The sequence below is a fragment of the Amblyomma mixtum genome, chromosome 8 (genome assembly GCF_055824585.1).
Source record: "Amblyomma mixtum isolate Tamu chromosome 8, ASM5582458v1, whole genome shotgun sequence".
Lineage (NCBI taxonomy): Eukaryota > Metazoa > Arthropoda > Arachnida > Ixodida > Ixodidae > Amblyomma > Amblyomma mixtum.
Window position 1 is genome coordinate 70,772,038 of NC_143019.1, and position 72,089 is coordinate 70,844,126.

The 72,089-nt window shown below is 47.6% G+C and overlaps 1 protein-coding gene across 1 annotated transcript; it reads left to right on the top strand.

The window, feature by feature from the left end:
- Nucleotides 1–23,986: 23,986 nt before the first annotated feature.
- Nucleotides 23,987–60,467, top strand: LOC149332903 (uncharacterized). Its single transcript, XM_089555914.1, has 11 exons — nt 23,987–24,245; nt 25,988–26,041; nt 42,622–42,679; nt 46,143–46,390; nt 47,741–47,960; nt 49,634–49,787; nt 51,896–52,017; nt 53,506–53,632; nt 57,741–57,908; nt 58,673–58,786; nt 60,262–60,467. Exons 1-11 carry the CDS (start codon nt 24,020–24,022, stop codon nt 60,400–60,402), a joined length of 1,632 nt encoding a protein of 543 aa, XP_089412040.1. The 5' UTR covers nt 23,987–24,019; the 3' UTR covers nt 60,403–60,467.
- The last annotated feature ends 11,622 nt before the right edge of the window (nt 60,468–72,089 follow it).

Here is a 72,089-nt window from a genome sequence, read left to right on the forward strand (position 1 = left end):
GCACGTTAAAGAACCCCAGGTGGTCGAAATTTCCGGAGCCCTTCACTACGGCGTCCCTCATAGCCTGAGTTGCTTTGGGACGTTAAACCCCAACAAACCAACCAACCACTACATTCTAGTATAAGATGTTCAATTGTTTCTACAGATTTAGCGCACACTACACGTGTCATATTTGTGGTTACATTTTTTTGTCTTCGCTTTCAAGGACACTGGTCTAGCCTGCAAGAATAGGGTACTGCCTTTTTAGTTGTCATATAACAATCCTTTCTGATTTGTCTTTTGCTGCTTCTGGATGGTTCTACTCTCTGCTACTTTTCAATTGAGTTAATACAGTTTTTACATGTTGTTGCAAGCTCGTTATTTCTCTGTGCTTGTTTCGTGCAGATTTAGTGGTTAGCTGACTCACCCTTGTACGTCCTTGGTGCGCCAATGGTCTTCATAAGCATTTAAACACTCTTTTATTGTCCGATTTCCTCAAGCGTTCTTCATAAAATATTGTATTCTTAGCTTCCCGTGCTTCAAACGATGCTCATCCCATCTACCCTTTCACTGCGTGCCCCATTTGAGCTTTTGCCGAGGTCACAGCGCTAATTCTTATAGCTCTTTGATTTATTTCTATTACCAATCGAATTTCTGCCTTTATGCATGAAACCGCATTTTCAAAAGTAAGCCCTGGCTTATTTTTGGAGTAAGTCCTTATATCTGTTACAGTGCACCTGCTAGCTGCCGTGGCAGGTGCAAAACTGTCTTCCGCAGTGGCATGACAATAGCTTCCCGTTATTTTGAGGGCCTTCTTTAGGGGACACTTACGGCTCCATTACTGAGTAGTGCCCGAGTACCCCACTTTGCTTTTAATTAAACTTCACAAACACACATAGACAAAGCCGACCAGCAAATAGCGATATCAAGATAGTCTGGGATAGTGGTAAGAGTCGTCCAGCCATGCAGCGTAGTTACCAGCGAGGTGCCGCCCAGACCTCGTTTTCTTTTCTTGAACGCTCGCTGCCTCATTAACAACGCGAATAGAGAACTGAATAACGCAGAAGAGGGCAGACGCTGGACAAGAAATTTGTTTATCTGAGAAAGACTGTCTTAATCTTTTATGTCCGATCTACCACTGTCGCATTGTTCTCCCAAATAGGTAGCTCATATACTAAAAGCGCAGCTTCGCTACCGTGCTTGCCGCTACCATTTTATTGCTTTCCACGTTAGCAGGAAAGCAAACGCCTACTGACAATCCCGCTCATGTGCTCCGTGCGCCAGGTCACAAAGATCGTTTCAGATGGTACAATACGGCAGCACTGCGATGTACTTTTTCTGCCATGAAACAAACTTACACAGCATTGCTAAACATTTTTAAAATCAGGATGCTTATAAGTGCAAAAAATATGCTCTTTCAGCAGCTTTCGTTTCTTGCTTAAGCAGTCAGTTATTGGTTCCGTTGTCCTTTGTGCGAATGTTCTTGGCAGTACGTGGTTGCGCCCACAGCGATCTCCACATGTTTTGCTTACCTTGCCCATCCTGTATTTTTCCATGTAGATGACATGTGGAAGGTCTAACGGCTTGCTGTTCTTATTGCTACTTTTATTTTCTTGCAGCTGAAGAAGAAGACGACTCTGATAGTGAAAGTAAGTACCGCTGCCACCATGGTTGGGTCAGAATACTTGACGGGGTTATAGCCGTAGTGTGAACGAATGCGCTGCGATATCACACAGCACTGCTTCTTATCCAGTGTCTGTTTCTCTCATGGGCATTTCGGCGCATGTGAATTCGGGCAGCGTTCCACCCTGGCAGAGCTCCCGCGAACTATGCCGGAGGCAGGGCTCGAGAACTTGACTCTCGTAAGGGAACAACCTAGCATTTAAGGCAGAAAGCAGGGCTAGTTGGTGCTTGGATTGAGAGGACATAGTAGTAGCGCTAAAGAACAAGGACAACAGGGTAGAGAAAGACAACACAGGCGCTAGACATCAACTGACTTTATCCTCGAGAACAACAACGAATTTATAGGCGACAATCAGGAGCATAAAAAGTCAACAATTGAATCGCATGCGTGATGGCACTTCGCGATACAAGAACCTCAAATCTTTATTGCACAGATAAACGTTTGGTTTGCTCACGCACGTTTGCCTTTCCAAGTGAATGAGAAAGGCTTCCAATACTTCCCGCTCTCGGCTGCTGACCCGAAAGACGTGGGTTCGATCCCGGCCGCGGCGGTTGAATTTCTTTGGAGAAATTCTAGAGGCCTGTGTACTGTGCGATGTCAGTGCACGTTAAAGAACCCCAGGTGGTCGAAACTTCCGGAGCCCTTCACTACGGCGTCTCTCATAGCCTCAGTCGCTTTGGGACGTTAAACCCCATAAACCATAAACTATAAACCACTTCCCGCTCTTTCTGATCTGCACTGACATATATCACACGTGTCTGCTCAAACAAAGGGGTACATTTTTTGTCATCATGCTTACATCGTTTGCAATGTGCCGCCAAGTGTCCAAGGCCTGATATAGTAGCTGCCAAATTGTTATGCTCCATGAGGCGAACATTGATGCAACGGCCAGTTTGTCCAATGTAGCACTTTCCGCAAGATAGCGGAATCCGGAATCTTTCTCTACCCTGTCGTCCTTGTTTTTTAGCGCTACTACTATGTCCTCTCAAAACAACCTAGCACCTGCAGGTTGCTATAAGGATTAAGGCACACCTAGAGATCTTTGAACATGCCAGATTCAAAGGTTCGCTTCAGAACCGTTTAAATCAGTGCGCTTACTCCGCGGAGGTTAGCAGATGAGGTGACAGCTAAGAACGGCAAGCAAACTGCCGCTGTCTGTTGTCAGGCGCTTCGGAAGTGCTTAGCAGTGCGCTCGTTTAAGCTTAGCTTTTAGTTTACCTCACGACCATTTATATTTCTGTATTTTTGTTGCGGTATCAGCCTCATTTTATTCCTAGAAGCTCATCTAGGAACTTGGCACGTTGATTTTCTGACAGCAGGCGTCTTGACACCTACCGAACCTTAAGATTTTCACTCACTCAGTGTCAGATTTGAATGCATGATCCCTACGGTGATAATTTAACAAAACTTCTGTTTGGGCTAGATGGTGCATAGCTATAAATGAAATGAAATTTAAGCGCACACGAAAAACGCACACAAGAGGAGATACACACCTGTTAGCGCCTGTCCTGTGTGTATCTCCTCTTGTGTGCGTTTTTCGTGTGCGCTTAAATTTCATTTCATTTATACCTACGGTGATAGTTGCAACTTGTGTACGATCAATGAGCCCACCGGGCAGATCCTTCCACGTGCAAGTCGCTTTCGTCACAAACGGCACATCACTGGTGATGACGACTCACGAGTGGAGGTCACGTGACAACTATGCAGCCTTGACATCTAAAGCAGCCATTGTTGGCCCCAGTATGGGAGTGACCGCTTCGGGCATCACGCCGTGACCACTTTTGCGCAAGAGTAAAGATAAAAAATGGCTGAGGTTCAACCTGGCTTGAACATAGGTACCTGATCGAAGGCTCTATTAGGCATGATCACCGCTGTCTCAAATCAAGGGTCAAGGTCTAAAATGTAAAAAATCTTTATTAAAAGACAGAACGCGATATGTGTGCTTTATCAATCCATACTTTGAAGCGAAAAGCTTCACTAGGCTAGACAACACCGCACTTCGCGCGAGCCGGAGCCCAGATTTGCCACTACATGCCGGGCTGCCAGCGTCATGAGCCTCCGGGACATGAACGTTTGAGTGCAGTGGGGCCGTGCAGGGGCCCAAGGACCGACGTGTCCAAAACTCTCTTGTTCAAATAAAGTTTTCATCATCATCATCATCCACTACTTTTGCCACAAAAATAAAAAAGACATGACAGAAATAAAATCACAAATAAAAAAATAAGTGAAAGAAAAACAGTGCTCCAGGAAACTCTCATATCTCGATGGACAGCCCAACCGCGCCGTAAGGAAAGAAAAATGAAAAGAAAATTGGTTTTAAGGAAAGGAAACGACTCTGTCTCTCTCATATCTCGGTTAATACCGGAACTGCGCCGTGAGGGCATTAAGGCAAATGAAATGGAATGAAAATTGCTTTTAAGGAAAGCGAAAGCCTGTCTCTCATATCTTGGTGTGCACCAGAAAGTAATGCACACCACAGTACACGCCTCTAAAGCAACCTTCTAAGACAGCACCGTATTCACTACAGGCGCCTCCTCTTCCGCCTCCGTACAAACTTTTATAGCTAAGACAATACGTTTCGGAAAAGCCAGAAAGCTATACCCTAAGTGTAACCGTAAGTTAACCATAACCTAAATCACAAGGATCGCCGCTTCCCGCTTCAAGATATCCAGGCTTAACTTTAGCTGAGCCACAGCCAATTTCTTGAAATGAGGCACGTGTCGACGCGACGTATGGTATATTTGCGATTATGCGAACAACTTTTTTTTTTTGCAAAACATTTAGCCTATAATATTTTCTTTAGTTTTTTTTTTAGCTAGACAAGGCTACAATAATAAGACGTGGAAAAACAACGTATTTTAAGTAAGCAGTTGTACAGGCAGAAAGGACATGCATCGTGACAATGCTCCAGAGACAGATGAAAGTTTCTTACACACCTGAGTTCTATGCATGTCCAAAGTAAATCGTGGTCTTATGGTTATGGTTTTTAACGATGTCAACACGTTTTCCTTTAAAAGTAATAGCATTATGTAGAATAAGAGGCTTATTTCTAGACCTATACATTATTATCTGTGTTTTTTTTCATTAACGGTATATGATTGTCTTGCGACCAGGAGGACAGATTTGACAGCCCGATATTGCATTTTGTTGCTAAAGTGTCAATGTTACGTCTGGCGAACAGTACATTACTATCGTAAACATAAATTATATATGTAGCTGTTTTTCAGTATTCACTATATCATTGATGGAAGCGCTAATTTACAGAGGACCCTGAATACTTCCTTGGGGTACACCTATCGAAATAGGAACATGTGACCAATGGGGACACAAACACACTGATTGTGAGCAATTTTTCGTGATTCTAGCAGTTCTAGTGGTAGGCTGCGAATTCCTGAGTGCGCAAGTTTTTTGATCGAGATGACATGATTTAAATAACGAAAAGCTTTTCGGAAATTTATGCATAGTCCTAACGTGAAGAACTTATATAAATTTGGCAGTACGGTTTCCTTCCTAGCTAAAAGCACTGTTTCGGGGGATCGTCCATTCCGAAAGCCGAACAATGCTTCCGAGAGTGTATTATGGGTTGTTAAATAAGCTGTTAGTCGGCAAAAAAAAACAGTATGTTCAAGACATTTGGAGAAAATTGGAAGAATCGATATTGGTCCGTAGTTTTATAATATTTTTTTCATCGCCTTTTCCTACTATAGACAGTCTAGCTGTCTTCATTAGAGCCGGAAATATCCCAGATTCTTGTGATAAATTATACATATATGAGCAAGTGCAGGGTCAATAAATTCTAGAACGCATTCACTAGTTTCATTTGTATGTCGTTAATGTCTAAAGCCTAACTGTTCTTGAAAATCATAAATATGTCAATGATTTCACGTGCGTCAGTGGCTGCAAGAAAAAAAGCTTTCGCATACGGGCTGGTCGGCATTATTCAAAAACACATATTAGGGGGAGTTGCAGAACTATCTAAAAGAAGTATGCGTTGAAAACGTTCACCAATTTTTCACCAGCAATGTCTCGACTATTGAGTGTTATTTTCTCTGCTGCCGAATGCTTCCGCTCATCACCTAGAACACGGTTTATTACCTTGTATGCGACGTCCGGTTGATTGCATTTTATATCAGAAAAAAAACATTGTGATAATAAACTCTTATCCCCAGCCGAAGTTCACCGCTTAGTTTATTTTTGTACGTTCTAAATTCCTGCAATGCCAACGGAGATCCACTGCGAAGGAATACAAGGTAAAGTTCATTTTCCTTCAAACTGAAGGCACAGCGCACGATGAACGGGACTAAAGCAGAGACAAACACAGCGCTGTATTTGTCTCTGCCTTAGTCGTGTCTTTCGTGCGCTGTGCCATCAGTTTGAACAATGTACCGAAAATCCTAAATGCCTTACTTCATTTTTCTTTTTTATCGTTTCTATGTAAAACCGATTATCCCATGGTTTTAAATTTTTTGGATTGTTTACGCATTTTCATTGGGAAGCGCTTAGCATAAGTTCGTGTGAATGCTTCAAGGAACTTAGCATAGGCGTCGTTCGCATTTTGTATTCGCAACACAAACGAGCAATCATGCTGTGAGATTTCTTGTTTAAAGGATCCAAGGGCTGCCCGAAGCAGCTTCTAGCCCTGAAAAACCTTCCAGTTCTCTCTGGTGAATGAAAATCCAATTCAAGGTCGATAGTCAAGGTGACATGATCACGTGGTCATACTAGCTAGCTTGGGCTATACCACCACGCAGGTAAGTTCGCCCAGGCATTGACGACCATTGCCTCATCCACACCGCAATCGGAATTGGTACCTCGAGGAATAGAGCTCCCGCTCTGAAACGAAAGGCTTCAAGAGGGTACGGCTTGAGGAGGCAGGCTGCACGAGATAAACTGGTTTTTGTAAAATTGGTTTTCGAGGATAGGAAATGACGCACTAATAGTCTCATCTCAGAAGACAGCCGAACCGCGCCGCAAGTTAAAGAAGGCGGGAGTGAAGAAGAGAAAGAGATGCTGTAGAGGAGGGCTGCGCGATGCCAGTGCATGTTACGCTCACGTAACGCTTTTTTTTGTGCAATAGCATAGGTAGACCACTGCGGAATTTTCGACTGCTTCGTGCGTCACCATGCGGAAGAAATTAAAACTTTGAAAATGATTACTACATCCGAATCGGAGCTTTCGCTCCGATTCGTTTTGGTTGCCGTGATCGCCTAGAGGTCTCGCTGAGAGGCCCTTAAAAGAGATCTGTTCTGGCAGCCGCGGGTTCTGACTCCCAGTCATGGATATCGATTCAATTTCTTTATCTCTTTTCATGGTTTTCCCCTCTAACTCAGCTCGAGGTGAAAAATAGGCACGCGGAGATGAAGCATGAGGTCCCGTAGTGAAGCTTTCGCTGCAAAACATTAGAGCAAGGAGTGGGTTTTGAATCCGCGCTGGCAAGAACAGGTTCGTTCCGTAGGCCGGTCCTTTAGAGCACTACGCAATTGCTTTTATTACCAAAGCGCGGCTTCACGGGGTCAAACCCAAGCAACAACCTAGTGGCGTGCCTGACCATGAGGGTGCAGAAATAAGAAATAGTTAAACTGCAACGCACACAACTGCAACGCACACACGCTGAGGGAATTGCATGTCGTCGTTTTGAAAAAATCGAGAATTGGTTTTCAGGAAAGAGAATGACGTAGTAACTGTCAGTAATGTCGCAATATGGGTGTGCGCTGCATTTTGCGTTAAAGTTTTGACAGAGACGCCGCTCTTGAGCAACAGGCTGCCTGAGTACAGAGGGCGCTTTAGGTATAGTTGGTTGGTTGGTTGGTTTCTGGGGTTTAACGTCCCAAAGCAACTCAGGCTATAAAAGACGCCGTAGTGGAGGGCTCCGGAAATTTCGACCACCTGGGGTTCTTTAACGTGCACTGACATCGCACAGTACACGGGCCTCTAGAATTTCTCTTCCATAGAAATTCGACCGCCGCAGCCGGAATCGAACCCGCATTTTTCGGGTCAGTAGCCGAGCACCATAACCGCTGCGCCACTGCGGCGGCGCTTTAGGTATAGTTATCACTGTATAATCAACACAACCATTCTATGCGTCACCTGAAACGCACACTAACACAAGTTGGTTTCCCGGACTGGAAGACTTTCCGCACTTCCCTGCCTGTCGTAGAACCCCTCCAGTCTCGGTATCGCTCACGTCTACACTAACAGCACACGAAAACCAGATACTTCTCTCGTAAACACAAACGGACGTGGACAGCCACCTCCTCCACCTTTCGGAGGCCCGCCGCAGTCTCACCAAACGATGGAGGAAACAAACATAACTGACGACTCTAGAAACGTATCCTCGAACTCGCACAGCAGGCTGTGGCATACGCTAGCCGACACTAACTAGGTGTACCGGTGCAACGCGGCTGCGGGCCAGATGTCTGGCCGACACACATGGCGCTTGTTCCGCGCTCTCATCGATCCAGCACAAACAAGCACGTAAGACCAACGCCACTTGCATAGGACGCCACTTACATATAGTTGTGCAAGGCCACTTATAGGGCCTTGCACAACTATACAGGAACAACACAGCTAGCGCACACGCTCAGGCATCCACACCTGTGCACCACCAAGGACTCCCGGCCGGCGGCGTACTCGTATGCAGGTGAAGAGAACACGGAGCTGGACTGTCCTTTCCAGCTGCGCTAACTCCGGGCGGCGTCAAGATGAATCCCGGCACTGGACCCGTCCGCGACAACGTTAGAGTCAAGTTCTTCGACGTCCTTCCCGACTCAGCCTACGCTGCGCTCCTCAATACAGAGACTCCGCTCCACTGGATGGCGGCTCTCGTGACCTTCATCCCGAAGGCCGGGCAACCTATTGATGTGGACAACCTTCGCTTCATCTCCCTCACGTCTGTGTCGGCAAGCTGATGGAGACGGAGGTGCGCGACAGAGTCGTCGACTTTCTTGAAGCACAGCACATTTTATCAGAGACCATGTTTGGTTTTCGCCCTCACAAGTCAGCACAGGTTATACTTCTGTAGCTCCACCGCGACATCTTAGATCTTGTCGAACGTCCCCACAACTACAAGATGGTCCTGACCTTGGGCCTTAAAGGCACATTCGACAACGTCAATCACGAAGTAATGCTAGACCACCTCAGTCACACCAACTCTGGCCACAAAACATTGCATTACATAAGTTTCTTACAGACCGCCAAGCCTACATACGCATGCAAGATGCTCAACACGGACCATACACCATCCCCTAGAGGGCAACACCTCAAGGTGCTGTCCTGCCTCCCCTTCTCTTCAATTTGGCAATGTTTCATTTACCCTCCGAATTGTCTTATCTGCACAGGGTACACTACGCTCGTTACGCGGATATTACAATCTGGGCCATGCAAGGTAACCTGGGCCACATGGAATTCTGCCTGCAAGCAGCGGCAACCCTAGTCGAGGACTAAGCGGCCTACTGCGGACTCCATGGACCCCTTATAAAACTCAATTTGTGCACGTACATCCCTCCCTTCCGGACACACTTCGCACCAATCTCCGCTGAGGATCGATCTGGGAGGCCAAGGAGTTCCGCGTCCTTGGCATCTTCATACACCACCTTCCTATGGCCGAAGCCACGCTGGCATAACTTCGCCCAGGTGGGCCGCATGGTTCACCGGTTCTCAAGCAAGCGGCCTCTCGACCTCACTGTCGCCACATCCAACCATGCACTTATGGCCCTGGGCGTGGCGAACACCTTCCAGCAGCTTCGAGAAAGCCACTTAGTCAACCAATACACGCGTCTTGCACAGACAATGCGTGGTCGCCGCCTCTTGGGCCGTCTACACATAAAACACGACTAGCACATTCAGGGAAGGGATAGATTGTCAGAACCCTGAAGTCGGACTTTCCGGATCCGACCCCCTCCCGGCAACATGTCCAGAGAAGACCATAGCGGTAGTTGCCAGGCCCGCGTGGAAACTTGGGTGATACTAAGGTCAGCGACAAAATATGAATTACGTAGACGTTGCCGGCCCACACAAAGGGGTTGGTACACGACCACTGCCGACACAACACGCAGTTAAAGGGCTCACCTTCAAAACCTACAGCTCAACACACGCGGAGGAGATTGCCATTGCTCTCTCTCTCACGAATCCCAAGCCGAAAAATATCATCACCCACTCGCGAGGGGCCTGTCGGAACTATGAGCTGGAATGGGCTCCCCTGCTTTCAGGCGCATACTGCAGTTTAGGTACCGATACTGACCTAGTTAACTCTGAGTACTGGTCATCCTGTTCACGGCAGCAGTTAACTTGCAGGACTGGTTATCATCCTCCTCACGGCAGCAGTTAACCCTTTCTCCGTAAAATGTCGCAATGGCCGGTTCCGGCTCGTCAGATGCCCACGAATAACGATGGCACGTTGGCCGATGATCGTATAGCACCTCACGTCTTCGTACGCTCGTCCGGCGACCCGTTGCCGGTTGGGGCAGCCACTCCAAACTTCTTGAGCAGCAAAACTTATTTAATCGAGACGAGACCAAAATGCAAGAACTTAGAGAAAAAGGCGGTTTAAATAAAGGCTGTCAACAAAGGCTGTTTAAAAGAAGGGCTGTATAAAAGCGGCCGAGACTGAGACTCGGCGCGCTCCTCGTTCTTTGTTGCAGCGGGTTTTTGCACCTTGGATAATTGGGCGGAGCTTTATCAAATCTGCTTTCGCCCAAATTCAACCAATACTGCCGTGATGGCACAGTACATACAAGTGGGCGGAGCCCAGTGCTCGCCAGAACGCGACTCTGGCGGACCGCGCACTTTTCCTGAAACATTCGCACTTTCCGAGGCGCCAGGAAGTCGACTCCACGGCTTAGCGCAACATTTGGGTGGTTTCAGAAATCGCCGACCTTATTGTCCCCCACCCCCACTTGACAGCTCATCTCTCTTCAATGGGATACGGTCCCGACCCTCTGCAACCCTGACAAGGCTGTTCGCCGTCTGCTCCCTGTTTCCCGCGGCCTTGGAGAGCGCCCAAAGCGCGCGACGCGCTGTCTCCATTCTGGACCCCTCCAGACTCCCGACGGACACGGTAGTAATCGGCGTGAGGGGGAAAGAAGCTACTGGCGCCGTAGGCGTCTAGCTTAACAAACCTCCAACTCCGTGTAGACTGATTTCAGCCCCCGATCTCCAGGACCTCCAGAGAAAATGACAGGCCGATCAGGCCGCGCGCTCCCACTCCACCCGGGCTATCTCACCGCCGGCGCTACCCGCTACCCGGCCACTTGCAAGGGACCGGATCGCGGTGGCGAGCGCCTCCTCATCAAAATTCTCACCCACACTGTGCTGTGCCTAGCGGTGCTTCATTTAAGCACATCCTTTGACGGCACGTGCCAGTTCTGTGGGAAGGTGGCCACATTATTTGTGCGTGCCAATCAAACCCATCTATCCCCCCTAATCCATGAGAGAAGACAGGGAGGCGACCCCGCTCGACTGTCAAGACCTCAAGAACCAAAGGGCTTTACTTCCAGAGACACTGGTAGAGTTGCTTGCCAATGGGGCCCCGGAAATAGTATTGCGAAGGGATAGGACCAATGAGATCCCCACCCCAATCACCTCTAAGTAATCGGCTACTCAGCCGGAGTACCCGTATTCGAACCCAGTCGCGGCGGCCGCGTTTCGAAGGAGGCGAAACGCAAAAGGCGCCCGTGTGCTGTGCGATGTCAGTGCACGTTAAGGACCCCCCGTGGTCGAAATTATTCCGGAGCCCTCCACTATAGCACAGCTTCCTTTCTTCTCTCAGCCTCTCATTTATCCCTTCCCTTACTGAGCGCTTCGGATCAGAAGGCTGTGATCCGAACCTCTGTGGTCGAATTTCGATGGCGGCGAAATTCTAGAGGCCTGTGTACTTTGCGATGTCAGTGCCCGCTAAAGAACCGCAGTTGGACGAAATTTCTGGAGTCTTTCAATACTGCACTCCTCATAGTCTGAGTCGGTTTGAGACGTTAAACCCCCCCAAAAAAAACCACCGGTGCAGCAACACATACGCATAAATTTGTCTCCTTGTGCTGTCGTAAACCAAAGGGGGACTGTCTTGGCGTCCGCTAATTTTAAGGTGAAGTATACGAGCGCTCATACTCGCTCCCGTGACTGCCCGTCCGTCCGTTACATCTGAACAGAAAGTCGTAACTGGTCACTACTAAGTCATGACTAACTAGTCATTAACCTGTCACGTCTGATTAGTCATGACTAGTTAGTCATCAAGTCATAACTAGTCATCACTGGTTAGTCAATAACCAGTAATTACTAATTTGTCATTAATCAATAATGACTAGTTAGTCAACTAATTAATCATGACTAACGAGTCATTAACTAGTCATGAAATCATTTGTCGTAACTAGTTAGTCATGGTTTGTTAGTCATTACCCAGTCACGACGAGTTAGTCATTAACCAATCATTATTAGTTAGTCATCAACTAATTAACCGTCACTAACTAGTCATGAACTAATTAATCATGACTAGTGAGTCATGACTTTCTATCCATGACTGGTTAGTCATTCACAAGTAATTTCTAGTCATTACTAATTAGTCATAAACTAACATGGCTAGTCAGTCATTAGCCAATCATGGCTATCAGTCATTAACCAATCTTGACTAGTTAGTCGTCAAGTAATTAGTCGTGACTAACTAGTCATGAAATATTTAGTCAGGACCAGTTAGTCATTAACCAATCATGAATAGTTATTAACCAGTCATGACTAATTACTGATGACAAGCCAATTCAAGTCGCCCCATAGCCGCTTCGTGTGTGCCTACAGCAGTCGTCTCGTTAGTGCCAAGGCTTTCCCCTCGCGCGCTTTAGATCGTCAAAGTGCCCCCTGAATATTTTTGTTCCGTGTTGCTCCTGCCCAGAATGAGTGCAACACATTGGAGCTCCCGCTGTGAAAGCGGGCGTTGTTGAATGAGTAGCGTACAAGAGAGAAGACGGTGTCTCGTCCAGGTCACAAGTTGCCCACCCTTAACCACAGAATAGATGTGCGTGCTGTACGACCACAGGGCCAGATCTCTGGGAGTCCTCACATCGCTCCTGGGGCAGTGGTGCAGCGGTTAAGCTAGCTATGCGCCACTGCAGTGCGATGGAAGGTGCTGCCTCTTGCGGGCCTTTTGCGACCGAGGTTGCTCTTCCTGAGGGCTGAATCTTTAATTGAATTGCTACCTGCCATGGTGGAAATTTTTGTTCGCATTCTAGTTAGAAGATTCTGGTTTGGTTTGGTTTGGTTTGGTTTATGAGGGTTTAACGTCCCAAAGCGACTCAAGCTATGAGAGACGCCGTAGTGAAGGGCTTCGGAAATTTCGACCACCTGGGGTTCTTTAACGTGCTCTGACATCGCACAGTACACGGGCCTCTAGAATTTCTCCTCCAAAGAAATTAGCCGCCGCGGCCGGGATCGAACCCGCGTCTTTTGGGTCAGCAGCCGAGCACCATAACCACTGAGCCATCGCGGCGGTGACAAACGCGGCCCAGCTGTCTCCGAAGTTACTTATCTCAGGATTTTTCCTGGGCTTTTCGCTCGCAGTCAGCAAGGCATACGCCAGCGACGCCGACGCACGGTTTTCTGCGTTACGAGCGCTTTAACGCTATCGCGTGACTAACGCACAACATAGTTTTCTTCCGTCTATTGGCGTGACGGCGTTCATAACGCCCCATACATATCCTGTAGGTTTGAGCAATGCATCAGGGCTCAGGCAGGTAACCCATCAAGGTTTTACGGGCATTGTGAGTGGATTTACCCGCCTGCAGCCTACTGTCGCCCAACGGTTAAGCGATTCGCCACTGCCCTGCGACGCAGGGGTTGCCACCGGCAAGGTTTGGGAGACCGAACTAGCTCTTTCGGCGCATCCTCTCGCGACCAATGATTTAACTGCCGCCTGCCCCGGTGCGCAGTTTCTCAAAACCGGCAGGTTGGGATGAGGCCACAAGGTTACGTGAGCTAGGTGGCCCACCTCCCTCTTAGGTTGCTACTCTGGGGATTTTTCGTTGATTTTTCGCTCATATACTGCGATGTCAGATTTTCTTCAAGAGCTTCTTAACGCTCTCGCTTTAAAATGTGATGTGTACACGACTCTACCACTTTGCAATTGTTCACTATTTTGTCTTTGGCTGCACTGTTCATAGTCAAGTTTAAAGCAAAGCTACACTTTCTTTACGATTCAGTTTTCAAAAAATGGCCGAGGCTTAGCTAAGGTTAAGCCTAGTCAGATGCGAAGCATATTGATGGCTAGGCTTGGTAATACATGGACTCTGCAAATGTGACATCTTCCATTTCCGGAGGTCGCTCTTCGTACTTTTCAACAGAGCTCTCTCGCCAGATATCGGTACTGGTTGCGTCCAACTGATTTGAACGCTGAAGCTTTCGCTTCTCGTTCAAATCAGCCCTGCTTCTAGGCGGCATCCCAACACCTGGCCGCCTCGTAAGTGCCCGGAGAGCGAGGCAAGCTCAGCTTTATACCGCTGCTGTAGCGTCACGTGGTCAGCTGCAGCCCCTCTGATGTGGAGCCTCCACCGCCGCGGCCGACCGCGCGAGCCGGCAGCCCATCTCTCCTCTGCTGTGACGTCATGTTGTCACGTGGTGTCACGTGGTCACGCTAAAGGTCAATGGTAGCTCCACCGCCGCGCTCGACGGGCTGTAGTGTAGCTCTAGTAATATGCTTCGCATAAAAGTACTTCTTCACACCCCTAATCAGGGATCTAACTGCACTAGAGGACAGGAGCAGTGCCACGCCCGTGTTGTGGTTCTCCGCGCACTAGTTGTGGGCCGCCACTCATTCCCCGCCCGTAGGACAGCGGGGTGGCCACGTCGCAGTTCATGGCGAAAAACCCATGTCAGTAACATTCTCTCACACCACAGCTGCCCCGGCTCTGCCGCTAGAATTCATTCATGTTTTTATTATTTTTCAGAGCAAGCAGGAGCACCGTCGAGCCGTGAGTCTCACATTTTTATTTCATTGGTGACCGAAGCTAACAGCGGTCAAAAACAAATATTTCTTTTCCGGATGTTCAGAAACGCTCAAACAAAAGATTTTTTTGTACCTGTGTGGATGCGTACTGGCTACGACATTCGGCTGGCAAGAACGCGTAAAGAACACGTGTCGAACACATAACCAGTTTGTCAAGGCAGAATGGAGGAATGATGGCTGTGCAGTTGGTATTGCTAAAACCACTACAGGAAGCAACCACTTGCTAAGTTCGCCCGCAGGGCCAGACTGTCACCCCAATCGGCAACTGTTTTTTTTTTTTTCTGAGCGAGACTGCGATACTTATGAGAACAAAAGTAACTGCGCAAAAGGACGGGCCAAGAGAAAGAGAACCACACGGGACAAACGCAGACTGACAACTGATTTATTCCACCTACTCCTCTTTCCTTCAGCAGCAAAGCGCATGCGCACCAACCACAAAAACAAAAAACAGAAGCGACACTCATCTCGTGGAATCAAGGAACTCGAACTCCTTGCGGTACAGGTGTACTGAAGCATCGCTAATGCACTTATCAGGCCCTAACCTCGCGATTTCCAAGGCCTCGACAATTTCTCGTTCTTTCTTATCCCTCGAGCGTCCGATAATCTTAGTCCTATCGAAAAGCGGATTACAATCTCTGTCATCATGCTTGCAAGTGTGACAATGCTTAGGCAGATGCTGCCCCCTTGAATCTTCTAAGGAATTTACGTGCTCTAATAATCTAATGTTGACGCAGCGGCCAGTTTGCCCTATGTAGAACCTACCACAACCCAGGGGAATCTCGTAAATTACATTGCATGTACACTGGATGAACTTATTCCTGTGGTTAATGCCACACTCAACCTTCTTTTGCTTATCTTTTCTCGCCAAATTGCACAAACGCGACAACTTGCAAGGTGCACTTGCACAAACGCGACAACTAGAAGATTCAAGGGGGCAGCATCTGCCTAAGCATTGTCACACTTGCAAGCATGATGACAGAGATTGTAATCCGCTTTTCAATAGGACTAAGATTATCGGACGCTCGAGGGATAAGAAAGAACGAGAAATTATCGAGGCCTTGGAAATCACGAGGTTAGGGCCTGATAAGTGCATTAGCGATGCTTCAGTACACCTGTACCGCAAGGAGTTCGAGTTCCTTGATTCCACGAGATGAGTGTCGCTTCTGTTTTTTGTTTTTGTGGTTGGTGCGCATGCGCTTTGCTGCTGAAGGAAAGAGGAGTAGGTGGAATAAATCAGTTGTTAGTCTGCGTTTGTCCCGTGTGGTTCTCTTTCTCTTGTCCCGTCCTTTTGCGCAGTTACTTTTGTTCTCATAATGTCGTACCAACTAGCCCCTCACCGCACTCTTCTTCGATACTTAATAACGCGCTCAGCAAATGATCATGATGGCATCAGCAATACATTCATTATCCATGGCGCAGGAACTTAGACATATCGTTAAAAGTGTGATAACTTTAACAGCAAACCAGAGTAGGGGGGCATGTATATATGGAACCGCCGCGGCGTCGATGGAAAGAGCGGTGCTCAGTGGGCCCTCCACCACCAGCCCCCTGTCCCCCACCTGCCTCAATGGCTTTGTAACTTACAACAAATAATTTGGTAAAACGCATCAAGCCAAAATCTTCCTCAGTGAACCTTACAAACCATTTAATTGGGGAAAAAAGCAGCATGTAACAGTACAAAACGTGCACAAATCTGATAGCACGACGCATATTTTGAGATGTGTACCGAAGTATGAGTTAACACCGTAACTTCTCAGGCCAAATAAACCAGTAAGAAATTCACACTTTGTGTATGCATGTAAAATGCGTTTTTTTCATAACTCGAGGAATGCTTGGCTTACAAACAGTATGCAGGTATGGGGTAAGTGCGTTTGCACAACCATCTAGCTAATACTCGACGGAGAAGTACAGCGTTTTGCCTCGGTCAGCTCCCTCGTATTCCTCGCTCATCTGCTGCTCCCTCAGCCCTGTAATCAGGTTGGTTGGTTGGTTTATGGGGTTTGACGTCCCAAAGCGACTAAGGCTATGAGAGACGCCGTAGTGGAGGACTGCGGAAATTTCGACCACCTGGGGTTCTTTAACGAGCACTGACATCGCACAGTACACGGGCCTCGAATTTCTCCTCCAAAGAAATTCAGCCGCCGCGGCCGGGATCGAACCCGCGTCTTTCGGGCCAGCAGCCGAGCACCATAGCCACTGAGCCACCGCGGCGGCAGCCCTGTATTCAGTGTAGTCAAATGAAGTTAGGAAGCGGGTAAGCGCAGCCGCAGCTTGGCTGGGACAGTGTTCATTTGGATGTTTCACGCAAGCCGTTTTGTGGATCTAGCTTCCGCGGCCACGCTTGGTCCACAATTACCCCCAATTGCAAAATCAGGTGACTCATTTTGCCCATCTAACCACCGGCTTATTTCCAACATGCACATCTTGCAAAATACTCCAGCATTAATTTTTAAGCGTAGACAGTCTTTTCCATCCTATTCAGCATGACTCTCAACCGTCTCGCCAGAAAACCTTCATGATTTAACTCAAAAGATTAAAGACCGATAACCGATCCGTAATTTTTAAGCACTTTTCTAAATTTTTAGGTCGGGCTTCGCACGTCAGATTGCTTTACAAGATTAACCACCTACTTGGCGATGGCCGTCTTGTTTCTTGGATGGTTAATTTATAAAGTTGCTCTCAGTAGGTAGAACCAATGACCACGTACTTCAAAGAGGACAAGGAAAAGGTACCTGTTTTATCTACAACCGGCGCAAGTGCACAGATTCACCTTCCACACTTCTCTCACGCCAGCCTCGCAACCCTCGATATTCGAGCGAAGAATAAGTGCCTAAATTTTTTATACTTCGTTGTACACAAAGCGGTTGACCTGAGCCCCACACTTTTGCAGCGCACGGACCCGACAAAAGCAAACCATCAAGCTAGAATTTATATCTTCTGACAATATTTTTAGCTGTTCACTATTTGCACGAGTTATGGGGCAACAGAACTGTTGAAACCCTGCACTTATTACCCATCATGATTGCAACCATCATCAGCCTGACTCTACGCCCACTGCAGGGCAAAGGCCTTTCATGTGTCTGTCCAATTAACCCTGTCCTTTACCAACTGCGGCCACCGTATTCCCGCAAGCTTCTTAATCTCATCCACCTACCTTACTTTCTACTGTGCCCTGCTACGCCTCCAATAATTCAGAAATTCATTAGAATCATTTAGAAATAATTTCGAAGAAACAGTTGCGACCGCTACCTATTTTTGAAGCGAAAAGCTTCACTAGGCTCGTCAACACCGCGCTTCACGTGGGCCACCCGTGGGCGCCGCCGTGGCGCGCCCTTTCTCTCCTCGCCACCCCCTCCGTTCTCCTCCTCGCCAGCGGTTTACCCTTCACCGCTAAATGAACATATTAAAGCGGAAACAGCTATTTTAGGACTAAATTTCCGGAACCTGAAGGCGTTGTTTTATTAATTTGCATGTCCCTAATACACACCACGCATTTCATAAACAAAACGCCTTGCAGAGATATTTCGCCACTTTTTCATTATAACTGTCTTTATTCCCCGACCGTGACATGAGCTTGTCGCTATATCATTCATAAAAACGTCAAGTTATAATTTTGTTTGTTTGTGTATATTTCTGTACGTTTTGTTCTGTACATTTGTTTCTGGATTGTGTTCCTTCGTTGCCGTCCATGCCAGGGGGACCAAGATTTTTTTCAAGCCGTAAAGGAACGGCTTTTCTTCTTGGCCCCTTTCATAATGTGTACGTAATGTTGTGAAAAACAAATAAAATGAATGAATGAATGAATGAATGAATGAATGAATTTGGTCATTAAAAAGAGTGAAAAATAGGTTTCCGGGAAAAAAAAGGTAAACGGACTTTGGGTAATAATGATACAATCAACATATACAAAATTCTCATACTTTATACAAATCAAAATGCCACCCCGGCCCCAATGGTCGAATTTCGATGGAGGCTTAATTCTAGACGCCCGTATACTGTGCCAAGTCAGTGCACGGGAACCCCAGGTGGTCGAAATTTTCAGAGCCTTTCACTACGGCTTCCCTCATGGGCTGAATCCCTTTGAGACGTTAACCCCCTCGCCCCCTTCACACACACACACACACAAAAATGCCACCTTCCATGAAGCTGTTTACAATGTTTTCATAATTGGTACACTTCGAATTAGAGTCGATATCTTTTCCAGGGTGCATGACCTAAAGGCGATAAATTTTGAAGTATTTCCCCTTAAATTGCATTCCATGCACACTTCACTGCGGGTGTTCATACACGCATTTACAAATAACAAGTAGAACAGTAGTTTTCGTGTAAGTCCTAACTTCCGGCGAAACGGAGAACCTGGGGAAGCGTAACGGCCAACACGGCACGGCCTAGAAGGAAACCCAGCTGGGACCCTTGATCGAGTTTCAGGCTAGCTTATGGCACCCTTTATTGCTCCGTGTGCATCTCTTGAGATCTTCTTATCTTTACGGGTGTGCCGTAAGTGTTGCACTCTACCACTGTCCCAGGTATATGTAACCGAGTTATAAAAAAAAACCTGTCCGAGGCGATGGAAAACACCTGAGTGCTGTTGGCAGCCATGTGGCTTGGTCTGCAGCATTTTTGTCGCTCTCAAAAGTCATCCAATGGGCTTTGGAGCATAAAGTGCCCATTCAGAAGTTGTGGTTCGTGTAGAAACACAGCAGAATGAAGTGCTTGCAGGGAGGTAGCATCTGCGTAGATTATATTGGCCAAGAAACACAGCACGCGAAATGCGAAAACTACCACGCAATAGCAACCAAGGTATGAGGAATGCTAGAAGTAAACGCATGCATCGACAATGTAACGGCTACAGAATAAATCCTCCGTTCTCGAAAGCGACACAATTCACAACGAACGTTAAACGCATCAGAAGTGACAAGCGTTGTCATAGGGGAGTTCTCCTGGTGCATATTCAATGGGTTTAGCCATTCAGTTGGTTCGTTGTTAATTGTTTGTATAGTGTCTACGAACTCTGCATTTCTCTACATACACTGCTGTGGTTACCCGTTCGACTAACGAGGGTTCTACTTCGCTTTTATTTTCAGCGGCCCGAGAGTAAGTACGACTGTCTTCCGGCAAAACATTTTCCAAGCGCACATCCAGGTGCACCTGCCGTCACTATCGTGCCGATGTTTGTCGTTCCTTCATTTATCATTGGCTAATGTTTTGGAAATAGCTGGCCCTTATTGAAATTACATTGGGGACTTATGGAGAACTGCGGTAGCTGTGCAGTCGTTAAGATATATTCCAGTATTCTCACAAACGACTCAAATACAGCCTGATTACGTAATGCCTGCATGACTGCTGAGGTATGCACTGTGTCAAATACTTTCTCGTAATCAATCAGTATTCTGTATAGCATGGCTATATTCTGCGCATTTCTCGATTACCTGATTGATAGTGCGAATATGGTCGATTGTCGGTAATCAATTACCAAAGCCTGCCTGATCATCTGGCTGTCTGAAGTATGAGGTTGTCTCGATTCTATTTGCAATTACCTTATTAAATACCTTGTAGTCAATGAACAGTAAGCTGATCGGTTCGTAATTTTTCAAGTTATTGACATCTTTCTGATGAATTAAGGTAAACTTAGCGTTCTTCCACGCTTCTGGTGCGCTCGAGGTCATAAGGCATTGCGTATACAGAGTGGTATACATTCTCGCCAAAGTCCTTCGAGATTTGCTGTTACGTGATCCGCACCAGCTGCTTTCCCCCTTGGCAATGCTCCTAAGGCTGTCTTTACTTCTTCTTTCGTTACTTGTGGGATTTCCCATTGCTGTGCGCTACTGCCTCTCTAGCGCTCTGATTACACTGTCTACTGAATAGATTTGGGTATTACTATCAGCTACATTAACTATCTTATCCATAGTGCTAATGACAGCGTTCTCTTTGTCTCGTAGCTCAAACATCTCGATTTAATTGTCTAGCTCACTCTTAGCTACTTTTTGGCTGTTTCCATTTTATCTACCATGCTTGATTCTCTCCAAATTTAACTTATGTCGGCTACCTTGCGCTTATTAACGTTGATGCCACTGCCACTTTTATTCTGCCTGTAGTGTTAGACGCTTTCGTACTTTGGCATTTCTTAATCACCTCTTTTGTCTCCTGAGATAGCTTTCCGGTATTCTGTAGAACGATCCTACCACCTACTTCTACTGCGTACTCCGTAATGATAGCTGTGAGGTTATCGTTCGTTGTTTGAACATTAAGATAGTCTTCCTTAGTTATAGCCGCAGGGCTTCATGTAGGGAGAGACGATCTCACCAATGCTATTCACTGCCTGTTTACATGTGTTCTAAGGCCTGGATTGGGAGCAGTTGGGGATAAGCATTAATAGAGAATACCAAAGCAATTTGCGATTCGCTGATATTACCATGCTAAGCCACTCAGGAGATTAACTCCAAAGCGTGATCAATGAGTTAGACAGGCAGATCAGATCGGCCGTTCTAGAAATTATTGTGCATAAAACCAAAGTAATGGTCAACAGTCTCGCTAGGGAACAGCATTTGTTACTGACCGCAGATACGGATCATGAGAGAGAAATAACTAGAAGAATAGTAATGCGATCGAGCGCATATGAAAGATTCTTTCAGATCATGAATGACCGTTTATTATAAAACCATACAGCTCTATTTTACCGGTGCTCACCCATGGGTCCGAAAAGTGAAGGCTAACGAAAAGGGTTCAGCAGGACAACGCAGTGAGCTATGGAAGGAAAAATAGCAGGTGTAATGTTAAAAGACCGGAAGCGGCCACAGTGGGTGAGGGAAAACAAGTGGGTTCATGATATCGTAGTCGAAATCAAGAGGAAGGAGTGGGCTTGGAAGCGCGTGTAATCCGAAGGCAAGGTAACCGCACGTGCTCAACGGCGACGGAGAAGATTGCAAGGGAAGAGACGCGTAGTAGGAGGCTGCAGAAAGTTGGGTGGGCGGATGTGGTTAAGAAGTTTGCGCGGATGCGGTGGCTGGCAAAGGGCGTGGTCAATTGAAACGACGTAGGCGAGGCACTTGCCCTGCAGTGGGAGGCAGTCAGGCTGACGATGATGCAACAGCTGCGATTAGCGGCGGTTTTTGGCGCAACACCATCATTCTGGACTAGTTACACCTTGACAGAACATACTCGACATAATTTCCCCTATGTCAGGCTCGCTTTTCCACACGATGTGGAGCCCTCTGGGGAAGGCGTAAGAATTCGTTTTCTACCCATATTGCTCGTTCAGTTCAAACGCACGTGGTCGACGCGTGCAATCTGCTCCCACAAGGCGCCACCTACACGTACGAAGTGGAAGGTGCCGGCTTGACAGCTGCCATCATCCTCTGCATTCACCTCGGGTGTGCATGAACTGCGCATGCGCGCCACTGCCTGAAGGTTTATTTTTAGCCAGTGGAACTCGGGAGAGTGCAAGCGGGGAGGTCTGTAAGCGTAGTGCAGCCGTGTAAAAAAATTAGGAGGACGCTGAAGCTTCGCCTTAAGAGTTGACGCGATAACCCATTCTCCTCCTTTTTGTTCTTCTCATTACTTTTCTTTCTCAATTCTCACCTAAACTCAAGTTGCAGTCGTACTTCGGCGGCACATCTTTCTCGACAAGCCCGATGCACCGAACGCCAGCATCGCTTCCGCGCCGAACGAAAGGGCAGCACGCCACAAGCTTCGTTGTGAACGCGCCTTGGATGTGCGCTGCGTTGTTCGCCGCTCACCGCGTGGCAGGGTTGCCAGCTCCTAGAGAGCCACAAAAATCACAAAAGTGGCCAGAAAGTAGCCAACGTGCCGCTGAACCGTGAAAAGTGGTCAAAAAAATAAAAATAGAAATTTGTAATCCTTGTGGGACGCATGGTAACAGTAGATGCGATTAACTTTGAAGTATAAAAGCATCGCTAATGAATTGAAAGGAAACACGTGAATGTCCTGGGAGAGAAGCACGGAAACGTGCAAGGAATTTCTGAAGCGAGAGAAAGTGGGGGAAAAGCAACCTTCCAGAGAGGAAATTTGTGTTCCTAAGCCACAATCATAACAATTTTAAGTCCCATAAATTTCTTCACTGCTCTGTAAACAAGGGCATGAGTTTATGTGCCCATTTCTTTACCGTTTTTCTCCTGTGATCTTCTGTCAGATTTGTAGTACTAAAGAGAGCCTGATCGCTACGTGAAGTTCATATGTATTTAAGCCATAGACACCACAGCCTTGTTCAAATTTTTTCAGGACACATGGGTTGATTTTCAGCCGTATACTGGGGCACTTATGTCTCCCCTGAAGCTCTTTATCGCTGTACGGTACGAAGAGTTTTCGCCATCACGTTTCAAAACTTTTGGTCTTCCAGAAACCATGTGCCCTGAAAAAATTAAGCCACGGCTGTAATTATCAGCATCATACAAGTGGCTGTCGGACGTGTATGTGCGGCCGATCAACGTGCTTTGAACCAGTTGTCAATTGAAGAAACAGAGTGTATCAGCTAAGTAGCTAGTCCTTTGTCTAGCTGAGGCGCATTTAGTGAATGGAGATTGGACATTTCTTATTGCTGGCTCTAAAGAAGCCTACATGTGAGCATTGCTTAGCAGAGTTGAGGTTTCCGACTCTGTCGTGGGAAAACAAGTCCGACGAACATTAAGTGAACACAGGAGCGACAAGTATTTTAAGTCTGCATGATTAGAGGTAAATATTCAACAAAACGGAAGGCACCGCAGAATAATGATGACCATATGTGGCATTTTGGCGCACTCAAGCAAAGAAGCACGCGCCATTGCTGAAGAAAGAGGTCCATTGTTAGGTATTAAATTCGATTTAAAAAGTAGCCAAATAGTAGCCAAGTTCACATTTTTGTCGCCAAGACTTCCCTAAAGTAGCCAATTTCGCGCAAAGTAGCCAAACCTGGGAACCCTGCCGCGTGGTTTGTGCGGCCCCGCACGGCCCCACTGCGCCCGTATGAGACGAGCGGGAGGCGCTAGGAGGCGCTGCCATCGCGCGCCATCTGTTGGGGCAGTGGCGTACACTGCGAAGAGGAGGAGGAGGGAGTGGTTGTAGTGGGCGCCGCCTCGAGGAGCTACGTGCGCGCCAAGCGAAGAGGAAAAGTAACGGAAACGCACTTTGCCACTCGCTTAAGCAACTGCGACTTCTGTAATTTCCGTGCTCATAATTACTAACATACACCACAGTACACGTCTCTAAAGCAGCCTTACAAGAAAAAACACCGTATTCACTAGGCGCGCCTTTGTTCATTCTGAGCCATCGAGCTGGCGTGGCGGTGGGGTTAGCCTGCTCGTCTCGTACTCCGGAGGCCGTGGTTCGATTCCCGCAGTTGACCGATTTCCTGCTCTGATTTATTTATTAATGCTTTTGCGATGTGTCGCTCACGGCCAACGCCGCCGACGCCGGCGACGACACCGGCTTTTCTGCGACACGCGGCCCTTAACGCTATCGAGTTCAAAGGCACATTCCGACTTCGCAGGGGAGCACCGGCTGAAGGCAGAAGCCGCACTCGACTAATCGTCGCTGCCGTTTTCGTGCTAGTGCTCGTGGGAGGCGTTGTCGCCTTCTTGTTGTCTGCGGTGGAGGATGAAGTAGACGGTGAGCCCCCATCTCGTGAGCGAGTCCGCTAGCAATCTCCTAATTCGGACTTCGTAAACTGCTTCCGTATCGTTTTGTGCGCCCAAACTTAAGCGTAGCAGTGGCACCCTGTGGTTTCATTGTAAACTTAGCGAAAACTTGGGGTGATAACGTTTTTCATTTAAAGAACAACAAAAAAAGAGAGGTCCAAGCCGCGGAAATTTCTACCTTAAACACCTAGTATGTGGCCGGCTGAAAAGGAGAACGTAGGCATGGGAAACAAGGACCCTCTCGCAACGCCATCTAACGGATGCTCAGCGAAGCTACACCTCGGTGAAGCAGGGCCGGCTCTCAAGTATTTTGCTCTGCGTTCAAAGACCAACCGGTCTTATCTTAATATCATATTTTCATACTGCAATATCGCCCACTGCGTTTAATGCCATCCCCAAGGTGGAGTAAAATGGTAGTATAAGAGAAATAACTAATATTCTTCCAAAAAGCAGTAGCCTACCCTGGGAACACGGACTTCCGGTGGGGCACCGGGTTCGATGCAACTAAAAACTGCCTGCTTCTTCTTTCCTCCGTAGGGCTGTTTTTGAGTCAGAGCTAATGAGCAATTAATTACTCCCTTACTATAATCGATTTTTTTATTACACTGATAATCGAGTAGCAACCATTGTGCGTGAAAAACTGTGCCACCGTTACAAGCGATTTCCCATGAGTCCACTGCAACACCTAATTTCCAGAGCCATAGTCTACCATGTTTAAGCGTGTTTAAGGTATTTTAAGCGTGTTTAAGGTACTTGACAGTACTCTGGCTGCTGCTTTATCAGCTGGTTCTTCATGTTTTCTTGTTATCATCAGGCCTTTAGCTCTTGTTTTCGGTGCGTTTTGCTGTGAATTTCTTTTTGTTTGCTGAATAACGCGTCTTATGTTTATTAAAGGATCACGTTTTCTTTAGTTTTATTTCTGCCATGATTGCTTGTATTTCCTTTTCGCGCGTGGATCACAACTAGGATATGAATCCTGCACATTTTTTTCTATAAATTGTTAATGGTCTCGGCGTAAGCCCAGACCCCCTTTCTTTTTTCGTTCTCCTTTTTTCACCTTCCCTCTTCTCACTCTTCTCTGGGACTCTCGAGTGGACTGCTGCACAGTGTATCAGTGACACCGGCCCTTCGTTTTCAGGTTCACGACAGCTGTCTTATGCCTATTTGCATAGCATGCTTCCCTCTTAGTTCATACCAGATGCGCTCTCTGTACCGAATCACGGCAAAGCTTATGCAAATCGCGTTCCGCGTCACAACACAGGCGACAGACAATGCGTATCGTCGCTTCTGCCTGTCGATGCAGTGTCTTTCGCATCAAGCAGAGCGCGCACAACTGCGGACCCGTAAATAAGCCATGGGGCATTGCTGTCTGGTGGCCCTCACACCACCTAACCGGAACCCGAAGGCAGGTGACACTGATACGCTGTAAAATCACGCGTATTGCCGTAGTCCACGCCCACCCCTCTTGTGCTACACCGTAAAGGGGCCTTTAAGGCATCAATAAATAATACGCTACCAGCACGCACTCGAACCCTCTATACAACTGTGCGAAGACCTCAGGGACAATCCATTGGACGATGGCTGACCACCAGATTTCCGGTGGAAAGAATAATATCGTCTAAAAAAATTTAGCGTCTTCAGCTTCACTGTTGCCCTCTTTCGTACACACGCACAGAGCTTGCCATGGTGCGTTGCGTATTTCCTCTTTTTCAGTTACCTCCACTGACTCGACCGTAGCTGAACCAGAGCCAGAACCAGAACCGGAAAGTAAGAAAGAATTCTGTATAAGTACGCCGCATGTGTGTGCTAACATTTCTGCCGCGACATATGCTGTACCATTCCATTGTGAACGTGCCCCGTAAAAATATGGTACGGTGCATTCTACGGCAACAAAGTTAGCGAACACGTGCTACGAACTCCGTCATGACGTCAGATGTGCTGTACGCCACGTTGCACATGCTGTTTACTTCTGAACATCTTATCTGCCGTCCCGCAAAGCGCTGCTTAAGTGGTGCAGCCACCATTACATCACATGTTCTTTTCCGCGTGACTACTTGCCAAGTACTGTACGTTCTGTAGCAGAATGACTAACATAGACGTGTCACGTGACACCCATGGTAGTCAAAGTTCATTTGCGAACCTTGACACAATGCCGCTTTTGTGGATGCTTTATGGTGAATGTGTTTCGTTTTTAATGTGGTTAAAACAGACTGGAGTGTCCTAGCCCCATGAAACCAAGTGCATTGCAGGCTGTGTGGCCTAGTCTGCGGTGTTTTGTTGGTCTTAAAAGTTATTACATTGAAATGAAATCTTGTCCGACAGCTTTAATTAGAAAGATTAAAATGACACAAGTAGTATACACAAGGTATACAGGGAATTTTGTGCACGCAAGAACTCATTTTTATAAGGCATAAAGTTGTATGAAATGAAACTGACTGATTCCATGAGATCAAATATTTAAAAATTTATTTTCTCGCTTTTTTACATATTTATTCACATACTATTCAGTACGCCGACAGCGATTTTTGTTTTGTGAAAATGTGAATATTTGAGAAGAAAAAATCTTAAACAGCATCGTGGCAGACGCAGCATTTTCAAGCAAAGCTCAGTTTCACAAATTTTCAATGACGTAAGAATCAAGATACAAAAGCAATGAAATATATCTTTTGTACTAAAGCTACAGGTAAGAAAGATTATGTCAGGCTTATTTCCGCCATTATGAAGAAGTTGTCGCATTCTAGAAAACTTTTCAAAAACAGCACGTCTCAATTGAGGCTATTTTCAAGAATTTTTTTGTCCACAACTGGAAAGCACATCTTCAAATTTGCGCAATAGATAAGCATCGAGGTGCTAAAGGAGTGCGCCGAATTTCATTGCTACGTAATTCAGAGAAGTGCAAGAAGTATTGCCATTCTTCGGGCATTTATGAATATACTAGTGTTTTTCAAAAATCTACTCGCCAATTTCTCTTGAAGACTGCCAAAGAAAGTCGCTAGAAGAAGGCCGAAAAGATTATGAAAGACCATGAAAGAATATGAAAGAGTGCTTGGCGACCATTCGAGCAAATGCTTAACGCTGTTGTGGGAAAACATAATGTGGGAAAACTCAATAGCATTGTCTCCAGTGCCGCCTGTCCTAGTTCTCGGCTTCTCTGGGCCGAAATGCTTGGAAAAACGGTGTGGGAACCCATCCTGTCTAATGAAAATGCCTTGTGTCGTGGCGCTAATTCGTCCAAGCTGCCCTTCTTTTGATTAGTGTTCCCGATTCGGTAGCCACGAAGTCATTGCCATCGCCATTTCTCTCGAACAAATAAAACCCTGCAGCATTTCGAAGAAAGATTTCACAGCAGTGTTCGTTGACTCAGATCTTGAACGACACAATTTGTTGGGTTGTAATCTTCGATTATTCACTTTTTTCCAGTGTTTGAGCTAGGGAGAAAGGCTTGCGTGTGCTTCCGCGATTAGGGCGATGAAGGCAAAGTCAGAGAAAATACTGTGAATGCTTTTGTATCTCAGCCCTCCTGTTGACACTGAGTATGCGTTCCACGCAGATTTGACCTACTTCGGCAGGTTATTAGGAAACCTGAAAGTTGAAGCCCTCACACTGGTACCGACACTCGACATAAGTGGTGAGGTACACGCTGCGAGCTACAACAAAATCTACATCATTGGCTTCAACTTCGATGCAAGAGTGGCAGGTAAGTGTTAAGCAGCATTTCGCTGGGGAGTGAGAAAAATATATGTCGTTTACCTGTAAATGACTGAACGATTCCCAGATGTACAACTCCGCTATAAGATTGCGTACGTGAAAGCACCAATTGACCACTATAAAAGTACTGGTGACTAATCATCGCTGTGCAAAATTTTTCAGTGCCGCATATGTCGCAGGTGGCTCCTGCTGAATGCTGATCGTGCCAAGCAGTTTTGCAGACAGAGTTAAGTGCGTTCGGTCAAATGTGAAAGCTGTGCCATCAATGAGCAAGTTGAGCTGCGAATCATTGTAACGTGTTCTACACTGCTGGGTTCATGTGAATCATTGTTATGCACGTCTTCATGACACCACTTGAGTGTTCCCTTATTGACCCTCCACGCTTTCCAAGGGCACACAGTGCAGCCTGAAGTCCTGAAAAGCGGCTTAAAATTAGCCTATGCAGAGACGATAGTTGCGGGCGCTTGGAGCTTAACGGCGCGGCTATGAGTACGGCCGTCCTGCTGGGCAAGTTGGCAATGGCTGATAAGTATGGCCTGCTGATTGTTTTCATGCAGTAACAAGACCCTGAATAAGACAAAGCCTTATTTTGAGACGTTTTTTGCAGCAATCTAGAAAGTGTTTAATACTTTTCACGCACGCTTTATGTTCGACTGTATAGAAAAATCGCAAAATTTGTATTGACGCCACCAGACCACTCACCCGCCACGGTGCCTCAGTAGTTTACGCACTTGGCTACTGAGCCGGAGGTCCCGGGTTAAAACCCGGCCGAACCGGCCGCGTTTCAATGCAGGTGAAACGCAAAGACGCCTGTGTGCTGTGCGATGTCAGTGCACATTAATGATCCCCAGGAGGCCTAAATTAGGTGGTCGAAATTTCTTCTTTCGATCTCACCTTCCTCACGTCCCTTAAGGCGTGGTTCGGGTGTCCACCCAGATGTGAGGCAGTTACTGTGGCACTTCCTTTGCTCAAAAAACAATTTCCTTTTTTTTTCAGACCTCTTCCTAGGCGCCGTAGCACTTTGCACATTTCCATATTTATTTTTGAAGGCGGTTTTCTGCTGAAATTGACGTTACCGTTCCGTCTAGCAGGGATCCCGAATGTAGCCTGCGTCGCTGACGACATAAAAAACTTTCACCCTTCTAAAATAATTTCAATCATGAACACAATCGCAGACGTCATGCCGGAAATGGCTATAATTTTTATTGCGAAAGCAATACTACTGCACTTTCACGCCTTTGCCGTGCCGCGGCGGTGACCACCATTGACCTTTAGCTGAACCCTGTGTGACGTCATGCGTGACGAAACGCCGTAGAGCTGAGCGACCATCTCGCGCCGTCGAAAGAAGCGGCGGTGACCACCACCGGCGCCTAACTCCCGCGCTCTCCGCTAGGAGCGCAACAGGTGTTGTGACGTCACGCCGAAGAGAATAGCGCTTGCTTGCGCCGGAACCAAGGCTAGTTAGATTCTTAGTGACAGCAAAACAGCATTCTGCAACATCGGAAAGGGCAGGGTCTCGCCAGAAACGGCTCGAATTCTGTCCGCAGCCAAAATTGATCGCAAGATCACCTTAATTTGGGTCCCAGCACACACATCCGTCCCCGGTAACGAGGCGGCCCACATGTTAGCCCGAGATCTCTACTTCCGGGTAACTGTAAAGCCAACCGACCCCCAGGGGATGGACGAACGTTTGCAAACGTACGCGGAAATCGCCGTGCACTACAGGTTAGGCAGGCGTCTAGTGCCACAACCAGATCCAAACTTAACCAATACAGAGGCCATCGCCTGGCGACGATTACAGGCCGGAAATTTCGTTAACCCTGTCTGGTTATTGCAAACCACGTTAGACGATAAAAAAGGTGACAAATGTAAGACCTGTGGAGCGAGGGGGACCCTCGATCATATAATTTGGCAATGCCCTGGATCCCCGGGTGCTGAGGACAATATTAAGAGTAGAGAAGCCTGGGAGGCCCTTCTGCGAAGCGAGGTCCCCGCCGACCTGAAACGAGCTGTCCGCCTGGCGGCTGAAGCCGCGAAGAGACAATGTATCTTCGCCAGTCTTTAGCCGCGGAGGTCCCGTCCCCCGTCCCCTAGGCCTGCGTGCCAGGGACGGGGAGTAGGGGGCCTCCTACATCGATGAAAATAAAAGTTGTTATCAATCAATCAATCAATCTGAGCGACCATCTCGCGCCGTCGAAAGAAGCGGCGGTGGCACCACCGGCGCCTAACTCCCGCGCTCTCCACTAGGAGCGCAACAGGTGTTGTGACGTCACGCCGAAGAGCTGAGGGCCCAACTCGCGCCCAACCGCCGTCAGCGAGCAGTGGCGGTGCCAACCACCGGCGTACACCGGCGGCTTAACATCTGCTTCGCGACGATGCCGCCTAGCGCTAAGGCAGCTCGTCGTAACGAACGGAGGAAACGACAGCGAGCTACAGAGACGTGCAACGATTCGCTCAAGCTAGGAAACGACTGCGTACTGAAGAAACAGATGAAGTTTCTTTCGCAAATTCTGGGCTTAACCAAGCTGAGCCTCTGCCAATTTTTTAATGAACCCTGCTCTAAAGGAAGGATTACTCATCCTTAAAGTTTAGGAATTCTGTATCAAAAGTGGGCAAAAAAGATTTCTTCATTCTCTGCTAACTCTATTCCCTATCAAGTCAATAATATTTCTTTCAGAACCAATTTTACATCAAAAATCTTTGGAAAAGGAAAATTAATGATAACCCGTAGCCACCTTAAGGAGTTTTGTACGGCCCTCCCCCTGAGCCAGTTGGGAATTACTGAAAAGTGTTTGTTGTTGATGCTGCCAACGTTGCCGCGTGGGTTTCTGAGCACTGGCTCGGTAACATCTTTTCGGTGGATGGCCATGGAGAGAAGTGTTTAGTGTTGATGTTGCCAATGTTGTTGCCTCATTTTCAACGCCTGATTCCGGAGCCCTCCATTACGGTACATCTTTCTTCTTTCACTGCCATCTTCCTCCCTTCTCTTATGGCGACCCATGCTGCCGAAGGCAATTTGGTTTGGCGAAGGGGTTACTTGTAAAGAATGTAGGCCTTGAGCTCTTCATATATGTGCCGTATTTACTAGGCTCATAGCCGCGCGCATGTTATGGCCACTATCTAAAAAATTGGGAAGCAGTTTTTGGGTAAAAATCATCAAAGGGCAAATGCGGCTGTAAATTTTTCTTTGCCACACTCCCCTTAAGCTCACAGGAGACGACAGCTGGCTATCATTGTAATCTTCCATAATACACCACTGAGTAGCTGTGTGCAAATTCAAACTAAATTCGGACGTCTATGCTAGACTATACGGCATGGTTCGATGATCAGGTCGGCCAAGAGCGTCACATCAGCGACTATGCCAATAAATTCTGAATTGGTGGCTTGTGGTGCCCTGGACATTCAAACATGCGGCAATATTCGAATGCAGTTGATGGAACCGGGGATTACCTGAGCAGAGACTTCAGCAGTAAATACGAGCAACGTTAAGGTGCATGCAAGTAGGTGTCTGACAGCGTCACACGGTATAAAACAACAAATTGTTTAATGGGAATACAGGCGGAAAATTGAACTGAGAAATGCCGTTTTCGACTGTGAGCAGCACCGTGTCGAAATAGAAGGAAATAAGTGTTCCCGTTAGTCGAATGTACACGCTATTTAGTGGCGGCTCCGCCGCGATGGCTTAGTGGTTATAGTTTTCCGCTACTGACCCGAAAGACGCGGGTTGGATCGCGGCTGCGGCGGTCGAATTTCGATGGAGGCGAAATTCTAGAGGCCCGTGTATTGTGCGATGTCAGTGCACGTTAAAGAACCCCAGGTAGTCGAAACTTCCGGAGCCCTTAATAAGGCGTCTCTGATAGTCTGAGTCGCTTTGGGACGTTAAACTCCATGAACCAAACCAAACCTATTTAGTGGCGCGACTCCTCTCCTTGGGTGATCTTGATGCAAACTGCGGGAGTTGCATGATGACCCTTGGCTCTTCTGTTGCATCCTCTCATTTAATTTTTTTACTTGCCGGCTGTCTGATCCCCAATGCTATTTTTCTTATTTTGAGGGCTGTGTCCGGGCGTCACGTAAGAGATGTGCATGTCTTTTTGAAGTTTGGCACTTGTGCGGAGCAACTGGATTGCATGCTATGGAGGTCGCTTTGAAGCCTGCGCACTGTCAATGTACGTGTGCGCTGAATTCGACTGTGCCATGCGCTGTCCTATATCTGCAGCTTTATGGTGGAAAGCTGGCTATTTATCATGTGTCTTCTGGTCTTCTTACACTCCCTTCTGTTGCATATTGCCTTAACCGCGTGGTTTTCTCTGCCTTCGTTGTTGATTGTTTTTATCAGTCACACCTTTTGTGCAATCCGTTGCGTTGTTTTGGCTCTAGCGCGCACATTTTTTTATGTTGTCGGCAATCATGTGTTCCTCAAAGATGCGCTATTTTCATTGTGACTAATTCAAATGCTTATTACTGTCATTCTCTGCATGCTCTATGCCTCTACCAGAGCGTAGTTGATTCACTGTGTTGGGTAATGGGTGCTTACATACCTTCGTTGTTGCGGCCGATAGACATGCGATTTTGAGAGTGCCAATGTATGACTAAGAATTAGGCATCGCCTTTTGTGTTCAAGTGCCTTCCTGGCCTTTTTGCTGTTTTCGAGTGTCCTTTGAAGGTGCAGTGTATATGGGGCAACTTTCGAAGAAAAAATTATTTAACTAGGAAATAGACATCAGCCCCGCCCAAGCGAAGCCGTGCGGTTACACAGGACTAACTGAAGAAAAATTTATAGCCCTCTCATCTGCTAGCCACATTACAGTTGAGAGCGACTGCCGCAAAAAGGCGATGGTCCCGGGTTCGATTCCCCACAAGAGAATAAGCATTTGTTCCCCTGCTACCTTATCAGTTAAAATGTTTGTAACACGTATAGCTTTGCTTTTGTATATGAATGACTGCGCTTTAATGGGTGCTAACTGGCAGTTACTCCCAACTTCGAAGGTGCGGTCCACCGGAAGCGCTTTGATATTTATATTTGCCCTGGCCCTGCGCCATTTTTTTCTTGGGCGCTTCAAGAATGATTTCATAATTTATGGCCGTCATTTTTTTCGTTAAGCTCTATCCAGTTATATTTAATTTGGCATAGGCGGCAGAATGCGGCCCTCTTGTCGCCTTGGCATTCAACTGCTCGTAGGTTCGTCAAAGATGCACGAAGGGCAGTTCGACTGCTGCCATGCATCAGGAATTATTCAAGCATGCGGTAGCACCGCATCATTGGGTGCATAGATTTCTTTTTTAAAAGCTCTTAAAAATGGCGCTCAGCTGAGAAACGCAAAGCAATACAGTAGAAGTATCGTTCGCCTGGCACAAGTAGGCCACCAGTTTTCTCGTTTATTACCTGCTCTCCGCCCGTTTAAAGCAGCGTGATGAAATCATAACATCGACTGCCATCTTGACAGCACCTACTCGTTCCTTGGCGTGTTGTTGGTGCATCACGCGTATGGTGTCTTCCGAATGTTTATGTACGCAGCGACGGTATGAGGGCGCTATGGGGGCCGTGTGGTCTCGCAGTTTTTCTGAGTGTTACAGCCAGAAGTTAGACGGTATTCACAAACACGCGGGAGTGGACCTTTAGCTGATGAACATTTCACAAAAGCGGACAAACTGGACGTTTCAATAATCACCGGTAGTCTTCCTATTCATCGTATGTAAAATTGTTATGGGATGACCAAGACCTCATCTGAACACAGACAGCTTAATACTTGTGACAACTAACACTAAGCGAGAGAGGCTGAATAAGAAGTTAATTACGTGCAGAACAGAAGAGTTTTGTTCGTATCTTACAAGAAATAAAGTAATTTTTGAACGAGAGAGGCTGAGTACGAAGTTAATTGCGTGCAAAACAGAAACGTTTTGTTCTTATCTTACAAGAAATAAAGGAATTTTCGAACGACTGAGTCAAACATTTTAGGACAGCCTTTCTTTTAAGAGGTTTTCATCGATCATATTGAGCAGTTAGGACTACCATAGCAAACAAATGAGGAACGCTTCTTCTGGTAGCAAAAAAATTGGAAGTTGCTTAGCTCTGCTATGCCAGGATATACATAGCGTGGGGTGTGGGCGAGGTGTCCACATCTCGGTGGACACCTGAACCAGGCGCATAACTGCCCGCCTGGAACAGTGGACACCTCAACCATGCCTTAGGCTAGTTGGTGAAAATATTTTGACGAAATAGTTTAGGAGGATGTAGCGGTGGTTGTAGCGGCGGTTGTAGCGGCAGTGGCGGTTCCGAAGTGGCGGTCGTGAAAGGTATGCGCTGCAGGCGTTGGCATTGACAACGTTTTTCCAGAAACGCGGCGCTGAAGCCATAGGCCGTCGGCGTTCGTTGTGTTGATTGGCATTGGCACTGACAACGTTTTAAAATTAAGGAAAGGAAGTGCTCATAATGGCTCCCTGGGTCGGTGGAGTGATAAAATGTGGGCTGCAGGCGTAGACAAGTTGTGCCTATAGAAACGCGGCGCTAAAGCCATAGCCCATCGATGTTCATCGTGTTCATTGCCGTTGGCGTTGTCAACGTTTTGAACTCTGATCATTTCGAAAGGAAGGCGAGCGCGCGCGGCGAGGCACGCCAGCTGTGCGTAGTGACGTCACTTGCTCCTCGCGCATGCGCAGCACGGCTCTCTAGAAGCCGCGCGAAACTGCTCAACCTCGGTCAGTGTAGCTCACGCTACAAAACGTTAAAAGCAAAAAAAAAAAGCATGCAAGACTGACGTCGAGTTATCTGCGGATATTGATTGTTATAACGAAATATTATATGAACATAATGAGTTCATAAATTGCTTCCCGCTCTAAAACACTGCTGAGAATTGGTTTGAATTTGCGGCATTACATTAATAACTTTAGGGCTAACTGTCTCGCATAGTGTCCCCAGTTCATATTTTGGAGAACACGAAATGAATTCATGCGATTCATTATAGTCGCACGTTATTGCATTCCAGCATCATTCACCGGCACCAGAAAAAAAAATTAAAACGACCATATTTATTTTGACGCCTACTGTGGGCATGTGTTCATCAAAGTTCAATGAAAATGTAACAAATTATGTACAGCTTTAAGAACGTTTTCTTTAAATGCTACCACCCCTTATGTAATACCCCAGGCATGGGGCCTTTAAGGAAATCAAATGAAATGAAATGTGGATAGGGAGCTGCTTGTATACAGCAGCCTAACTTAGCAGCACGCCTTTCAGTATATTCTTTACAGACTTCGTCCCCTGCTACAACATTATTTTATTCTGGGTTCTTAGTGCCTTCTAGCCCCGGTGTACTGGATGTTCGCGGAGGAAGTTCTAGGTGCGGTACCCTTTATGACCGCAAGACACTTATAAGCGTGCATTGGTTGCGTGTATGTACTGACTGCAATTGGCGCATACAGTTCTGCGTTGTAGGCATTTTGCAGAACGCCTACAGCGCGCGTTGACATGCTTTCAAAGGGTTGACTTCTTTTTGCCACGTCGTTTCCGTTCGTCCGCAGATTCGCATTTCCTGATAGGACGTGACCAATCGGGCCCATGGGAACTGATAAAAGACGAGAACGGCAAGTGAGTGGCGTGACGCTGCAGGAATATATCTATAGTGGAGTCTGTTTTATAGCTATTGGTGCAAATCGATTGCTGCGCTCTGGGGTTTGAGTTTGAAATGATATTTGCTTGCTTCTCAGCAAGCCGCGCGAGCTAAGTACAAGGCGCCCATGTGCGTCTCGGCGCACGTTGGAACCCTGTTTTTTTTTTGGAACAGTCGCCTTGCTGTAGTTAGTGGGCGTGAAGGACAGACCTTTTTTCACATTTTCAACTTTACTCACTTGCTTTATTGACGCCGTACTATTTGCGGCTAAGAATACTTTTTAGGTTAAATAGCGATAACTAACGAAATACCGCGGGTGCGAAGACCCTTAAGAGGCTTAAATTCCCATCATGCACGATGTAATACTACTTCGATTAAGCCCCTCGTGAATGCAGACCTCGCGTATGTCCCTTACATTCAAGGGAAAGGGTATAGTCGCAACACTTAGTAAGAAATTAACGAATTTCACGGAAACATACACGAAAGGAAACACGGAAGGACCAAACTCAGATAGATCTCTTCTCACGGTCGCATAATTCTTATGCGGCTCGCATCTCCAGAGAGCAATTTGTGATGACTGCTGCATGTGCTCACCCTGAGATGTCGACTTTCAGGACGGACCCACTGGGGCCATACAAGGCAGCGAACATCAAGCTAACTTTACCTAATGCTATCAATGAATACGGCCACCTCACCATTTACAGCCCGAGTAAGGTGAGTGCGCAGAGCGATCACGTGATAAGGGCGCTTTAGTAGCGACGAATATCGTGTTATCGCCAGGCCAGTTTTGGTTAATACTGTACAATCGTGATGACCGAAAGATATATTAGGGAATTCGTTCGCTGACCGGTTTTTTGCGGCGCGACATCAACTGGCAGATACCCTCGATCAGACAACTCGATGCATCTTTGCCACCAACCTTCCGTAATTGTGGCTTTGAGGATCACCATTTACTCAATTTGGTGCTCTTCGGATAAAAGCAAGGAGGCCATATCCGTCCGTCTTATTCCTCTCAAAACAGAGCAATATCTTGTGATACATCATGGTTTGTGTTATGCTCTGAAGAATACTATATAAGCAATGGAGACACAAGGATGACCATCTACCATGAGCAAGTCGATATATGAAAGAAACCTGCAGCGGTTTAGAAATGTAAACAAATTTTTCACTGGCCTCTCAGTGGCTCATTAACAGTCAGGGAAGCTTAGTTTTTCCTGCCGAGGATAGATAGTTTTGAGACCGGTTTAACCTTCTGTCCTGCCTTGTGTGCTTAGAGGTTCCCAGTTTGACACCAAACATCGTCCCAGTCCTCGCAAAGCCTCGCTGACTGTAGGGGAATCTTGACGTGGTCTTATGAGAGCAGCAAGTTTCTCTTGACTGCTTCTGTTTCGTTCAGAACAAAACCTTTCCCCAATAGGCTACCGGGCAACCTATATTTTTATTGACGCAGTGTATTGCTACGTTAGGCCGCCGCGGAGGCTCAGTGGTTATGGTGCTCGGCTGCTGACCCGAAAGACGCGGGTTCGATCCCGGCCGCGGCGGCTGAATTTCCTTGAAGGAGAGGCCCGTGTACTGTGCGATGTCAGTGCCCCCCGGTGGTCGAAATTTCCGGAGCCCTCCACTACGGCGGTTCACATATAGCCTTAGTCGCTTTGGGACGTTATACCCCATAAACCAAACAAAACCATTGCAAAGTTAGTATATTTGGTATGCTTCGTGCTTCAGCTGCTGTTACCCTGGTAGCCCAATCTTTGTTGTCAAATACCCATTGCTTCGATGAAATATGGGGGAACACACACAGCCGGTCTTGTTTTGGTTGGGGTACTTAGTGTTAGAAACCTGGTGGTTTGTGACCATCCAAGCCATAGCAGAGGCTGCTACGATAAACTTCTTTATATTCTGGATATTCTGTCGATGCGCGGAAACATTACATCAGGAGGACACATACAACTACGCGTTAATATATACCTGCTTAGAGGCTTCTGAGGCACTCGTTCACATTTGCGGGCCTCGTAAACGCGAGCTGTTTTCACTGGTCAGCCGGCTATCGCATTTTTCTCGTACTCTGCCTTACAAAACTAAATTGAAAATTGATAAAACAAACTACATTTTCGAAATATACGTTGAATTGAAGTAAATGACTAGTCGCGACTTTATGTGGCCCCTTTTGCGCAGTTTATCCGAGTTGAATGAATGGTCCACTGTCATGATAACAGTTGCACAAGGAGTGGTTCTTGCGGGTTCAATCCCGGCCGCGGCGGCCGTGTTTCGATGGAAGCGAAATGTTAGATGCTCGCATGCTGTGCGATGATCGGAATTATTCCGGACCCTTCCATTGTGGCACCTCTTCCTGTCTTTTCTTCAACTGCCTCCTGTCACATTTTCATCTTCACTCAATCAGCCCCAACGGGACATGTACTGTGCGATTGAGTGTAAAACATTTTATTCGTCGTCAAGGGTTTGGTGCCAAGAGATCGCGTAAAGTGGACGTGCACGTTAAGTGAACGTTAAAGAGCCCCAGGTGGACGAAGTTACTGGAGCTTTCCACTACGGCATCCCTCATAGGCTGAGTTTGTTATACCCGATAAAAGCCAAAACCAAACCAACCGGACATCTCAAATGCAAATGCGTGCCGTATGCTAGGTGCTTCATTTTCGCACTGATATGAATTGAAAAGAAATAACTTCCTGTGAAATACTTAGAATTCCATTACCTGTGCATCACATACTATGCAAACGCCAGAAATGGCAATGTTATCCACTCTCGAACCTTGCAGGAGCCATTTTATAGTAACACTTTGTTGGTAGTGAGCGGGTAGCGCAGAGACGTAGTCAACAGATTACGGAAACACGTCGCGTAAATATGTGACGCTATCTTTTGTAAACGCTATGAATCGCTTTCATTTCGACGATAATTCAACTATTCGTATTCTGAAGTGCGCTTGAGTGGAAAAAAATCCCGCAAAATCGAGAACTGTAGGCAAACCGAAGTGGTTCCGGCAGCAATTCATGCATATCGTGGTGCCATGTGCCTGCGCTTAGCGAACGGGGGCGCGACCTGCGCCTAGATCATATTGCAGTACCGCCGTCAGCGCGCTTAACACGAACGCTCGGTTGCCCCTCCTGCAGTGGTATTACAGCCCGTGAACGCTGGACGCCGAGTCCGAGACCGTGCTGCCCTGTGTTGTAGATGGCTCGTGCCCTGCTTCCACCCCAATACCGTCTCAGACTCAGCGGCCGACGCCCAGCGTCAATGACGTCAGTGGAAGACATGCGCTCGAGCGTTCGTGTCAGGCGTACTGACGGCGGAAGCTCCATTTCCGTAGGCCATGCATGCATGGACGTAACTGCCTTCGATCAAAGTGAAGGCTGCTATGCAGGCGCATACAAAAAAAATCCTTAACGTATTTTCGATGCAGTTTACATTTGCACGCACACAAGATTTGTTCTTATTCACTAAAAGCGCTGACACGTGATCGCCGTGACTGACTGAGCGCGCGGACTTAATTGCAGAGCAATCTCGCCTCTTTGGCGATGCCTTCGTCGGGTACTTTCCCATTGCCAGCAGATCACGAACTAGGCGAGCTGACAGCCCCGAGATTTAAAACGCGTCAAGTTATACTTAAAGACTCGAAGACTGTCGAATTCCAGGACGCTCAGACTGATCTACAAGGTGAGTATCTGAAAGGCTGGATGTTCCAGCTTTCATTTTAAGACCAGAGAGGCACAGACCCTGCGCTCATCTTTCTGTCATGCTTTGAGACATTCGCTCTCCTCGCTGCACAGCTGCGTGATGGGGAGGGTGCGCCCACTCAGCGCGCCAATGACTGAGCAGGAAAACACTGACTCCGAGATCCGTCACTGCGGCATGGTATCTTGGAGCATCTCCATTAAAACCCACTTCTAAAACGGAGCCTACTTACGGCAGGTAGTAGCCGCTGGTCTACATCATGAGATGGAAATAACTAGAAAAGTAGAACTGGGGTGGAACGCGCATGGCAGGTTCTCTCAGGTCATGAACGGCAGTTTGCCAATAAAGTATACAACAGGTGTATGTTACCGTAACTCGCTTAAGGGCACAAACGTGGAAGCTAACGGACGGGGTTAAGGACACCCAGCGAGCTATGGAAAGAAAAATCATAGGCGTAACGGCAGATTGGGTGATAGGGCATGATAGGGCTGAATGGGTGAGTTAACAAACGTGGATTAATGACACCCTAGTCGAAATGGGCTTGGGCAGGGCATGCAATGCGAATGCAAGATAACCGCTGGTCCTTAAGGGTAACGGAGTGGATTCGAAGAGAAGGCAAGTGTAGAAGAGGCGGCAGAAAGTCAGGTGGGCGGATGATATTAAGTTTGCGGGAATACGGTGGCCGCAGCTGGCAAAGGAAAGGGTTAATTGGAGATACCTGAGAGAGACCTGTGCTCTGGAATGGGTGTAGCCAGGCAGATGATTCTGCTTTAACACCGGTGCCTTCGACGCTGTCTGCAGTTGAAAAGGTGAGGCCTTTGTTAGAGCGAAAATTTCAAATAATTTCACATCACCAGCCTAGATGCTAACCGAGCGCCAAATACCCCTTAGCAGTAGGGAAGCATACCGATTTTTCGGGGATCACCGTGCTGTGGTTTGAATTACGTTCAGTTTATTTTAATTGTATTTATTTGAAACAAACGTACACCTCTGCGGATTTTAGGAGGCTCCTATTTCTCTTGCATATTCTGCACATCAACACAGAAAACAAAATGTGTACACTGTTTAGATACCTAAGGTGAAGACAAAAAGCAGAAAATCGCATCTGCGCAGTAAACGTAGTGCTAAAACAGATCATAAGACACTGAAGTATCATGAAAAAAGCGGGCCCTTTTGTAATTTGTAAGGCATTCGTTATGGCTCTCAGTGCAGCCTTTTTCAATATCAAGTTGATTTTTGTAACTTAAGGTAGTGCTTTCCTGTGGTAATTGACTGTAGTTAGTTGTCACAACGAGGTGATCGTGTTATATCAAATTCTGTTTTAGTTCTCAGTTGTGCCGAATTTCGCCGAACTATTGTATGCTAGCTCGTTTAGTTAATGTCTGATCTACCTAATTCATTCAATACATAAATTCATTTCAACTTCGATTGTTTTAACCATATTCGCTAATCCTATGCTGTTGCCGCCTTTAGTTAAACTCTCAGCGGTGAGTCCGCATTTCCTGCTCTGAATGTCTCAGCATTACTTTTTCCGCAGTAATTACTGCACTTCACCGCGACAGTGCATGCAATTAAGCCTGTACTTTGTTTGCCCTTCGAATATCCCATGAAATGCCCGATTGCCATTCGCAGGTATGATGTACAGAGTCTATCACACTTGTCACGAGCGTCGTCGACAGGGAGAAATAAATTATAAAACGGGCATTCACTTTCACATCCTGCTTGCGCTCGAGCGCAGCTGAAAGAGCCGCACAGGCACCAGCACCTTACCCCTCGCAAAGCGGCTGCGGTAATTTTTCGCCTCATTTTCTCCGAAGAACACCGCTCGAGCTAGCGCTCTAGGCAAGTGTGATCGACTGTGTAAACCTCAGTCTATTTGCACAAAATCATTCATGTAGACGTTAAACATCAAAGACCTCAACATTCTTCCTTGTGGGACACCAAGCTTGTTTTAGCGGACTGTCCTAGACGACTGAAGCCAACTCAAGGCTGTTGAGAGCCTTGTAGCCTCGTATGCAGTTCTGTTCCTGCTGCTGTTGCTGTTGTTGGTGTTGCTGCAGCTCCTGCTGTTTTTTTTTTCGCTTTGAGAAAAAAAACCTGCTAGCAGGGCTTTGCGCATGCAGTGGCCGCAGGATATCGGGGGATTTTATAAGATCGTGTCTGGAGCGCAATGTAGCACCGCTCCCGAGAGGTAGATTGTCAATTGGCTGCTTTTTTTTCCGGCCAATAAATAAAGCCAAGCAAATTGTGTTGCCAAGGTTTCAGCCGGCTCTTTTTTCAATGCTACCTACAAAAAAAAAAAGCAGTGCAAACTAAACCACACGACACTCACAAGCACTGTGTTTGATTCATTGGGCTCGATTTCGAGAGCTGGCCGTAATGCGAGCCATAATTACGTTAGCAGACTCAGAGCAATGGGTATTCTTGGGATAATATAGGAACATTTTAAAGTGCCTTGCTTTCTACGCTGTTTATTGTAGTTTGCCAACTGATACAGTTTACGCTGCAGACACTGGCTCTACGCGTACTTTGGGCAAGGAAGTTGGCCCGACCTCTATGCGTTGTCTTCGCCTTAAAGGTGCACTGAAGAGGAATCTGAACTCGCCTTTTTGCCGCAGGAACTCGATCTACACGCTCCGAGCATTCTTAGAAACTTCGACTTATTGCCATGTGTGGCCGATTTCTCTAATTAAATTGAATTATCGTCCGGATCCCGCCTTTATTTTTGAATTCTCCCTCGTACGGTGGGCGGAGTCGACCAACGCGTGGAGTGCCTTTCAGCCAGCTCCGTGGAGGCTTTGTTTTCGCTTTATGTTGTTTTTTAGGTTTCCCTGAATAAATAGTTTCATTCGCTGATAATATAGCCGCAAAATAAGCCCGCAGAAATAAAAATGAGCGCGGACTATTTGCTTCTGCAGATTACTACGTATTACTCCGCCGATGGCAGAGCGGCAAGCCGCCACGGGACTGGGTGAATGGCACTCCGCACGTTGGTCGACTCCGCCCACCGTACGAGGGAGAATTAAAAAAAAAAGGCGGGAGCCAGACATTAATTCGATTTAATTAGGGAAATCGGCCACACAGGTCAATAAATCGAAGTTTCTAAGAATGCTCGGAACGCGTAGATCGAGTTCCCGCGGCAAAAAGACGAGTTCAGATTCCTCTTCAGTGCACCTTTAAGCTTGGGCGCGAGAGCCAACACATCGGCGGACCATAATGACTGCTTAGATGTAATTGATGCCGTGTGTATACACTGCGTGGCAATGTGGAAGCGCTTTTTCATTTGTAACCTGCATTCGCTGCCTGGGCTTGGCTTTCTTTCCTTTTTCCATGTGGCAGGAGTGTTCTTCGTGGTCGGAGTGGGAGCATACGATGAACTAGTTTCCGTGAAGCTGAGGTAAGTGCAGCCGGCTTCATTACAGCCCGTGCATGGAAACTGTTCTGCTTCATCTGCGGCCACTCCGTTCGCGCAAAATTCCTCTCTCCTGTCGGCATCCCCGCAAAGCTTACGCGCTGACCATCTGATGACTTTGGTCATTATTAGGCGCGAATTTTCATTCACGTAAACATTCAGTGACTACAAGTAAAAAAATGACGTAGTGACAAAAAACGCATTCCTTGCTTTATGTCTTTCTCCACATTCGGTGCGTATACACGCTGCTTTTATAGTCACCGAGTTGAAAAACATCCACGCGTTTATTCCAAATGCGACAAAGACACATTCGATTTAGGCGCGTTTCAAAGCTATTGAGAAAAGCCTAGCTGTAGCATGTAGAGCCAAGTTTAGTGGCTCAGTGCTTCTGGACGCTTCGAGTAAGGGCTGGCTATGGAGAAACACGTCACGACTAAAATAAAGGCTCACACGAGACCGCCTATTCTCTCCTCTCGAGGAACTGAATTTCGCTTCATATTCAGGTTGCACCTGAGCACGAACGGTCGCTTTCAGATTATCGATCGACGCTGCCCTCCATAAGCGCGATAACCTGCCAAGCTGGTCGCGCTGATTATTGCAGTCGTGTCACTGGGCACGGTTCAAGAAACCGGAACTTTGCAGCCATGGTATCAGCAGCTCACGCATCCATGCTGCCTAGCAAATATTTTGCGCGCCATGATCAGTTTCGCAAAATTCACGCAGCTTCGTTTTGTCTTGTTACCGTTTTCTTTATTTTGTTGCTGTTCATTCATTTTAGGGATGGGACATACCGGACAAATGAGGACTAGACATTCTAAGCTGAATGTTGAGTATAACCTAGAATGACATCCTTAAGCAGGCGGAGCGAAATTTCGCGCTCCTTAAATGCAAATATTACATAAAAATATCCGCCCTAGCCAGTTGGGCATGTTTTTAGGGAAGGAGCCTCTTGAATACGACCTCAATCGCCGGCAGCTCTTTCCGTACGCAACTTGCCACCTGCCAACCTTCAGATGGAGGCCTCACACAGACGAACCTGGTTTGGTGAGGTCGCTGCCGGACTGGTGTCGTCACTTAACCTCGAGCCAATCCACATTCTCACGGTCTGTTGGCGTGGCTAAGTCACGCCTCTGTAGCCAAGAATATTTATCCGCTCTGGTGAGGCCACTGCCCACCACCCATTCGGGATTTTGTGGACAACACCGGACGGCGCCGGGTTTTGTTCTGGGGAGGAGTCCATGCTATCGCATCAGGAAAGCACCTAATTCCATTGAGTTGCTAATGTGATAGCATTCGAAGCTGTTGATGCCTTTACTTGAATTGAGTGGTGTGGCTAACAAGACTCAGGACACCCTTCGCTTGCTCTTGCCGTACGCAACTTACCGCCTGCCAGCGGTCAAGTGGAGGCCTTGCACAAATGAACCTGGTCAGATGAGGTCACTTCCGGTCTGGTGACGTCACTTACCCTGGAGCCAAACTACATTCTCCGGCCTGGTGGTCTCGCGCCCTCACGTTCCTCTAGCCAAAAACTTCTCTCCAGTCTGGTGAGACCACTGCCCTCCAGCCATTCGGGATTTTTGTGGACAAAACGGATGGCACCGGGTTTTGTTCTGGTGAGGAGTCCATGCTATCGCTTCAAAAAAACACCTAATTCCGTTGCGTTGCTAGTGTGATAGTATTCGAAGCTGTTGATGTCTTTGCAAGAGGCGAGTGGTCTGGCTAACAACACTCAGTACATCCTTCTCTTGCTCGTGCCTTACGCCACCTCACACTTGTGGTAGTCCACAGGTGGACGCATCAGACTGTCCTGGTCTTGCGACGTCACTTCCACTCTGGTAACGTCACATTGCTACAGAAAACTTTGTGTTCTGGTGACGTCATGTCCGGTCTGTAACGTCACTTCTACAAAAACGTTTTGGTCTGATGACGTCCGGTCTGCATCGTCACTTTTCTACAGAAGACCTTCTGGGTTTGGTGACGTCACTTCCGGTGTGTAACTTTTCTACCAAAAACAACTTTCTAGGTGTGGTGACGTGACTTCCGATCTGTAACGTCAGTTTTCTATTGAAAACAGCTTTTAGGTCTCGTAACGTGACTTCCAGTCTGTAACGTTACTTCTATACAGAAAACTTTCTGGTCTGGTGTCACCTCCAGTCTGTAACGTCACGTTTCGGTCTGGTGACGTCTATTCCGGTCTGTAACGCCACTTCTCGACAGAAATTTTTGGTCTGGTGACGTCACACTCTGTCTGCAACGCCACATTTCTACCGAAAACATTCTAGGCCTGGTGACGTGACTTGCGGTCTGTAACGTCATTTTTCTACAGAAAACTTTTTGGTCTGGTGAGATCACTTCCAGTCTGTAACGTCACTTTCCTATCGAAAACAAATTTTTAGGTCTGGTGACGTGACTTCCGCTATGTAGCGTCACTTTCCTAGAGAAAACAACTTTTTAGGTGTGTTGACGTGCATTGCAGTCTGCAAGGTCATTTTTCTACAGAAAACATTTTGGTCTGATGACGTCACTTCCGGTCTGCAACGTCACTTTTCCACCGAAAACACCTTTTTAGGTCTGGTGACGTACATTCCAGTCTGTAAGGTTACTTTTGTACAGAAAAATTTTTGGTCTGGTGATGCGACTGCTGGCATGTAGCGTCACTTTCCTACAGAAAACAACTTTATAGGTCTTGTGACGAGACTTGCCGTCTGTAACATCACTTTTCTACAGAAACCTTTTTGGTCTCGTTACGTCAGTTCCGGTCTGTATCGTCACTTTTCTACCGAAAACAACTTTTTAGGTCTGGTGACGCGACTTCCGGTCCGTAATGTCACTTTCCTAGAGAACTTTTTGGTCTGGTGACGTCACTTCGTCTGTTAGTTTACATTTGTACAGAAAAATTTTTGGTCTGGTGACTTCACTTCCAGTCTGTAACGTAATTTATCTACAGATTGCACATCGTCACCAGACAGATTTTCTACAGATAGCGCACCGATTGCATTGGATGTCGTCTTCACCAACTTATACTGCTATCAAATTAATATTCGCGCTTTGAGCTGTGTCGCGGTATGTGCGCTGCATGCGTCGGGGTGGACAACGTTCTGCCGAGAACAATGCCGCGGCGGTCGAATTTCGATGGAGGCGAAATTCTAGAGGCCCGTGTGCTGTGCGATGTCAGTGCACGTTAAAGAACCCCAGGTGGTCGAAATTTGCGAAGCCCTTCACTACGGCGTCCCTCATAGCCTGAGTCGCTTTGAGAGGATAAACCCCAATGAACAAAACCTCTCGATACGCGAAGCTACCGTTGTCAGCGGGTCAAGTTCGCAGAGGAGGACGCGCCAGCAAAGCACTGCTGCACGCGCATTTTTCTCCCCTATATATCTTTCTGCACCTAGCCATGTGCCGTTTTCCAAATTGCTCTTGATGCAGCTCGTGCCTTTCTTTATTTCAGTGAGAAGGTTGACAAAATAAAGCGCACAATTACCGCAAAGCTGCCTGCGAAGACCTGGGACCAGTATGAATGGATTGCAGCATATTCCTTCGGAGACTATGAAACAAGGATGTTAGCAAATGTCTCCCTGCCCAAGCTAGACCAGCTGACGGTGCCGATCGTCATGGCTCCTGCTGCTGGCGGTCGACGCCTACACGAAGGGGAGAGACGTGGTCGTTCCGGGCACCAGATCCCCAAGGCAGAAAAGAGTAAGAGAACAGCATTGCATGTACTGCACGTGCCTATGTAACGAGTGCACACAACTCGCGTTGCCATGAGTGCCAAATCGGATGCCAAAAATCTAGGCATGTTTTCGAGTGTTTGAAATGTTGTTTTTAGTGGCTATTCACTAATAAAAGGAAAATGATAGGAAAAGAATGCAGCTGGTCGTGGAATCTGCCATCGAAACCTGAATCATCTGAGCTGAGACTAGCGAAATAAAGGACGGAGAGGACATGGAGAGAAAAAGAAGGGGCAGCGATAGTAAGAAAGGATACGGGTGGGGCGGCAATATAAACTATGTATGTACAAATACAGGACATCAAAATAGAAATACGTGTGTAGTGCTGCGCCGCGCATTTTTGTCAAAATGTTCTTGAAATCCTGAGAGGTCATTTATAGGCACTACTCAATTCATTGAGCAGGAACAAGAGATTCCGAAAAGATGTGTACTTTCTTCAGTCGCAGATGACAGAACACTTCCATTTTCTTATTGACCGAGGAAAAATGATGAAATACGCTTATTGCGAGCTGAATGAGAACCAAGGATAAACTGTCAGGTTGCATGAACATAAATAATTACTTATAGAATGAAGGCCAGCATTCTCTAAATATTCAGCTATACTGTTTCCAGCTGAAAGGATGTTCTTGCACATCGAATAACATATAAGCTTTAATTCAGGTGTTAGTTCAAAATATCTTATCCTAGAGGCCCGTGTACTGTGCCACGTCACTTCACCTTAAGGAACCGCAGGTGGTCAAAATTTCCGGAGCCCTTAACTACGGCGTCTCTCATAGCCTGAGGCGTTTTGGGACGTTCAACCCCTATAAACCAAACCAAATACCTCATTGGTAATTAAGTGATATGATCTCATGTGATCTATTCTTGCCCTTATATGGCCGACCTATTTGTACTCTGTGGCATGCTTTGTATTTTCTAACGTCATGGTGTTCCTCCAGAACCGCGATTATCCGACTGTAAATTACTACTTATAGGACGACTCGGGTATATTTATACTCTAATCTTTATTTCAGTATTAGTAGTCTTCCCCTTCTGTTATACTTCTCTTTCCTCGCGATTTGTGATACGAAGACACAATGGCTGAAGCATTTAATATATAACCATGCGCTCCTGATGCCCAAAACTCAATAGGACGGGCGCAGTGCTATCGCAGTTATCCTCGTCTAGCATTAATCATATCTTGTGGATATCTGAGAACTTCGACCCTCCATAATACTATAATTCCCAAGTGATGTTTCCTCTAGCTCATTTTTCAAGATTTCCAGTGTTCGTTTTGATTTGTTGACACTTCGCTGACTTACCGCCCGTGAACGCGCAGGCAAGCCCAAGGTGCTCGCGTGCACGTTTGGAGAGTCCGGTGTGACCAGTTCCATGCTGCCTGCGGATGGGATATGCGACGTCACGTTCTACACTGATATGCATTACGACACTGACAAGGACAGCATTGTTCCGAGGGATGGAGGCCCAGCTTTCGGTGTTCTCAAGTCCGCCGCGAGCAAGTACACCAGGACAACCTTCGGCACCTCCATGTCTACCGGGTGAGGGTCGCCTAGAGGAGTTATATGAGCCGGGCAGATTGCTTGAAAAGGGTGGCAGCAAGAGAGAGAGAGAGAGACTTTAATGAATAAAGGAGAGGTCTGCCTGGCTATGAACCTAGCATGCTACTCCAGATGAGGGTGCAAGAAGAGGGGGAAAAAGGGAAAAAAAGCGAAAAAAGAAAGGTGACATCAAGCACACTCAACACTCACGCACTCACAAACACACATGATTATCAAAGGGTGTCCACTAAACCCGTGAGAAAAACTAAGAATGCTTTTGTCCCTCGCGCAGCCGAAGCCGCATCACTCCAGGGTCCCAGGATATGCTCCAGGTGCAGGGGGCCGTCCTGACAATGTCCTAAAGAACTTAACAGTGCCTTGCGATGGGGATGAAAGATTTGGCAGCGGCAGATAAAGTGCTGAAGATCCTCGCGCACACCACATGTCAAGCACAGAGGGCTGCTTGATACACCAATTTTGTAAAGAATTTAGCGAAAGCAACGTCCAGACGACTTCGGTGCAGACAATTACGATCACGGCTATCTAAATTGCGTGGCATGCGGAATTCACAAGCGGAGTCGCTGCGAAGGGGTTTATATTGACGCTGCGGATCACACCACAAAGAGCGTTGCATCTGTCAGGATTTAGGAGCCGGAAATCTCGCGCCATCAGAACGAGAAAAGGGTAGGGGCAGGAGCAAGGTGGTGTCGCCATGCGCCGACATCGCTGCACCGTCAGCATGATCGCTGCCTTTGAGGTCGCAGTGACCGGGTAACCATTGAAGCACAACAGGGTGACGTAGCTCTGGTTTATCTGTGTGGCAGATCAGGCTAGTTGGTAAAGGTATGCCTATTTTGAACCCCACGAACGACAGGGACGCAAAGAATAACACGAACAAGCTTCACTTCCGACTGGTTTATTGTGTGAAAACCGGAAATGCTTTATGCGTGTCCTGAAACACTAAAATGACAGCAGTATCACATATAAATGCGTGAAATAACAATTCGATACAAAAAATAGCAAGAATACATGTACGCGATTACTGTGCGTTAGTAAGAAAGGCAAGCTGCTCTTTTTTTTTGTTAATGAAATTCCCGATGTACACACACAGGTGTTCTACAAGTGATGCTATCTTCAGATTCTAGATTTTAGACAGCTGTCGATCATGCCATACCACGAGGGAGGATGCAGTGCCAAGTCAATGGAGCCCGGGTTGGGCTAGGCGATTTAGCTTTTTATCAGTCGGCAGCGTTCTTTGTGGTCACATTAGGGTGTTTCCAAGGCCTAGGAATGCTGAGACGTAAGGAACCAAGGTGTTACACAACCCGGTGTCTTGCAGCATTAGCTTTCCAGCGGGAACTCAGGGATGTTTTGGGTGCCCCGAAGGCATCGTATAGTGGTGTTGTTGATTTACGAAAGTCAGTAGGAACTGACGGCTACTCAAGTCATGTCCGTGGGTAGGCGTGGCTTGTCAATAATTTGTCATAGCATGAGTTGGCCCAGGTGCACAGAATCCTTGATTCGGTGCAGTACCAGCGGGACGACGTCTCTCTTCTCGTGCCCTAGTGCCATTCCGCGTGGCTCTTACGTGGTGCGTACTAACACCACCTTCTTCTGCTGCGCAGATAATTTTTAAGGCCCGGCACCACCGCTAATACGCTCGTCTTTCGCAGGTCCATCGCTGATGCTGTGAAAGACAAGGAGTCCGAGCTGACCTCGTCCCTGGACAAGCTGTTCAGCGCTCGACTGGTTCACTTTGGTATGCTCAACGTCGAGAACGCCGAGGATTACGATGACTTAAAGGGCGCAGACCTGCAATACCTGAAGGTGAGTGCACAAGCCTTGTCCCCACTACTGGCTGGTGGAAGGTATGTCCAAACGCCGCGTAACTGCCACTCTCACAATTCAGCAGGGTAGTAGTTGTGCGGTGCACACATTGGATGTACTACGCGTGCTGCCACGAGTGTGTTGAACAAACGCGAGTGGACGATAAGAGCATGTGATGCTGAACCCAGACAGCCAGTGTTCAGTTAAATCAGTGCAGTTAGGCTGGCCGATGAGGTTACAGAATTTGCAGCGACTACGTGGCCTCGGCCGGCTAAATTCACTGGAAGTCATGCCTGCGCTTGAGCCACTCGTATTGTGAATTTAATATCGATGCTGTCAGTGACAGCTTCAGCGATCATGGCATGTCGCGGCATATGATCACACCAAATATATGATCAAAGCTGGCGCGCCACAATCATTCCTAAAAAAGGCTGGCTTGCTTCTCGCTGCGGGTGGTGGTCAAAACATTTATTACGAATGAGCAGGAGGTATGTTTCGATCAGCCCGTAAGGGACCGATCCTTACAAACACTAGGTGGAGGTCCCTAGTATGGGACCCCAGTGGTGGTTGCCGCCGCCCGGGCGCGCCCGACCAAGGCTTGTTGGGCCTGTAAGTCGTGGCAGCCGAGCAGGGTCGCCTCCCAGTCCTCCCGGGTTGGGTTGGGGATGGGGGAATAGCGGGGTTGGAGGGGCAGGCCCACACCATGTGATAAGTGTCAGAAGACACTGCACTACAGTGTGGGCAGCTGCCGCTAAAGGAGGGGCGCTCTTCAACTGGAAAGCTTGATCTTATCGCGTGCATATTTGTTGAGTTTGGCAGTGTACGCTTTGAAGCACAGCTCCGGGCTTTTATTAGTAATCGTAGCCAGTCTAGTGAGATTGGCGTGATTCTCGACGTGAGAGTCTGTAAGTGGACGAAATTGCCGTTGAAAATCTCATCCTGCTTTTTCTGATGTCTCGTTTCTACCGTTGTAACCCTCGTACGCTTCAGGCTTCCTCTCCTGGTGGTCAGTCCACGAAGACGTATGGTCGCGGACACAGTAATAAAGAGCATGTTCTGGCTGTCCCACTCTCTACTCGCGGTGCATAACGAAAATTAACCTGCTACACGAGCGCGCAAGCGGTGTTTACGTGCATGAAAATTAAAATCAAGCGTCAGAAGTCTCACCGCCGAAGTGTGGTTGGCATTCTCCTGTCCGCAACACACGTGTGAAGATGCTGCCATAAACGTCTGCATCGTCAAATGGCGTTACTCTACGTGAAACCAGTACTCATGCTCTCAATATTGTTCGCGGTTTTGTGACATCCACGTTTTCAGAGCAGTTTTTATTTGCAGCGACGGCTGGAGTAGCTTTAGTTTGGGCAGTTAGCTCTACAATCTACCGTGAAGTCTACAACACCAACAGTAAGCTCTTTCAATAACTACTTAACTAATTTAATAGTGCTTTGCAGGTGCCCACCAAGGTTGTCAAGTGGCAAAGTAGAGACAGGAAAGTCGCTGTCGCCATCCATAGAGGAAGCGAAGGAAGGGGAAAGAGAGGCTGTGGGTGACGATTGCCAGAGTGGTTTGGGAGGTTATGACGAGAACGGATGAATGCGCAACCGGAACGCCAGTGCGATGAGAACCCAAAGGGTGGCTATAGGAATGGAGGTTATGACGAGGGTGGAGGATAGGAGAAACTAAGGTTGGTTCTATGGCAGAATGCAAGACTATATACCTAAACCAAAACTATACAACTTTACCTTAATCATGGGCTAAGCCGGTAAACCTCTCTGCACAAAATTTCATTCCCATGGTATGGTTTCTACGCGACTCGCCAATGATGTTTGACTTGATGTCAATTTTCCTCAAGTCAAGAGTGTGTGTGTGTGTTTGTCGGTCCTTACTAAAAAATTTTCGTTGCCACTTCAATGTATATAAGCAAGAGGAAAATGTCCTCCGGAGGGTTATCTATGCCCTCAGCAGCGTTTGCTTTGCTCGACAGCTATAGGCAAGGACTGCCGAACAAGTCTTGTCAATAGGCACATGACCGCTATGACGAACAGCAAAAGTTTTTGCTATGTCGATTCCAGTCTACATTTATGACCTCCTGTGCGTGGACTGTGCAGATTGTGGCCGACTTCCTGCAGACAAAGTCATCCGACCGGCAGTATCACTGCGCCCTGGGCATCTCTCTCCGAGACGGCTCCAAAGCGGACAAGATTCTGGACGTAGCAAAGCGAGCTCCTCGGTGAGCGAATATCTCTGCTGTTGTGGCGAATCACAGACCACAGGTGATGATAACGGCGTTAAGCGTCACAACCGGTATTTTTTGCACGCCTCTAGACTCCCAGTTACCGTGGAAGTTAACCTTCATGTTAACACGTTAGTTTTGGGAGTAGCGCAAAAGAAAAAGAAACAGTGTTTCAAAGGGAAAAATGAACTAGCAAACGCAAAAAGAACCCGGTTAACTAACAAATTGTCAAGGTATCGATGTCCAGAAGCGTGCTCCATTCCATTGCGTTTCGCTCTCAGCGTTTCGATAACACGTAGCACGTCGCTTCGCATAGTATGGTTCATTGCATTATGGGTTTGCCGTGACCGCGACCAGCCTGTTTACCAGGTGGTCGAAATTTCCGGAGCCCTCCACTACGGCGTCTCTCATAGCCTTAGTCGCTTTGGGACGTTAAACCCCATAAACCATAAACCATAAACAGCACATGCTTGGTCGAGTTCGATTCGCTTGCTGTCCTCGATGTAGTCAACAGCATTGCGTGCTGCTGCCTTACGGAACCATAAATTCGGTGCCTGTGTAAGAGCCGCAAGGTCTCCCATGCTTGTGTGTGGTGTTGTGAACAGCGTGCCACCGGATCAAAGCGATCGTGCTTTAACCAAGTTTGTCTCCTCTCAGCGTTTCGATAACACGTAGCACGTCGCTTCGCATGGTATGGTTCATTGCATTATGGGTTTGCAGTGACCGCGACCAACCTGTTTACCCGAGAAACAGCTTGTAAGATTGTTACAGGTTGTCTAATCCGAGCTAAGTTCTGAGCATTGGACAGGGAGGAATTAGGCTCAAGGAACGGCAATGAAAGCCTCACTAGCTTCAGGTGACATTCTCGTCCAAAGCAAAACGGTGCTAAAATCTCAGCGTATGACTCAATACAAGAGCAGGCTCGACGCACAGTAGGTTGTTTATTTAGACTATCATATTGCAAATATGAGCAAGGTAGGTCTGGCAAACAAAAAAAATCTGTATTGCGTAACGAGACGGTTGCTAGGGGATGCATCTATCTGCACCAAATAATACCGAAATCTCGTGCCCTCAGAATAAACTAACATAAAAAGATGAGCTGAAGTGAATTTGAGAGGCGCCTCCAGGTTTTGGAGACAACTTAGGCCTCTACCCATATAAACTGAATTATGCTACGAGTGTATTCGCATACTCGGTGGAACCTGACATGACTGGAACCCGTAAGGCTCTAATATTTTTCGTGTGGTTTTCGTATCCTCTTCTAGTGGTTTCTACGTGATTTCCATATGGTTATTACGTTGTACAGAGTCCGCACGTATTTCGAATCTTCCGTACGCACTGTCCGTAAACACTCCTTACGTTCCATACCGAATCCATACGGGGCATGAGGAGATCGTGCAAAATTATAGGCATTGTCATGTAAAAGATTCCACCGGTCACGACCTCGCTGCATTGTGTTGCATTAATGTCCGCCTTTTCTGCCAGCGACTTCCCCGGACTGACCATGGTCATTGTCAAGCTGCACACGGAGAGCGCGGACAATGGCGACCGCTGGCCCCTGGCGCCCAACCCGGACGGAGTCGACCTGTCCGAACACAGCGCCCTCTCCCTCGTGAGTACCTGCGTCTGTGCACTTCCGTGTGTGCTTCGTTTTCCTCTGCGCCATTTTCCTCCTGTGAAGCACTTTCCTGTGTTAACGCTCTGCTTCGTTTTGCTCAAACGTTTCTCCTGAGTGTGAAGACAAAATATAGCTGTTTCAAAAAGAAAGACGCAGTAAACGTCTGACCTTCGGTGGACACCTCAACGACGCTGTGTGTGAGATGATGTGGAGAGTGAAAGAAGAGAAGTGGGCATTGCAGTTAAAGGCTCGGGATGATATCGGCCATGTGGGATTCTTCCCAGCCGGATGACGTGTCATGCCGTGATAGAAATTCCCTCAATTAGATATGAAATATTCCGTTTCAGAAATGATATATGTAACGTTAAGTGACAGGAAGAGGGAAGAGTGGGTGAGGGAACAAACGCGGTTAACGACATCCTAGTTGGAATAAAGAGTAATGCGAAGCCAAGATAATCGCTGGTCCTTAAAGGGACTATGCAACCAATCAGAAGTCGCTTGTAAATTTTGTAAATGCTTAGAAATAATGCTAAGAAGCATTCACACTAAGTACGAGTCTTTGGAACAGAGCGGCAATTTAATATAAATTTTTAAATACCGTGTTTTAAGGCGGATGCCTTTAATGCCTCATCGTTGTGAGCAGGAGTTGTCGACAGACGAAATAGTCGTGACGTCACAGTGCGCGAATTTCAAATGAGGTCAATTGTACTCTGGCTACTAACCATGCAACCAGTTAAATGGACTGAGTTTAGTTAATTAACCAATTATACTAATTAATCTTTCTAGTCAGACAAGATTAATAAATAAAACCGAGTAGGAAATTGGTCGAGTTCGGGAATCGAACCCCGGTCTCCGGAGTGCGAGACGAGCATGCTACCCACTCCGCCATGCCAGCTCGATGGTTTGGAATGAACAAAGGCGCGTCTAGTGATTACGGTGTCTTCGTTCACTCCCATCTTCCTCCGTTCCCGTTACGGCGAGGTTCAGGTGTCCACTGAAGTATGCGAGACAGATAATTTCCTTTTCTCCGAGGCTGCACAGCTGCAGAGTCCGAGGAAGTAGCCGTTGCTCTAGCGGTGGCGGAGGGCTATAGAACCGGGCGGTCGCTAACAATACTCACCGACTCTCAAACAGCCTGCCGAAATTACATGAATGGCAGGATAGGTCGTCACGCGCTCCGTATACTCCTCGCAGCGAGCGACAGAATTAAAAACCAGGAAGAACAAAGCGACAAGATCCCACAGAAAATTGTGTGGGTACCGGGGCACACGGGGGTGGCAGGGAACCAAGAGGCCGACAGGATAGCTCGAGGATACATTACTTTCCGAGCATCCGATGAGCCCGCGGAACTCGCGCCAGCACCCAGGGATTACTTGGCCATACTACAAAACTACAGAGGCAGAAGATTGCGGTATCCCCCACCGCACAAATCTCTCAGCAGAGAGGAAGCTGTCACTTGGAGACAATTACAAACAGGCTCTTTCCCAAACCTACATATACTAAACAAAATGCACCCTACCATATACGCGGACAAATGTCCCTGGTGCGACGAAAAACCTACTCTCTATCACATCACATGGGCCTGCCAAAAGATAGACGTGGTCCCCAAAATACAAAACCCGAGTGCGGAGCACTGGGAGAGTCTGCTGTCCAGCGACCGCTGTGAAGACCAAGAAGGTCTGGTACAGCGAGCTCAACGGGCGGCAGTGGCCAGCAGAGCCCTGGACTGAGGGCAACCGACCACTGATTAGAGGCGGACGACTTCGACAGAGAAGACTCCTGGGGGTAAAATCAAGGAGAAAACGTCTCTGAAGGTGCTCCCAAACCGCAGGAAAAAGGACTAGAGTAAAATAAAGTTTTTCCTTCCTTCCTTCCTTTTCTCAAAAACCAATTTACCGACGAGCAGGGCGTAGAACCGAACGGGCGATGGCGTTCTGTGGACTCCCTGGCAGCGTTTCACTCTTAGAGGGGAAGCTTAACATCTTAACAACACATCAGTGACACAAGCAACAACACCGCGCTTAAGGCTTTCGCCTCACCGCACTTTAGTGCTCGGCTGCTGACCCGAAAGACGTGGGATCGATCCCGGCAGCGGCGGTTGAATTTCTTTAGAGGAGAAATTCTAGAGGCCCGTGTACTGTGCGATGTCAGTGCACGTTAAAGAACCCCAGGTGGTCGAAATTTCCGGAGCCCTCCACTACGGCGTCTCTCATAGCCTTAGTCGCTTTGGGACGTTAAACCCCATAAACTAAACTTTAGTTCAACAAAGTGCCCCCCTGAATTTCTTTAAAATTCGCGGGCCGATTGGTGTGCTCGTAGTCACCTATTTTGAAACTAAAATCATGAAAATAGACGTCACTAGTTCCGTGACGTTGGCAGGCCACTACACGCTCTCGTTCCCAGGAACCACGGCAGTCACGACGTCACGGGCACCCTTCCGGTAGCCGTGAAAATCATCTGCTCGTGCCGCCACGCGACCCCCTCGGGCAAGCGCGAATCAGGGCATTGCCTTCGCGCATATGGTTTCCGTTTACCTCTGCCGCCTCTTTCATTCGGGAGTTCTGGAGCCACTTGCAGTGTCTTTTTCGTCCGCCCGAGGCGGAGAGAGACCGGAGAGACTCTGCCGATGCTGCTGCTGGGGTGCTTGGTGCGACAGCCAGATGGATGGATGGAAAAAACTTTATTTCTGATAAATTTCAAGTGTTCTTGACCGGTAATTAGTGTTCTTGACCCTTACGGGTCACTGGGTGCCGTGGTCGATCCTTGGTCCAGAATGCCGCACTTGACTGCTGCCATCGTGGTTCGGCGTACAAGAAATTGTTGCGCTTCCTCGTCCTCGCTGGCCAGCAAATGCTCCCACCGAACTTCAATGAATGACGTGTTCATGGGCGGAGCCCAATCCCAGAGCTGTTTTCTATATTTTTTCTGGTGCCCCGCGTGTATTAATTGAGGGGGGGGGGGGGGGGGGGGGGGCTGCGTAACTTTAGTCGTCTATATCTTCGTTGATATTGATGCTAGCTTAAACATTTCCGCGCTGGGGTGACGAGTGATAGAATGCCGATCACTTGTTTGCTTTACGTAATCTCAATTATTTTTTGCATAGTCCCTTTAATGGAAGCGGGGTGGATTCCAAGAGAATTCAAGCGTAGCAGGGGGTGGCAGAAAATTAGGTAAGCGGATGAGATTGAGAAGATTGCGCAGATACGTTGGACAGGCATGGGAGAGGCCTTTGCTTTGCAGTGGAAGCACTAGTCAGGCTGATGAATATGATGATGATGATGACTACTTCAGACACTTATTCTGTGCAGCACCTTTAAAATTCCGTCCACTTGGAAACTTTGTTCCTTTTTTGGTAAAATTTACCCTCATATTAAATGAAAATTTGTTCTTGAGGAAAGAAAATGCGCAGTAATTGTCTCAGCTTTGGTGGACACCTAACCGCGCCCTAAACGAAAGAAGGAAGGTGGGAGTGAAAAATGGAAATTTCACGAATTGATCATGAAAGGAAAGGCACGCTGACCGAATGGCCTCGCACCTGAGGAGGAGGAGGAGGGTGAACTTTATTTCCGCCGGCAAATGTAGCAGATGGTGTGGGGTAAGAGTCCCATCAAGTGGCCATTAGCCCGTGGCGTTCGGCGACTTCTAGGGCTCTTGTCACAACCCTGATCTGTGTGTCCGAGTCGGAACTGAGCAATGCGGCCTCCCGCTGGTCTGGATTCGAGAGCTGCAAACAACGATGAGTGGTGATATATGCGAGCATATATCGTGGGGTTGAGGAAAGTGTTGGTTTGGAATTGCCTCCACACAGCCTCTTGTGGTTTAGTTAGAGAAATATGTACGGGTGGATATAGAAGCCTGCCTAAGCGGTAGTGCATGGTTAGGCCATGAAATGTAACCATCTCTCGCTGTCCACCGGATGGGCAACACCACATCCAGGCACATGCCCATGAGCAGGGAACGCCAAAATTTCTCTATTTTCTGTTGAAATATTTCCTCGGCTTCATTACAGGTGCACAGTTCTGTGAATCCACTTACCTGCTCGGTACTCGGCTTTTTTTCTTGTTCATACGCTAATGCTCCTCTTCCTCTCTTCTTTATTCAGGCCCTTATCAAAGACGACTTGAGGAACGAGCTCACGGACATAGCTAGCCGTGGACGGTACGTGCTGCTGTCTTTTGCCATGTACGCGAGAACCTACCATATGAACGCGACATGGAACGCGTCAACGCGAGAAATGTCCGAGAGCACCCTCGACATGGATTACGCGGCGGTGAGTGCGTGGATGAAGCGGGAATCGTGCGTATGCGCACTACTAGTTACCTACATTAACGAACGGCACTGCCCTGCTGAGCAACGCTATGCAAGAATCGGAGATGATCGAGGACGTATACACACAGTGCAGAATGCTGGCTCTAAAAATCGTCATGCAGGAAACCTTTAACTGTTGGTAGAAAGTGTTTGTCACGTACCCTGAGGTCATGGTTGGCGGCTTACTAGAATCCATAGAAGTAAAGCATAAAAGAAGTGTTCTTGCCATGCTGACCTATGCTGCAAAAACTTGTTACGAGCTATGGAAAAAAAATGGCATGTTTCAAAAGACGAGAGTGCAAGAGATCAAAGATAGTCAGGGAACAACTGCGAGTTAATATTGTCCTGGTCGAAATAACGAAGAAATAAGAGGGATGAGCAGGATATGTAATGCGAGGGCAAGAAAATGATATGGTGAATATAACTGTGGCATGCTATTGTTTGCTTTCTATATAACCTGAAACATCATTCTCTAAATTGCAATTTTTCCCGAAGGTACGTATGGCTTTCGTATAAGGCAATATACGAAATTGTAGGAGTCGTCATAAGGAACGCTTCATTATACCTTGCACCTTTAAGTACTATTTCATTCCGCAGGGGATTGAACGTTGTTGCCTATCACGATGTCTGAAGCAAAGCTTGTGTGAGCAGGAGGCATGTGATATTCCCTTAAGTGCCGGGACATGAAACGATTAATTAGCAGCAACCGTTCTTTCCTATTTGAAGGTATGCAAGATGAAGACCGAGAAGGACGTCGCTGACGAAGAGACGGTCTATGCGGCTGACGAGCACAAGAAGTTTCTCGCGCTCTTCGATTCGGCAGCCACATTTAAAATGAAGGTAAACGACCTGCGCTATGCTGAAGGTTTAAAACACTATCGCTTGTTCTTGTGTAGCACGGGGCGAAAAGGGGGATTTAGCACTGTGGTTATGGAAGGGAAAGATTAGCTATTTTCCCACTTCAGAGTACACGGTGCAATGAAACATAGACGACAAGAAGCGTAAGCACTACCAGCTAGAAAACTGCGGTGAGACACAACAGACATCGCGATTCTTGTCATTTAGTGCTCCGAATATGTGGAGCCGGTTCAGACAGGCTCCAATTTGTTTATTACAAAAAATACCTTGTACATATCTGCCTGGAAGCTAGGACGGAGGCTTTCCTGTCCCAGATTAGGAGAGCTGCCAGGCTAATTTACCGGTTCACAGCGAATAGAATGGAATTCATCGCCATACAGTCGCAATGAACTGAGAGAAGGAAGCAAGCGAGATGGGTGAACATCTGAATAATGTGGACTATCGCTCAAGTCTGTTGTCGACTAACGTTTTCCGCTCACGTAGTTGCAATAGCACTGAAACATTTGAAGCCACAATTCTGCTTTATGATTTTGTTCAAAGCGGCAAGAGTAATCGCCACATGTGAAACTGCAGGCAGAACCAGGAACACTATCTCCCTCTTAAGCACCTGCTACGCCGATTACCGCGACAGAAGTTGTGCAGGTTGTCGAGCAGATAGTGATGCTGCATTGATTGGGGAACGGGATTTTTCTTATTTTCTCTTGGCCTCTCTTTGTTATTGTATAGTAAATAAGATAAAATAACAATGCTTGGCCACAAGAACTGGGTACGTGGTTTGCATTAACAAGCATAGAATTGCATTAACAAGCGTAGAAGTACCTTCAAGCAAGCATGAGTTGTCTGAGGACTGTCCTTAACTTTGTGACAGCCTGCTGTTTGCAAGGAAGTCTAAATGCAATGGTTGTGTCTTCAAAAGCATCTTGCTAAGTATTTGTAAAGTAGAGCCTAAACACTTTCCGACATGATGATTGCTCCACTTTGCCCGCCTTGGCTACATGAGACCTTCAGGTAATCGCTGTAGGCCAGATGGCTTTCATGCCTGTCATTCCACGGGTCTGAAAAGCACTGCGTTAATTTCTGAAAGCAAAAGGTTCCACATACTACGTGTGGAATTAGTCTAGTATTCCAGGTTGCCTAGACTCAAAACTACACATAATTTCAGCATTTAAATGATACGCTGCTGCCATATTTCTCACATTCGCGATGAAACAAGGTTATTTTAACTATGTATCTTGTCAAATAGCCACTAATCTTGGAGTGAAAGATTACGAAGCGCAGGAAAGGTTGCCGTAATGAGGTATGATTGTTATGGACAGTGTAGCTAGGGCCCCAAAGGGCTCAGAGAGGTGGTAGTAATCAGCACGAAAACGATCGTAACAGGGCGGAGCCAAAGTGAAATGAAATTCGTAATACATAGAGTAATGTTTAATTCTCTCTCATATCCTTACCGTCTGCAGACTAAGGCCAGGCTGAATGTGATGCCGAATGACTACATCGGTCTGGCGGTGTACAACGTTGAAATGGACGACTACAAGGACATCTGCGGCAAGGGAAAGTTCGCCCGACTCAAAGCCATTAAGGCAGCGCTCGGGGCTTGAACCCAGCTCGGTAGGGGGGTTTTTAATACGAAGTGGGGAGCCCGAATAAAACTTCGGACTGCCAATGGTGTGTTTGTGTTTGTAATGTCTCTGGCCACGTAGTGCTATAGTTTCTTTTTCTGGCTTCTGCTCTTAGCCTTATGACAAATAATCTATTTTACGCTAGTTAGCGCGGCTGTCTTGAAAGACCAAACGTTTGTGGTGCGCCGCTTGTTAAGCACATGCCCAGCGACTCCTTCACTGCGAAAACTCTTCTGGAGGCGGGTAGGAGGCGGAACCATGAAGGTGATTCAAAATAGACAAAAGACAATGGCTGCATCGACAAACTGAGCTACTTTCTCACAATAACTAGGCTCCATTTCCCCTTTCAAAACCTATGCCTTCTGGCACTCTCCACTGCAAAACACGAGGAGACTGGCAAATGGAATTTCAGTTCTTCCCGTGAAGGCAGGCCGCAGTTTCTAGAAGCGGGTTACACGACATAAATACAAGTGGTTGAAGTATTCAAATCCCGAAAACGGTTGAAGTATTCAATCAAATCCCGATTGACGTCATACAAGTTGCAAGAGCTTGCAGGCCTTGCTGCGGTGATGGATGTGTGTTGCAGCATGTGGTATGACGTCATCCACAGACATCCAGGCGCTATCGGGTGTAGAGAAAAGTAGCGCCTGCTCGCCGGTTCTTCGTTATAGCTATGGAAGGCTTCGGACGCGAGTCAAGATTCTTGTGTTGTGTTACTGTTTAACCTTATGGAGGCTATGGATATCGAAGATGCTACAAGTTACACCATATTGCTTTCGCAATTACGTAGGCTTAACCAAAGCTAAGCCCCAGCAATTTTTTTGAGGAAAAGAAATGGCGCAGTAACTGTCTACTTGCTGAATGGACACTTCAACTACCTCAATGGTAAAGGAGGGAAGGAACGTGGGAGTGTACGAAGAAAGAGGGGGTGCCGAACTGTAGTGAACTGTCACTACTTGCTCGGCGGGCACCCAAACCACGCCTAAAGGAAGGCGGGAGTGAAAGAAGAAAGAGAAAGGGGTACCATAGTGGAGGGCTCCGTAATAATTCCGACCATCCGGGGACCTTTAACATGCACCGACATCGCATAGCACATGGGCACCTGTAGCGTTTCGCCTCCATCGAAACGCGGTCGTCCTTCACCGAAACGGAGCATAGACGCTGCAGTGGCTCATTTTTTAGAGCACTCCGCTACTGAGCCAGGGATCGCAGGTTCGAACCCGGCCGCGTCAGCCGCGTTTCGATCGAGGCAAAACGTAAAAGACACCTGTGTGCTGTGCAGTGGCAGTGCACAAAGATCCCCAGGTGGTCGAAATTATATTCCACTATGGCACCTCTATTTTTCCCTCACACTCCCTCCTTTATCCCTTCCCTTACGGCGCAGTTCAGGCGTCCACATAGATCCTATTCACTATCAGATTTGGCGGGCAGCAGGGGGCTCCTACCTGGCAATCCTGTACCCTCCAAGCGTGCATACTGTTAGGCATAGAGTTTCTTACTATTACCTAGAGGGAAAGCTGGCGGCGCTGCACTTCAGCCACCATGGACGCTCAAAGCATCATGGGGCGGTGAGCTACTTGTTGCGAGACAGTCGTAGTTTTTCAGGAAGACGGAGTGGCACTACTGAGATGTTTCATTCCGAAAACGCTGTTCGTGTGTGCGCAGACGACTTTCGCGCGAATGCAGAGTGTAAAAACCATAGTAGTGAAACCGCAACGACACACAACGCCAATAAAAGGTTTCACTTTTCCAAAATGTTATTAAAAAACCTTTTGAAGTATTTAGCCAACTAAATTTTTTTTTTTTTGAAAACATATTTCTTTTTAAAAACGCGCCTGTTGAGCACGAAATATTTGTTTTTGTAGTGTTCATCACTTGGCCAATAGGAAAGCTAGTCATCTCTTATTTTGGGCAAACTTTGCACTTAAATGCTTTTCTGCTCGTTTGTTGCAATCATTAGACAAGATATTGAATGTTAGGATGTTTGTAGTTATCAAACAGCTTTAGTTTTTTAATATTTTTGGCCAAAAGTTACAGTTCCGCAACAAGTAGCTCACCGCCCAATGATGCTTTGAGCGCCCATGGTGGCTGAAGTGGTCTCGAGGGGTCGCCATGCAAACTCCCATAGACGGGCCGCCAGCTTTCCCTCTAGGTAATAGTAAGAAACTCTAGGCTGTTAGGTTCGAAGCTAAAAATCTCCAACTGAGAGGAACGCAGGGAGGGGGAGCACACCCCGCTTTTCTAAGAGCGCTGACAAAAATACCCCACCACATCTTGAAATAGGGGTCATTATCGGATTTTCAAGACAATGGGATTGTCTCACTTGTGTGGCCACGACCGCCATTATATTGCGTGCCATGGTTGCCAGCGTGGGCTGCGCAATTGACATCATGTGAATAAGCTCTATGCTCTGACTCTCAAAGACGACAAGCCAGAGTCCGAGCACTCACCAGGGAACTCAGCGACAATCCCAACGTAGTCTACACGGACGCAGCAAAGTACCGATACCAACGCAAAACGATCGCCGTTGTAACAGACGAAGGAGGGCAAGAAATAACCAGCGCAACGATAAACAACCCAAACATAGAAGCAGCTGAAGAAGCCGCCATTGCTCTGGCAATATCGTACGGCAACGCAACAGGACACAACCACACTATAGTGACGGACTCCAAACAAGCATGTAGAAACTACACAAGAGGCAGGATCGACAACATCGCCAATCATATTCTACGCACGACGAGAAGACACAAAAACACTAAACATAGTATAGTGTGGGTTCCCGGACATGAGGGGATGAGGGGCAACGTGGCAGCAGACGAGTTAGCTCGAGGGTACGTCAACCGAGCAGACTCAGCACTTTGCACCACAGGCACCTTTGACCGCAGTTACCCCCACGTACTCAGATATACTTGATCATTACAGGGGTCAGCGGAAACGCTACCCAGCCCCACACAAAAGGTTCACCAAAGAGAAGGCGGTAGACTGACGCAGACCACAAACCGGTACCTACCCACACCTGCACAAACTACACAAGATTTTCCCTACACAATATGCAGACGAATGTCCATGGTGTCAGGGTAAACCTACACTAGAACATATCACATGGACCTGCCCTAAGGCAGACTTAGAGCCAAGAATAAACAACCCGAGTGTGATGCAGTGGGAGCACTTGCTGGCCAGCGAGGACGAGGAAGCGCAACGATTCCTTGTGCGCCGAGCCACGATGGCAGCAGTCAAGTGCGACATCCTGGACCAAGGATCGACCACGGCGCCCAGTGGCCCGAAGGGTCACGAACACCAATTTATTTACAATAAAGTTTTTTCCATCCATCCATCCATCTGGCTCAGGTGTTCATGACGACAGAATGTAGTGATTGAGCGAGTTCACGCACTCTGCTGAGGTGTTCCAGAGCCCCTTTAACGCCCCGAGAAACTCTGGCTATGAGGAACACAGTGCGCCAAGTGTGGGAAAATGTTTATTAGTGCGAAAGCACTATTCTGATGGAAAAACCCCAAGCAAGATCTTGTGAGGTTTGTGTCAAGTGAAATAAGTCAAATATCCATGAATGTGATTCGAACTGGCAGCAGCGCGAACCGACCAGCTTCACTGGCAACTGCGCACGAGTACTAGGCTACCGAGCACACACTCGCGCTGTGCATTACACATTGTCCTCTTCGTCAACTAATAGTACTATCAAACTGATGCCCACACTTTGAGCTATGCGGCAATAGTGACAGTGGTGTGCGCTGCTTGCGTTGGTGTGGAAGACATGGCAGAAACGAGGCACTGGAGCATAGGCAGCCAGCATAAATTGGGTTAATTGGCATTGACGCTGCAAAATTTGAAGCACATAACTGGCTCCCTGCGCCAGTGGGCACCTCAATCGCGCCTTCAGGTAGGTGGCGACGGTGTCCATCTGCAAAAAAACTGCTTTTGCACAACAGTTTGTGCTTGACAATGCTAAACTGCCAGGCATTTTTATTGCGAAAGCGATACTACTCCCAAGAACGGCCTTTCGCGTAGCGGCGGCCACTTGGCACGTTTGACCTTTAGAATGACCCCTGACGTCATACCATGCCTAGTGACGTCACAGCGTGACGTCATACCAGGAGCGAGAGACGGGCTACCAACTCGGCTCGTCGGGTAAGGGCGGCCGCTTGGCACGGCGCGCCGCGCCGCGCCAAGCGGCCGCCCTTAAGGCGGGGACACATGTCAGGCGGGCGCTCCGAATCCGGTCCGGCTCGCCGCGTCCTGCGGCGCCGCTCCGGCCATCCGGCGACCGCCGGACGCGTCCAACCGCGTAGATATGTCCGGTGCACCGCGTCCGGCGAATGTCCGGCACGCCGCTCCGGCGGGCAGTGGCAGCCAATGCGAGCGCGCAGAGCGCCAACGTCACGATGACGTCGAGTTCGCGACGTCACAGGTGAGCACGACAGAGGTACAGTGGGCCTCTTCGATTAACCGCGCTCGGGCAGCCCGCTGGCGGCCCGCAAGTTCGCCTGTGACAGGAAAACGCATCATGATCACGTGGGCTGGCGGCCACCGGAACCACTGACCGGCAATCACGGCGGCAAGCAAGTCGCGGATCACGGATGCTCTCTCTAGCTTCGCGTTCTGCGTCTCACGCGCGAAAGGTAGGAATCAGCTGCTTGGTATCGAAAACAACGACTCGCAGTTATTGAGGGCTGCGTGCCGCAGACTGCAGAACATGCAGCTGATCAAGCTCGCACTCGTATACATCGGCGACGACAACGCGAGCGTGTGCCTTCGGTGCACTGTGTAAGCTTCAAGCATAGGACGGAAAAACTGCCCGTGCGTTGTTTATCAAACGACAAGCCGTACTCTCGGATTATTGCGTGTTTGCTTACTACGCAGTAAGTATATATGACTGGTATGACCGCCGACGATCGACCCTGGTGGACTCTGCTGTGGTCGTTCTATGCTGGTAACCTGCTTCCTGTAAGCTGTAAGCAGAAAAGAATCGGGATACGTTCGTTCAACTGTAGTCTGTCGGCCGCCGGCTTTTGCTGCGGGCAAGGAACGCATAATCTCGGCAAAAGCGCATATCAGCTTGTTGAACGTCCACCCAGAACAAGCGGGTGCACTGTATAAATTTAGCTGCGTCGTTTCTGTAATAATACAGCTTTATAGCAGAGAACTGGCACTGGAATGAAAGGCGCTACAATAAAGCCCTGCGTGTCGGCGCCTCACGTTCCGCGTGTGTTTGCATGACGATCAGCGCTAGAGCTCATTTTTATCTCTTTTTTAAATGAGCCAAACGCGAGGAGGTGCATGCCTAGGGTAATTCTCAGATATTTTAAGCATATGTGGCAGAAGGCCCGAGCATGAAGCTGTACAACAGTTGGCAACGACAGAATCAGCACTTGGTCGGCGCGACAATTATTGCCCGCAGAGATGTCTCGAGCAATGTGCTCGTGAGGGCTTTTAATAAAGGACATGTTTCAGTCAAGTGTTTTTCAAAGCATATCCACTTTAGCACTGTGCCAAACGCAACGAAGACCATACGCTCCCGTATCGCGCTCAACCAACACTTCGTAAAACACGTTCAGCACATGCATATATGCGCGCGTATGAACGCGTACTCGGAACTGGAATCCGGTTGCTCTCGTGAAAGGCCTCGAACACCATCGCAATATCCGCCGGGCGCACGAAATTAACAGCCGAAATATTTTGTGAATCAGCTGGTATGCGATCGTAATATGAAGCGAGCAATTGTGCTTGCGAGGTGGTGAGACGATCGAAATATGATCGCGCATACGCACGCAAAACATATCAATAAACACCGAGAACTACCGCAAAAGGTGCCATTGCAGGCGACACAGTCGATATGCACCGTGGCCTAGTCGAAACAAGCGCCTGCATCGCGCAAAACATCGCATGAAGAACCGCGGTCCTTCTAGTCCTTATAAAAATGGCCGCGCGAGCTTCCCGCTGCCTTACACCTCTCTGTCGTCTGCTAGCTGCCCGAGCGCTGCCAGCACAAAATCGTCCTGGCGAGTCTGGCCGCCGGCTGGCAGCCCGAAACCGCCCAGCCAGAGAAAAACGAACGTGTTCCGGGCAGCCACCGGAAGTGGGCGGAGCAACCCGAGAAAATCGAGCGCGCTCGGGCAGCCCGCAAGCAACCCGCGGGCTGCCAGAGGCGGATAATCGAAGAAGCCCAGTGGTGAGCGGTGTGTCGGCTGCTGAATTGTAAGGTTATTTTGACAGCGCTGTTTTCACCGGACACCATGTCTTCGTACAAACAGTCCCGGATTTGGGAGAACGAACAAGGGGTGCCTAGTGTAGCACCTTTTTTGAGCGCTGGCCAGTCCCGAAGAGCCCTCGGCTGCGGCGTCGATACGAAACCACTAGGCCTAGCGACGACTAGGGCAGTCGGGGACTAGCGCGCAGTTCGTCGCCCGGCGTTGCCGCAGGCGATGTCGTTGCCGAAAGCTCCACTCTAGCACAGGCATGCTGTCGTTGCTCGAATCTAGGAAGCATCCTTTCTGGTAGCATGGCTGTTCTGCATTTTCTTGTGCGAACGTGAAGTAATCCGAGCCTGCCGGCCGGCCAGCCTGGATCCCGTCTGCCGGCGTCATAAAAACGAGCGAATGAGTGTTGTTGACGTAAATAATAAACCCTGGGATAGGGAAATGAGAAAATTATATCATTTTTCTGGTTCATTGGCTGATATCGAGTTGCTGGTAAAAGTAACAACTGTGGTACGAGCGAATTAGTTGCGAGAACCGCCTCGCAGCTGCCGCTAGCTGGCCCGACGCTGGGGTCCGGCTCGACTGGCGCCCGCTAGCCGCTGCTGAAGGCGCCACGGAAACTGACCATACTATTATTTTATTGTGAGATGATGCTGTTGACAGCAAAGCGGAGTGAAGAATAGGCCTTCAATTATAGCGCAGGCGACTTCCGAAGCGCCGGCCCCTGCCGCTTCGATGCGAAGCAGGCTATAGGCCTAGCGACGACCACGGCAGACAGGCAGCAGCAGAGCTCGTCGCCCGGAGCGCCCGCGAGCGGTGCCGTTGCCGAAAGCTCGCAACATAAGCAGGCATGCTTTGTCGCCGCTCGAGTATAGCTGGCAGTCTTTGTGATAATAAGGCGATGCCGTCTTTTCTTGCAATATTTGTACACCAAGCCAAGCAGCGCTCAGGCACTGCTGCGCGGCGGCGAAGTGCGACGCCGGTTGTGGGCGGAGCTTGGGTTCAGCGGCGCAGCGATGCTCACCGCTCCCTGTGTGTCCCTGCTTGCTGTGGTGCAGCAGTTCGGAAGCGGCGACCGGAGCGGCGCGCCGGACGCTTTGCCGGACATGTGTTCCCTGCTTTACCCGACGAGCCACCTAGAGCCACCTAGTCTAGGTGGCTCTGGCCCGGCGCGCTGCGCTCCTCCCGCTAAAGGCGCTAGTAACGTTATGGCGGCACGTCATACCAGGATCGAGAGACGGGCTACCAATATAGTCTACTAGAATTCTAGTACACTATACTACCAACTCGGCTCTTCGGGTAACGGCGGCCGCTTGGCACGGCGCGCCACGCTCTTCCCACTGCTTTCGCAACCTACCAGGCTTAACCAAAGCTAAGCCCCCGCCAATTTTTTTTGTCACATTTTGCAGCGATACAATGGGCAACTTTCATCAAGTCTGTGGCGGACACGTTGCTATGCTACTCGAGAAATACAGTAAAAAATAATTTCAAGAAATACACGACATTTTCTGGGGTCATGCATTATGAGCATGCGACATCCAAAACCAAAAATGTTTCAGTAGGTCGCTTATATTGGGGTCCCTAAAAATACTTGATAGTTTTTGTACGCCGGCTGTGACGGGGGCTGCTGCTGAATGATTGCCGCGGTGGTCCTGCGAGCAACCGGTGTGCCATGCCAGCCCCAGCGCCTTCAGTAGGCGCACCCGTTTTGCTTAGCTGTACGTTATCAGATTCTTGCGCATGCGATTGCATTTTTTTCTTTAATTTTAGATTAGTCGTGGTATTTCGCTGCGAACTTTAGTTATCGGCGTAGGGGCTCAAACAATTTCTTTTAGAACGCAATTTGTGCGCGTACTCCAAAGTCGAAGGCGAAACAAACCCGCTTATTTTGATTCCCTATTCTCCTCTCCGAATACTGCTGCCGGGCGGGCCGTATCGTATTACCTTCTTCTGAGGAGTTTAAATAAAAATACCTTGCATCAAGGACATTACCCTAGCATTCTAAACCCCACGACCGTGTGTGTGCAATAGAGCGATATTTATTGACAGCGGCGTTTTCATTCTTGCTATTAATCTGATCTCAACTTTTACGGACTTAGAATTAAGTTATAACACAAACTGAACACTGGAAACTTCTAAATGCACGCGTAATTAAAGCTCGCATGATGAGAACCTGAGCCCTGTCCCAGTAAAAAAAAAACCATGCGAACTGTAGGGCGTAAGCTGCTCGGCGATCCTCAGAGAAGACACGACGTCTGTGCTGTTCAACCGTTTATTCTCTGAGTAACAGAGCTGCGGCGGGGAGCGCGGGAGGCGCTCCCCGCCGCTGCAAGAGGGAAAAGGGAGGAGAAGGAAACAGCGCGCCAAATGCGGGGGCTCGCGGGGTGCGGTCTGGATCCTTTTGAAAGGACACCGCAGACTTCGACCGCAGCGGCGTTCACCTCACGTTGCCGGAGGCGTAGGGTAGAAGCACACGTAAGTTGTGCCAGCGAGGGCTGGCGCCATGGCTGGCGCACTACAGAACCATTCCAATTGGAACCAGTTGGAAACTCAAATAGACTATCCAATTGGACCTGTTGGGTTTCCAATTGGTGAGGTCAATCGGTCTTACCCATTGCATCCAACTGGTCCGCCCAACTGCATCCAATTTATCCAATAAATAAGTTTGCATATTTGAAGGTTTGAAGGTTTGAAGGTTTATTTCCGCAACTAGGTGTTGCGAGGACAGCCAGGGAAAAAGCTGTATAGACAGCTTGAGAGGTCCTGGCTTCCTCTTACAGTGCAGCATTGACGGCGGCGGAATAGGACATCAAAGAAATTGTAAGAAAAAACTCGTATGTTCTGTACATAGAATGACACATGTACGTTCAGTAAGCAGTACATTCTGCTTGTAAAAGAAAAAAGAACTATATTAGGTCGGAGAGACTATAAAGGCAAGCACAGGGAGGAGAAAATAAAGGACAGCAGAACTGACAGGTGCACTCAAAATGGTAATAGCAAGAAAAAAAATAAAGAACTACACGAATATTTGGGGCAATTCTTTCAGAGAAATATTGGAGACATCAAGATTCTTGTGGCAGTACAACTGGTTCAGAAGTGTCGGTAAGGTATGCTGCAACATTTGTTTGCCATAGTTTGTGCGGCATTTCTTAACATTCCAAGGCTCTGCTGCGCGGGTATCATACACAGTTCTGCTTTGCTCTAACCTAGCAAGTGTAAGTAAGAAGTCATCATTTTTCATTATGACAAGGTAGAACTAGTATGGTTCATATAATAAGAGATATCAGCAGCTTAACCTACTAAATTGTACTCATCATCTACACCACCACTGCAGCTGAAATTAAACTAAATAGCTGCGCTTAGTGGGCAAGCGTCACTGGCCCCAGCCCGAGAGCCTCATAAACTGGGTGTATAAGATGGAGCAGAAGCATGTTCTCTGGATGTACATATTGAGCTAATATATGCTACTAGCGTCTGAAGGTGCAGTGTTCCTAGTGTGTGATATATGCGTGTGTGTTGGCTTTGATTTCTATAAAAGCGTGTTAATTTCAATTCCGTAGAAAAATGTTGATTGGCACTAGGCACAGTGTCTCCCTGCAGTCCTCATAAATCAGTTTTCTTTTTGCACATTATAATATGTTAAGTGGTAGAAATATTTATCCAAGATCCTAGAGCATATTACAAACATTTAGCTACCTTTCTCAATGAACATGACATATGTTGTGAATATTTTCTGGGTGAAATAACTGCCTGGCCTAATGGGTCCAATCGGCTAGTCCAGTTGGGTTCAATTGGTCGGGTGTCCAAAAACACAACTGGAACCTTTTGGTTCCATTTGGGAAATACAATTGGAACCAATGGGAGTGTACAATTGGTTTCAATTGTTTTTTTTACTGGGGTAAATCACGTGCTTGATTCAAACTGCCGGCATCTTCTTCTACCTAAAGTGAGGACTAATTATGGAAAATTTACCACAATATTTGCCGGCATATCCTGTTGGAATACTTTGCCATGTGAAATTAAAGCGTCGTTTACTGTTCACTCATTTCATCACCGCATTAAAGAGTACTTAATTCCCTGTGTGGTCCACATGCCTAAACAGTAGTAATCCTTGTTTAAAGTCTCATTTTCTTTGCATTATGTTTCAAAGTTGTTGCTGTATATACTTTTTGTTCCGTTTTTCACACATAACATTGTAAATTTTTTGTAGATTGTTTATTTATGCTAATTGATACACTGCCTTCCATTCTTTGCAATTTTACCCCACTTGATTTGTTCTAGGAGGTCCCCCCGACAGTCCTGTACTATGGGACCTCCTTCTGTACTGATTTTATTGTATTTGTATTACTATGTGCGTTTTAAATAAACTTGAAACTTGAAAAAAAATGAATTCCTTAGAGCTTAGGCAACCGAGTTACCGAAGTAATGAACACGAACATGTATTCTAAGCAGTTTCTTTCGATTCCGTGCTTGGTAAAAAAGCATTATTAGCGCATGCAATATGGGTCACACATACTGTCGGGGAAAAGATACCCAAGGATCACTAATGTGTGGCACCAAATAAAAACAGTTGTTAAACATATTTATTTCCATCACTTTGCCCTCATGTCGTGCTGCTCACATTTCTTTTGTGTGTACCTCCTACTAGCATGTTCTCATCTCTAACAGCTTCAGCTGCTCCTTCTTGGCAGACCTCTCGTCCTTGATTGACTTCATGTAGAAGTACAGGCAAAGCAGAAACTAAAGTTCCACAGGTTCTTTATCTTCCTCGCACCAGAGGTGCCCCGCCAGAGACGGTTGGTTTAACTCACAAGACTGAAGCTTGATCTAAATTTCACACAGGACTAAATTTCACAGGTTCTTCTCTTCTTCCTTCGTCGCACCAGAGGTGCCCCGTCAGGGACGGTCTGTTCACTCGAAGACTGAAGCGTTCCTTTGAACCAGGGGTGCCCCGCCAGAGACGGTCTTGTAAGGAGTTGAGATGCAGGAATAAGGCGAATACTTGAAATTCATGTACATATATTTACATTGCATACAAATTTAGGCACTCGAGACAAAAGTAAACGGCAAAAGGACAAAACAACAAAAGGGGTGGAACTGGCTAATACTAGGGGAGGCCCCTACTCGGCACAGCCGAAGATGCATAGCATCTCACCTTAGCCCAGAACCCCGCTTCCGGCTCCGGGGCCCAGTTTTAAAGCCTTAAAGGCCCGGCCCACATCTGGTAGCTTCCAATCATGTTGCACTGCTCACATGATTGGTTTACCGAGAGCATGGTCAGCCCTCCAGCTTCCGTAGGGCAAAACGCCCTTTCCACAAACACAAACGCACGGTCGTGCCAGCACGTGTGGAGTCTAACATTCTCTCCGCCACAAAATAAAATAAACACAAACACAAATATACATTCGTGCCAGTACGTGCGTGAATCGGTGCCGTGGGGCGGGGGACACCCG

Bases quoted from the DNA above. Each gene is read 5' to 3' on its own strand.
- LOC149332903 (XM_089555914.1), top strand. From the start codon at position 24,020: ATGTGTCGCTCACGGCCAACGCCGCCGACGCCGGCGACGACACCGGCT. The intron at 53,633-57,740 runs GTGAGTACCTGC...TTCTTTATTCAG, and splicing joins AACACAGCGCCCTCTCCCTC to GCCCTTATCAAAGACGACTT. The intron at 57,909-58,672 runs GTGAGTGCGTGG...TCCTATTTGAAG, and splicing joins TCGACATGGATTACGCGGCG to GTATGCAAGATGAAGACCGA.